The sequence below is a fragment of the Wolffia australiana genome, chromosome 12 (assembly GCF_029677425.1).
Source record: "Wolffia australiana isolate 7733 chromosome 12, ASM2967742v1".
Lineage (NCBI taxonomy): Eukaryota > Viridiplantae > Streptophyta > Magnoliopsida > Alismatales > Araceae > Wolffia > Wolffia australiana.
The window spans coordinates 4,952,563-5,024,651 of record NC_135846.1 but is presented as its reverse complement, the minus strand read 5'-3'; the positions used below and the strand labels follow the sequence as shown (position 1 = coordinate 5,024,651).

The following is a 72,089-nucleotide window of genomic DNA, read 5'->3' as shown; positions in this document are numbered from 1 at the left end:
GGGTATTTGCGACAATGGGGAGCTGATGTGGTATGCCTACAGGAGATAATGCTGGAGAAGTGTGATGCCAAGGAGTGGAACTTGGTGGGGCGAGGGTTCTTGGAGGGTTTTGTGGCAGTCAGTGCAATCGGCAGATCAGGGGGCTTATTGGTGGCATGGAACACTATGACCTATGCTAAGGAGGGGTCTTGGACAGGGAATATGTGGCTGCAGTTAAAATCAAGAGAAGGTGCGACAACCGCCACTATGTGGTGGCATCAGTCTACGGCCCAGTGCTTGCGGCACGCCGGTACATGCTATGGGAGGAGCTAGAAGCAGTGGCCTTGCTCTTCCAAGGGACTGCCATGCTTCTTGGCGGGGATTTCAACGTGACATTGGAGGCAGGCGATAGACCGGACGGGACGGGAGGGCAAGATCTGGGTTCGGAGGAGTTTTGGTCCTTTATATCACAAGCGGTCATGCAAAAAATGGGGCCGATGAATTGTGTCTACACATGGAGAAGTACGAGGGGGCCTAGCACTCTCCCGGTTGGACAGGTTTCTCTGCTCAGTGGAACTATTGGAGGAGTACCCGTTGGCCGATGTGCGTGCACTCCCTAGACCGTTGTCGGATCACACCCCAATTTTATGGCAGAATAATGTCGGCCAAAACAGACCCACATACTTCAAGATGGATAAATCGTGGTTGCGGGAGAAAGGTTTCAGAGAAGACGTGAAGTCATGGTGGCCATCTCAACCCAGCGAAGGCACAACCACGATGCAATTGGCATCCAAACTGGCAGGCTTGCGCCTTCATCTATCAGAATTCAAAAAGAAGATCCGAGAAGAACGTCACCGCCGTAGAGATGAAGCCCTTACACAAGTTCAGCAGATCGATGCCCTCGAAGATACACGGTGCAAAAATGAAGCCCTTACATTGAGGCAACAATGTAATATGCAAAAAATGGAAAAAAAAATGACATATATTATCCAAGACGGCATACAAGCCTCCACTGGTTAGGTATAAGAAGCGGAGCCACCACCACTTTGGCCAGGTGCAGGGCCTGAAACCGAGCTTGCATTGTGACATGCCTCTTTCCCCTGCATGCTACAAATGTAAATGGGAAGGTCAATGAGATAGAGCTTGAAATGAGATAGTGAGAGAGAGAGAGAGATGCAGAGGGAGCGGAGACAGAGAAAGAGGGATGGAGGAACGACAGAGAGAGAGAGAGAGCATGTTCAGACTGATCAGGATATAAAAGTTTTAAAAAGATTAAAGTTTTAAAAAGAAAAACGAGAAGAAGAAGAGGGAAAAAGGAAGAAGAATAAGAAGAAGTAGAAGAAGTAGAAGAAGTAGAAGAAGTAGAAGAAGTAGAAGAAGTAGAATAAGAAGAATATGAAGAAGAAGAACAAGAAAAATTAAGAGGAGGAAGAGGTAGAAGGATAGGACGAAGAAGCTGGAGGAGAAGTAGATGAAGAAAGAAAATCAGAAGAAGAAGAAGAACCGCAGTAGCAGAATAAGAAAAACAAGAAGAAGAAGACGGAAAAAGGAAGAAGAATAAGAAGTAGAAGAGGTAGAATAAGAAGAATATGAAGAAGAAGAAATGAGTAAGAAGATGACGAAGAGGAAGAAGAGAAACAAGAAGAAGCAGAAGGAGAAGTAGATGTTTTTGTTGAAAATCAGGAGAAGAAGAAGAACCGCAGTAGCAGAATAAGAAAAACAAAATTCATAAAATCACTACAGATCTAAATGGAGAACAACAAGAAAAAGAAGATAAATGTAAGGGAAAGGAGAAGATACCATCGGTGAAGAAGTAATACTGATGGTGCAGCAGTGGAGACTAGTGAGGAGCGGCCGACCGGGGCAGGAGTGGGCAGATGACTCAGCAGGGGTGCAGCCGCAGACTCAGCAGGGACAGCAGTGGAGAGGAGGTGGGCAGCAACGGAGATAGATGGCAAGATATCCGTCATCTGTCATCGATATCCGTCTAGACTTAAAGGACGGATATTGATCAATATCCGATATCCGATATCAGACACCGTCCTAATTTTCTCCTGAATATCGGATATCAGTTTTCTAATATCGATATCGGACAGATATCTGTTGGACTCTATCTTTATCTCTATCTTCAAATCTTCAAATCTCTTCAAATCTCTCTCTCTTGTTCTCTATCTCTATCTCCCTCTCTCTATTTTGTTCTCTCGTACTCTACATCTATATCTCTTCAAATCTCTCTCTCTTGTTCTCTATCTCTATCTCTATCTCCCTCTCTGTCTTTTATTCTCTTGTACTCTACATCTATTTCTCTTCAAATCTCTCTCTCTTGTTCTCTATCTCTATCTCCCTCTCTCTCTTTTCTTCTCTCGTACTCTACATCTACATCTCTTCAAATCTCTCTCTCTTGTTCTCTATCTCCCTCTCTCGTTTCTTCTCTCGTGCTCCACATCTAAATCTCTTCAAATCTCTCTCTCTCTTGTTCTCTATCTCTCTCTCCCCTTTATCTCACCCTCTATCTCTCTCTCTTCTTCTCTCGTACTCAATATCTTTCTCTACAAATCTCTCCCTCTTGTTCTCTACCTCTATCTCTATCGCTATCTCTATCCCTATCTCTATCTCTATCTCTATCTCCCTCTCTATCTTTTCTTCTCTCGTACTCTACATCTATATATCTTCAAATATCTCTCTCTCCCCCCTTTATCTCACACTCCATCTCTCTATCGATTTTATTCTCTTGCACTCTATATCTATAAATCTACAAACCTTTGTCTCTCTTGTTCTCTATCTCTATCTCTCCCTCGCTATCTCTCTCTCTCGTACTGTATATCTATATATCTACAAATCTTTCTCTCTTGCTCTCTATCTCTTTCTCTCTCCCTCTTCATCTATCTCTCTTTTCTTCTCTGGTAATCTATATATATACCTCTACAAATATTTCTCTCTCTTGTTCTCCATCTCTATCTCTATCTCTATCCATATATCTATCTATATCTCTATCTCTATCCATATATCTATCTCTATATCTATATCTATCTTTATATATATTTCTATCTCTATAACTATCCATATCTCTCTCTATATATATATGTTTATCTATCTCTATCTCTACATCTATCTGTTTATCTATATCTATCTCTATCTCTGTGTTTATCTCTATCACTATATCTATCTATTTATCTGTCTCTGTCTCTGTATCTATTTGTTGTTGGGTTCTAGAGGCTTTGACATGGATGAAGATCATGATCACACGCAATATAAGACACATAACAGAATCATAACGGCATAAGTAAAACCATGAAACGAAGTATCATTTACACAGATTGCAGCCATGATTTCTAGGATCCTTGAGCGAGCCGAGTCGAGCTACTCAAATGTGCAGCCTCTAGATGTATCCACGCGATCCTCGGCACGTCGGATCTCTTCCTTCTTGTTGACGAGCCCTGTTCAATCTCCATTGTCAAAATTACGTCGTCTCGATCGCATCGGGGATGGAGAAGGGGTGTGGGGAGAGTGGAGAAGAAGGGGAAAGGCCATTGAACAATTCTGGCCTGGGTGAATTTTGTTCAAAGCCTACCCTATTTATACTAAGTGGGTATTTTTCATAAAACCCTCAAAACTTAGGTATATCTTCCGACGTCCAAAAGACCATTTGCGTGTTACCCTCTAGGCTCATGTATCAGTCTAGTTAACAAATCCAACAACCCAAGAACCTTTATTGGACTTCTAAATTAATTAACTATATCATTATATAGATTAATTAATATCGAATCGATTTAACCCGAACGATAGGTCGAGACTTTAACACGTCGGGTGGCAAGCTACACCTTGTGTTCTAAAAGATACAAAGGAGTGTGTATCGACTCATTTCATAGAACCTGTTCGTCATCGGTCACCGTGTATGTATAGTCCCTCATCCACTTGATGCTCATTGGACGACTTAGGGTATGGTCAACTGTAAAACCCTAATCGGTCATCTAAGTTAGTACTGATGCATTCAAAAATCAATGGAGAACTATTATCCAACATTTCACTGCTTTGGCCAAGGACTTTGTCGCATCATCTTCACTGAGTTGTCACGTCTTATACCGAGGGTAGACGACCCCATCTTGACCACTCAATCATCTTCACGAACTTCTTGATGCACCGAACCATGATTAGGGAGACATAAGCCAAAGTTAAAGTACAATTGTCCATCCACAATATATTTTTGGTATCTCAGGTCTAAGGACCACTTACACAATTGTGACGTGAATCAACATGATTTACAGTTCGGTATAATGACATTGAGTGATTCATAGGGATCAATTTAGTGAACTATTTCCACTTAAGTGCACCCACTATCTATCCTTAGTGTCTTCACACTAATGGCTACGGACCGACCTTACTCATCATACGAATGAGACTAGATAGTATTATTCTATCGTGATACTTTGATCTTCTCGCGTAGCCTTCTAATAGGAATGTTTAGAGCAAACGCTTAAAAACTAGTGATCTCTGTATTACGATTTCATCATAATTCACTAAGTCCGATCATATATTCATGGACTGCATTATAAGCATCACACGTGCACTATAATGAATATGTTTTATTAATGAACATGGAACGAGATATCGATTGTGTGATTGGCTTGCCGGCCACATATATTTCCATCATCTGTTTATCTATCTCTATATCTATCTCTAACTCTTTTTTTATCTCTATCTCTAACTCTTTTTTTATCTCTATCTCGACCTCTATCTCTATCTCTTTTTCTATCTCTACCTCTATCTCTATCTCTATCTCTTTTTCTATCTCTACCTCTATCTCTATCTCTTTTTCTATCTCTATCTCTATCTCTATCTCTTTTTCTATCTCTACCTCTATCTCTATCTCTACCTCTACCTCTATCTCTATCTCTATCTCTTTTTCTATCTCTACCTCTATCTCTATCTCTTTTTCTATCTCTACCTCTATCTCTATCTCTATCTCTATCTCTTTTTCTATCTCTACCTCTATCTCTATTTCTATCTCTATCTGCATCTCTATCTCTACATCTATCTTTGTCTCTATCTCTATCTAACTCTATTCTCTGCATATCTCTCTCTTTACGCCTCTATATCTCTCCATCTCAATCCCTGATTCTCTCTCTATATATCTTTCCCTTTCTATTTCTCTATATCCCTCTCTCCCCGGTTCTCTCTATATCCATCTCTCTCTCTCTTAAGAGGAAACCACTGGCAAATTTTCGAGTCGAGGAGGAAGAAGGGCGAATCGAGCGACGTCCTGACATGGCGACGACGCTCGACGACGAGGGTCAGAGAGAAGAAGGCAGTGTTCAAGAATTGTCGGTTGATGGAAGGGGGCTGGCCGCAGGCGATGAACAAGTGAAATCGGTTTTCTACAAGACGAAGGTGGTAGAATTTCTCGGCCGTTCTGCGGCGATTGTTCTGCAGAACGACAACGGACCTTGCCCTCTTCTTGCCATCTGTACGTGGATTCTTTCTTATCCTCTTTTTTGATCTTCGTTTGATCGCTGACATCATCGTCGTCTTCTACTTCTGTCCGAATCAGTTTTTTCAACTTCTGCTGCTGAATTCATTGACCTAATTTACCTTTTTATTCGGCAGGCAATGTTCTGTTGCTTCGGAATGTGATTGAATTAAGCTTGGACGATTCCGAGGTCTCCCAGCAGAAGCTGCTGTCGCTTGTTGCAGAAAGATTGCTGGATTCGAATAGTAACGTGGAGGTCACTGTCCCACTATCTTTTTATGATTCGTCTCGGACGAAAGATGAAATTTGAAACTATTCTCTTTCCTTTTCCATTTCAGGGAAAAGATGAAGGTTACATTAGCAATCAGCAGAGGAATATTTCTGATGCAATTGACCTTCTCCCACGTCTTGCAAGTGGGATAGATGTGAACGTTCTCTTCAGAAAGTATGCTCTGAGATGATATCATTATTATCATCGCTTTTAAATTATAGTTAACGTTAATTATACATATATCTGTAGTGATCATTAAATGAGTGATTATGTTTTCAAAGTTTGATGTTTACTGCAGGATTGACGACTTTGAGTTTACTCGGGAGTGTGCTATTTTTGATCTCCTGGATATCGGGCTTTACCATGGATGGATAGTTGATCCTCAGGTACGGTTAATAGTTGATGGTGATTTTTTTTCGCCATCTTTTCATACACTTCTCTCCTATTCCTCTAATATTTCAAAACCAATCCCATCATGCGCCATGCTATGTCTCTGCACTAAAATCATTTTTTTAATGCTATACTCATCTAATCCCCGCGTAAGCGCTCTACTTTTTCCACTTAATTTACCGGATCAATCCATACGTGGATAAATCTTATGGATCTACACTTAGGTATGCGCTTCAATTTGATATGAATTTTAAGTTAGAGCGTCTTTTTTGATGTTGTAGCTTCAAATTCAGGCTTCAAAGCCATAGTTTCCAGATTCAAAGTTAAGAGAGAATATCTCTAGCTGTTCTAATTACTAAATATGAACGTAACTGTTATTTCTGATGGTGACTGAGACCCTCGAACAGTTTGTCATTTCATCTCTATGACATTTGCTTCTGGTGGAACACTTTGTTTTTATGGATTTTGGTTGATGACAATTGTTGTTGTATTTCGGAGTATTTAAACAATTGAACCTCCAATGCGCGAAGGATAAGGATGATGTATTGAGTCTTCAGACTGTCAAATTACAGACTTTGGCCTAAATTTATGAGTTTGATGTGTTATCCTTACTGGTTCCTCTTTTATGCCACACAAGAGAGGCTAACTTGGGAACCTTTTAGTCATCACCAGTCTTACTGCTCAATCTAACTCAAGTGTGTAATCTCTACTTTATCCAAATGTTAGATTCCTGATAAGGACTCATCACAGAAGACCTGGTCAACAAGGCTTAGTGTACCAATGAGCCTTTGGTGAGAAAATAATAGATTCTTGAAAATCTTACGAATATAAATACCCCCCTTGGAAGATCGTTAGAGAGAACTTCCTTGAAAACTTCGTCTGAGTTCTATTCAATATCTTTGAAGATTTATTGACCTGGGTAAAATCTGGGGAATTTTAGGCGAGTGTTTGGTATGTTCATATGCTAGATTTCTAGCAAAGTAAAGATTGGTGAATGAAAAGAGGCTCCTCCCTCATAATTAGGTTTAGAATTCATTACATGCTATTTATGATGGGGAGGAGAGAGAATCCAAAATAAGACCATGCAAATGAACCATTTCATAGAGATATAAGAGAAACAGAGGAAGAGGCCCATTCATCAATCCCCCTCAAGCTGGTGAGTAGATATTAAATCAATTCCCAGTTAGCTACACAACACTTGGAGGCACGGGGCAGATTTTCCTTTGGTGAAGATATCAATTTGTTGTTGGGTCGAATGGATGTATGGAGTGCAGAGTCCTCCCAACTCCAGAGTCTCCATGGGATGTCAATGAAGCGATGATCAACTTCAACATGTTAAATGCGATCATGTTGCACTAGATCATGGGCTACGTTGGTAGTGGAGTTATCACCATAAAAAATTGAGTAGGCTGATCACAGGAAGCTTCAGATCTCCAAGAAGTTTCGTGAGCCATAATGCCTCGCAAAGACCTTGAGCAAGAGCGTGAAACTCTGCTTTGGCACTGGTCGGCGAGATCATGGATTGTTTCTTTCTGCGTATCGTAATCAGATTGCCTCCAAGAAAGTTACAATACCTTGCTGTTGATTGTAATCATATCGACATGGGAATCAACACTGGTATTAACATACAAATGGAGTTCATGCATAAATTGACTTAAAAACCCACAGCATTCGGTGTAAACATTCGTGTCATGCATAAATTGACTCAAAATGCGCATTGCGTAATCGATGTCTGTCCAAGTGTGAGTGAGATATATTACCAATCGTTGGTACTGTCCTTGATCAACTGACTCCTCATGCTGTTTGATGTAGTCTAATTCAAATGTAAGATGTCAAGGCAACTGAGCGGCCGCGTCAGAGTCATTCCTTGTGGTCATAATGTTATCCACATATACAAGGAAGGTCACTACCATGGACAGGAAATGACAATAGAAAAGGCTACTGTCACCACTTGCTCTTAGGCTAGCTAAATAGTTTCATAGAGTGCTTGAAGAGACCAAACCAAACTTGAGGAGACTTCTATAAGCCATAGAGTGCATTCTTAAGATGGCAGACCAAGGGAGACGCCAAAGAAGGAACTACATATCTAGGAGGCGTGGACATATAAACCTCATGTAGATCACCATATTCTTGGTGTCATATTGCTGTAAAGGTCAACCATGATGGGCAGCGAGAGGAATGAGCTCACGAACAGTGTTCATCTTAACAACATGGGAAAATATCTCCAAATGGTCAAGACCAAACTGTTGAGAATAACTATCAAGCTGCTAAACTCTCAAGTGCCGAATTTACAACTTAGCAGTGCGCCGGCCTTGATCCTATGCACCAAGTCAAGCAGCCTTGTCCAGCGTAGTGGAAGGCTTTTGAGTATATCAGAATTAGAAGTATTGGGGTCAGCCACTGAGAGAGAACATAGTGTAGTGCCCCACTCGTATCTAACGCCCTGTGCGCAGGATCCAGAGGCTGTGGTACCGAGTGTAAGGTCTCCCTGCCCCGCATCAGCATCACCCCTTGCCAGCCAATGCTTTGTGTAAAGACCGGCATCCACTTTGCGTAAGTCGTTGCTTAAGACCAAGATGGGCTTCGCGGCCCAAATGTTGAGCGCAGGGTGTGTTTGGATATCACGCATGCTCGTCGTTAGTTAAGGCGCATTCACCGTTTTTGGCGTGAACTGGGTGAGCACGTTAATGCACCGCCTGTGGAGCGTAATGTTGGTTGCCACCGTCGCAAAGAGCGCGCGTAGCATGGTCGTTCTTGCAGTCTGGGAGCAAGACACCCCGTCCATGTGGAATGTCGCGGGGAGCGTGCCTAGATGGCGCCTCACTGCCTTGTGCAGTGCCGCCTAGGTTTGCACCCTTGGGTGCGCTAGGCTCCCATGTGGCCGCCACACTGTTGATGTTGTCTCGAGTGCATGGCATTGCAACGGAAACCCAAACAGATTGGGGGCCTCGCAATAAACCTTAGCCATATGGCATGCCGTATACCGTTAAAGAGAGCCATTGGACTTAAACTTGATGGCATAGACCCAGCGACAACCAACAAAATGTTTGTCCAGAGGCAAGAGAAAGATCCTTTGGACCTCCCGCATAAGGGAAAAAACTTAGCTGCATACAACATGGCTGACTACATCAAGTTGGTCCACAACAACGTCCACAGCGTAATTGCTACAAGTTTTGAGAAATATCAGGAGGCGGCTAACACGAAACGGCACAAGAAGGTTTTTCGTGAATGCGATACGGTTTTGGTCTTCCTGCGCAAGGAGAGATTCCCGGTGGACACTGACAACAAATTGAAGCCAAAAAGCTATGCTTCTTACAAGATTCTCAAGAAAATCAATGACCATGCATACGTCATCAACCTACAACTCAAGTGACATTTATGAGTACTTTGGTGCAGAAGGAGATAACTCGAGGGCTAGTTATTTTGAAGAATGAGCGTCTGATGTAGACCAGATGCCGATTTCCTGAGGCCCATTAGCAGCTGGTGGCTCAAGAAGGAGATCCTTCTAGAAGCTGACAAGATCTATAAAAGTACCTAGAGACCCACAAAATCCTCTGCCATATTCTTCTCTGAGAGAATCCTCTAACAAATTCTTCTTCTGTCTCAGTTTGCAGAATATCTGTGCTACAGCTTGTGAAAGGTGCAAATCTTCTGTTGTCTTGTCAGGATCTTCTTGAGCCACACAATATCTTCTGGCAGATTCTACAGGCCCGAGAATCTGCAGAATATCTCTGCTCAGGCCTGTCAAGCTGTTGATCCTCTGTTTTAGCTTTTTAGAGTTGTCTCTCTCAATGTTTTGACTTTTCTCTTCATGGGTACTATTAGCCTGGACGACCCTGCACTTGTTGTGGCCTAGAAAAGGCTCCCATGTACCCTTGAAAGATTATTTTTGAAGTCTATTGTTTTGGTGGAGCTCTTGTTTCTCTGCTCTGAGTGTTCTCTTTGCCAGAGAATGCTTCAGTGCCCGTGGACTCAAGGGTTGGATAAGCTAGTTCTGTGGATTCAAGACTTGGCTGCTTCAACTAGAGCAAGGCTTGTGGATTCGAGTCCTGTTCCTACACTGTTTGTGATATGATACGGCAAGATATGCTAAACGGCGTCCCAACACCATATTAGGCCCTTCTATCAGCCCAAGGAGGCCCATGCCCATGACTTGGGAAAAGTATAAATACAAGGAAAGAAAACACCAGAGACATCAAGAAGTCATCTTGAGTTTCCTTCCTCAAATCTGTTGCAATTCTTGTTTCTCTTCTTCCTCCCTCTTGACCTCTTCCTCCCTGTTCTCTCTTATCTGTTGCTGCAGATCCTTCGCCAGCCATTGGATGTCGGTGTCAGGAGATCGGCTATGGCAATTCCTCCTCGCTCTCTCTCAGATTACTTGTCTTCTCTTTCCTTCCAGCCACACCTCTCGATCGGTTGACGATTTCAGTACTGTTTCGAAATTGCTAGAATTGAATCTTTTCAAGAATCTGTTCGTTGCCAAGAATTACCGATACAATTGAAGGTCATATCAGTTTGCATATTAAGGTTGCGTCATGTTTTTATCTGAAAATTGTTACAGACGAGACAAAAGCCGTCGGCCAATTGCAGACCCTAAATAACTAGCCCATCAATAAACTCAAATTTTCCCTAAGGGGGGGGGGGGTTGTGCCTCAATCGAGTGACGTAGGAGTGCATGAGTACTTCGTGCCAGAAAGTTCCTCTTCGTGACGTAGGAGTGCATGACACTATTCAAGAGAAGCCAACGCTGCATCCACAGTCTTTGCAATGGCGATGAAATCAAGACTCATGAGAGGGGCAGAGTAAGAAGTGGAGAGACAATGGAAGGCGACCTAATTGGCCAAAAGATAAACAGTTTTGGATGTACGTGTCCGAGGAGCTTTGTGGAGAGTAAGGGGAAGACCATTACAGGAGGGACGAGGGATCGGTGGCTCAACAGGGGCAAGATAGGGATCAGGTGCAGCACAAATGATGGTGCAGAGACGGCCAACATACGATGGGGCTCCGACGGTTAGTGGTCCCACCAAATTTCTGTCAAGGAGTCGAGGTAGGGAGAGTGGCCTGGTGTCCAAATGCCACGGTGGGCGACTGCTGGATGACACATAGTGCTTGCGGATTTCTGGTGCTCTGTCAGACCAGAGGGTGGCAGAACTCTAAAAAATGCAACAAGCTCTGAGTCAATTGAGTCCAATACCTGAGGAACAAGACAGCTGGGAATGGATTAGAGCTCCATTTTCCATCAGAAAGGCATATGAGAGGATCCAAGAGGGACCAGAGGAGGTGCGAATGTCAACACAGGCATGTCGGGCTATTTGGCGTCGACCAATTCTGCTGATATTAAATATTTTCGGGTGGTCATTATTGCGAAGAAGACTGGTGACACACGCCTTCCGTCAGAGGATGAACCCAGACACATCAGCGGTGTGCGCATTATGCTCAAGAGGAGAGGACTGCAACCATCTACTCCTCGAGTGCCCCTTCACCCGATTGATCTGGGCTACCCTAGCGCCACCGTCAGTAGATGTGACATCTGAGGTGACTTTTTGGGAGTTTATGCAGAGGAACGGTTCTAGGAGGGAGAAGAAAGACGGAACGCTGGCCATGCCATGGGCTATATGGCTCCCATCGAAGCGAGGTGGTGTTCCAAGGGAGGAAGGCTTCTACAGATGGACTTTCCCATGAAGTCGAGGGCCGCATGGTAACCTGGTTTCCCCGAGTTATATAGGGTTCTAGGGATCCACATGTGTAAACTTGGTGATTACCAGTTTGTTGGCTGATCGCCTTTTGAATCAATCTTTCAAAGAAAATTTATGAGTAAAAATCTTTCGATTTACCTCTTTCTCTCATGCTGCTTGAATCAGCACGTGTGAAACTTTCTACAGTTCTTCCTTTGCATGCGCGTTAAGGGAGTTGTATCAGGCTCATCTCCTGGCTTGAAGATCTTGCATCTCCTGGCTTCCCATCACTTGACAATAATATGGTACAGATTTTAGAAATCTGATATTTTGTCGCGGTGCCTATGAGTACATTATGTGAAATTTATCCTCTGTTAAGTGGACCATGTTTAATTTTGCAAATTTTGAGATATAATCAAGGCAAAACTTGGAAGATTTTGTCCTCTTTTTCTCTTGGGAAGGCAACAAAATGCATGTCGCTGCAGTAGCTACATTTCACCATAACATCAACGATGGTTACTGAGAATGTTCTACCCTTATTAAAGATGTAGTTTCCCTCTGGGCCAATTCTTTCATGACTTCTGGCCGTCATGAAACTAACTGTTGCTCTTCATATTATAGTGAGATGATGCAACAAGATCTTCTCGATTGAACTGGTGATTTTCTGGGAACGTCGACTGTGAAGCTTTCAGTCACTTCAGTAGTGTACCTATATTACATTTCATCTGAATGCTCCCTCTATCCGCTTTTTACCTAATCCATTCCATTGTTCCCTCTAATCCACAGGAAACATGAAATCTTTTTCGTTACATATTTTCTAGTTTCAACTAGAAATAAGATAAATGGGCAAGGGGTTGGCAAATTGATGTTATTATTTGTTGGTCTTTTTCCAAATTTTTATCCAAATATTGTAAATGTTTTCCTTCATTATTATCAATAATTTATGAATCCAACCAAAAAGGCAGTGCATCAATCATAATTATATTTGATTGACTTATTTTCATTTCTTGCGTTTTGTTTTTATTTAATCATCAGTTCATGTGATAGGATGTCGAGACTGCAGCGGCTATTGGTTCTAAGTCCTATAATGCACTTGTTGGGGAACTTGTTGCAATAGACGCCAAGAGGCCCAAAGAAAATATTGACCTTCCGGACGAAGAACCTGTTGATTTCTCTGCGGCAACCACAGCTGCCCTTGGAGTACCCTCTCCCAGTCTCTCCAGAAGCTTATCATTTAACGACCCTTATATCTTGGCTCCCGGTGGCCTCAGAGCAGGAAAAGGAGATCTAGAAGAAGCTGAAGAACTGATGAGGGTTTTGAAACTATCGGAAGGGGAGAAATCTGGTTGCAAATCCGAATCTTTGGGCGAAAACCTTATTCCTAATCCTGTTCCAGCAACTCTTGGTCCCACTTCGTCAACAGAACTTCTCCATGATTCTGTTGATTCCGAATTAAAGATTAATGAGGATGTCTCTGTTTCCTTGCCAAAGAGTACCGAATCAGTTGAATGTCAAGGTAAATTTTAAGTTTGTGATTTATCTATGATATTTTTGAGGTATGTGACATCTCGGTGATGTATCATGCAGAAAACTCCAGTGATAGTGCGTCTCAAAGCATTATGAACTTGTCTAGGGCAGATGAGAGCATTTCAGAGAAACAGCTGCTAGGGAAGTCAATAGATCAAGCTTCTGACAATGTTAGAAGCTGTAGTGGGAACTTTAGTCCGGGCGATGTTGAACCATTATATGAAGGTGAAGAGCGCTTTCTTGATTCTGCGATTTCGAGTTACCAGGATCAGGAACCAGTTTATGAAGGCGAGATGATTCTTGGCAAGCATGCTGATCTTTCAAGGAATGTGACTTCTGAAAGCCAGTGTAGGTTACTGCTCTATGATCGCTATTGATGCTCAACAATCTGATCAAATTAAATATTTTCACAGGGCATTTGAGTAAGAACTTCTTAAAGGACAATGCTAGTCAACTCACTGTTTACGGGTACATTAATTCTTGTATATTATTACTGGGAGTCCCATTTTTCTTGAAATTAAACTTTCGAGTTTGCAGACTTTTCTGCCTTCAGGAAGACTTGAAAGAGCGAGAACTGTGTGTATTCTTCCGGAATAATCATTTCAGCACCATGTTCAAGGTATGGGATAAGAGGATCCGCTGTATTGTCTGTTGTGTTTCATTTATGGTGATTGTCCATTGTTTTCTATTCTCTGTTTTTTTCCAGTATAATGGAGAGCTTTACCTATTAGCCACTGATCAAGGGTATATCAACCAACAAGACTTAGTCTGGGAAAAATTGAACGAGGTAGGTTTTTTACTATAACGTGTTTTACAAAGTTCTGTATTGTGCAATGATATGTAGGGTTCGACATCTGCCAGCACCCTCGGCCCTCATTGATGGTTGGTGTTGACAATGGAGTTGACTTTATATAGGGTTGTCCTTAACAGGTGAGATTGACTACGAAGTCAATGTCAACATCAACAGGATGACCCAAATAGACTGGCAGGCCTCAACTACCATTGTCATGTTGAGGATGAGGTTGACGACTTTTTGGGACGATGACACTGATGTTGATGATGATGAACTCCCCTGAACTGTTGGCGTCAACGTTGTTGGCCACTCGATTACGCCATTGATTAATTATCAACCTGTCATCAACATTGTCGTTAGGAAGTGCAAATATTAATGATATGATTGACTTGCTATTTGAATTAGGTTAACGGGGATACAATGTTTGTGAGGAGCAATTTCACGCCCTTTGTCCCTGAAGATCAAGCACCCAACAGATGGGATGAGCCAACTGACATCAATGTGTGTCCTGAGTCTATGCTATTTTTTTCATTATTCTTTGTCGACTGCATTAATGATGCTCATCAATTATGTTTTTCCCGCACAGGAATTCCTCAAAATGGAGGATTCGGCGTCAGGGCATTCGACTCTCAAGTAATTCTTTCCCCATTTTGTGTATTTACAAAAATTAAAGTTACCTGCATTTTAATGGATTTAATATCAGACGTTGAAAAAAAAACATGTGAGATGTGTTACATACCGTCTAATGGTAATAAGTCTCTGTAATAAGTATCTGGTTTCTGCTACTGATGTGGATGTACACCCATTTGATTTCCATTTGCTGTAGACTCTCATGAGTAGGGTTTGTTGGTATCCACAATGTCTAGTGGCGTATGACTACGATGACTCATCATAGTTCTCTTCCTCATCAATTGAGAAATCATAATCATCATTGTCTTTTGTTCAAGCCAAACAAGGATGACAATGTTGAAGCCGAGATTTGGGGATGATGACGACGAATTTAGCATTGTCATCGAGCCATCAATGATGCTTTTGTCTTTCTCATTCATCAAAGTCAGCAATGGGTGACGATGACAATGATGAAGATTATGAATTAGTATGGCAAATTCTTCAACATCATCCAAACCCTACTGACGAGCCTGTTTTTGTTTATGTTCTTCAATAATCTCAATTGTTAAGTGAGGGGAACAGTGTTCTGAGTCTCGGATTATCATTTCACTTCGCCTAATAATGGACATTGTAGATACAAAATCACATTCATGAGGAATCATAGGTTTGGATTGATTTTAATGTTTTGTTTGACTCTTTGATCATTTTGATTACCTTATATTTCTATAGTTGATTGAAAGGGTCACCGTTTTTGTGTGATCTCCCCTATGTTTCTTCAAAAAAACCCTTTCTATAGTTGATCTCTATCCTACGCTCGGGTTGGCAGTTGATGACGGATTCATCATCTTCAATGTCATCCATGCATGGCTTGGATGATGAATTACGAAGATGACGACTTTGTTGTCCGTATATAGATGACGATGATGGTGACATGATTAAATGATCTATCTTAACTTGGAAACTGATGGATGATGAAATTGGCTCTTGGAAAATGAGGAAAACGACGATGCGACTTTGTCATGAATGGAGGATGGCTGTGATGACGATGATGAGGACAATGGCAAGGTGATTCAATGATCAGTTTGAACTGGGAAACCAATGGATGATGATAATGGCTCTTGGAATCTGATGGCAATGACGATGCCGATTTGCCATAACCAAGGGATGTCAGTGATGACGATAATGAGGATGTTGGTTTGTCTTGTCATCATCATCCTCATAATCTATTGTCCACAGTCGTTATAATCTCTGGTACCGAATCGTGGCCCACGCTTATGCTGCGCTTTATCACAGGACTTTGGTTTTTTTTTTTAAGACATCACAAGATTTTGGTAATAATTTCACTTATTTAGCTTAAAATTTGTTGACAATGTTTCAGATCTGACCACGAACTTGCCAAGGAGTTACAACAACAGGAATTTGACAAACAGCCACAGCGTCAGCAGACTCCTAAAACACAACATCCAACATCTGGTCCAAGCACCTCAAAGCTTATCGTTGGTCCCCAAGTAAGCTGTTACTTATTTTCCGCGGAAAGTTATAATGACGTATTTTTTGCCACGTGGAGTTCCCAAGTGAGCTGGTTAATGTTTTGGGCCAACATATGGATTACACATTTAGTGTTTAGGATTTATGGTTAAACGTTTTATGGTCTAGGATTAATGATTTTATGCTTTTGGATCTATGATTTGAATATTAGGATTTTTGGGTTTAGGGGTCAATATGTGAACACTTTTCTTTTCATTCTTTTTTTGGCGCCTAAGTCGTGGAGCTAGCTGTGGTTTGTTTGTCATTTCTAGCCTTTTACGTTATCTTTTTTTGGGTTCTTTTTTTCTCCTCCTCGAATTCGGCAATATCAGCCTGTATAATGACGACGAATTATCTTTGCGCAGACTTCAAGGCACGCCTCATATGCTCCCCAAAAGCCAGATTCAAAGTCTAAAGACAAGTGCACTTTGATGTAATACTCTGTAAATGCTCAGGACTGGCGGCCCATTGTGTTTGTTCATAAGACAAGTTGTGTACAGTTTCGGGCATCGCTGAGGTACACTCCACTCCACTCCACTTTTTACGAGAAAATATTGATTAATGGAAACAGGGAATCAGGAAATAGAGGATGCCATTCTTGCATATTTTCTACTGAAGTAAATTTCAAAAGTAGTTTAATATTTTCTTGACTAATATTTACCTGTGAAGAAGCTCCAAGGGGGAAGGGAGATTCGAGGAGAGAGAAACTGTGGAAGAAAAATTAATTTCTCTGTCTGGTTCCTTGTAAGAAGATACATCGAGAGACCAAGACGGAGAGAAAAAAAGGATATAAAAGAAAGAGAAAAAGAGGGATATAAAAAATGTCATCCAACAACCTGTTTAAAAAAGGGTTAATGATCTTTTTTTAAAAAGGAAACCACTATATTGTACCATAATAACTGATAGCTCAAATATTTCTGGACGAAATTTTTTAATTGCAGTCAGATAGTTAGACATCATAGATAAATAATTACAAGCTTAACACATGCACATCCACATTTAAAAAATAACCATCTCATACACATTAAGATACACATGCATATACATGTGTGCAAATGCACATGCACATTAGGGGCCACCTATCAATACTGGTATTGGCATTTTTTACCTGAATCCAAGATATCCTATTCCTGAACAATCTGAAACTGGTATTGATAATATTAGAATATCAGTATGCAATATTAGACTTGTCACAGATGATATTATGGTGTGATGATCAGATCAGATATTGGGAATCTGTTATCTCAGATTCCTCGAATGGAAATCCAACCAATCACGAATCCCTGACTGTGCTCTACTCACACCCCATCAATCACACCACTGATCTGATCAACAGGGCAGGATTTGGTTTGGCATTTGATTGGTGATCGGATGGTCAATCATTTGGCCGATCACTAATCAGCCTGAAGTGCCCTGTGCCCTTGCTCCCCTCCTTCCTCTAGGGAAGAACTTCCTCCATGAAGGAATTTGGGAGAAGCTGCCAACATATTTGGAATCCAAATCTAGAGGCAGATCGAAAAGGTTCTTAGGATTCTCCAAATCCACTATAACATCATAACTATCCCCATAATGCTTTCTAAAGGGAGAACTCCGTGAGACATGGAGTTGAATCTCTTAGGAGAATTCCCTGAACACTCCTAAGTTGAGGGGAAATATGAAAAATTCTACTACATCTTGACATTCAGATTCATCGTGTATGCTATACTGCGTGCAAGGCCTACATGTCCTATGCTATAAGATTTACGAGTGCTAATTGTCTTCATTTATCCTGTAGAGAAGAGGAATTGAAACCCAAAAATTACTCAAATAAGAGTTTTAGATAAGATCCTATCGATATTCTTTTGGCTTCATGCTTATATAACTTTGATATTTTTTTGGAAATATTCCTCGTAGGCCAACCTATTACTTGATGACAAAAGCTGCCATCAAGTATCTTAGAAGAAAGTGTAATTGAAATATTCATAATTAGCCTTATGTGACACCAATGATGTTGCTGCACAAGTAAAAGAGTGGAGATCTCATTAGATGTTAAAACTTAAGCACTTTGCTTGATTCGGGATTTCATGTCTTAAGGAGATGTCATAGTAGAACACTTCCTTGACTGAAAAAATAGTAGATCCATAGAGAAAGGGATTAGCTCAACATATTTTGAGCAGATCCATTGACCAATCATTCTGCTCTTAGAGTGGTCGGCTTTTTTCTAAGTGGTATATTGATAGAATTATGCTGTCACCAAAGCAGTGACACATTGCACGTTTTGTTTAATTGTAAAGTATGCTATATTCATGTAATGCACGAGAGATCAATAGTATTTTGGTGTCCATGACGGCATGGTATGATTGAGTGAAGCGTGGTGAGATCATTGTAAGGGCATTAGTAGTATTCAAACAAGTGTTTTATATATTCCTATTTGGGGGATACTCCAGATGGACATCAAGCTATTCAAAGAGAATACTACTATCTAATGCCACTAAAATGATGTGTATAACCAACCTTGTAGTAATTAGTGTGGAGAGATAAATGATAAATGGTAGGTGCTCTTTTTAGAAATAGTTCACTCAATTCATCGATATGAATCCCTAAGTGACATAATACCTTACTATGAATCAGGTTGATTCATGCCATAGTTTTGTAAGTGGTCCTTAGACCTCATGGTATACAACCGACATTGTATATAGTTGGGTGTATTTTAACAAAGACCTACAAGTCCCTAATCATGCTATTCTAAACATTCCTATCATAGAAGGTAATGAGAAGTCTACAAAGGTGATTGTATAGTTAAGATGGGGTTTATGCCCTTGGTATAAGACCAGACAGCTCAACAGATTTGATGTGATATAGTTATTGGCCAAAGTAGTGGAATATCTTGGAAGAATTCTCTGATGGTTTCCCAAGGTATCAATACTAACCAATTTGGGTATGAGACTTGTCGATAACCTAAAAGTCTTCCTAGGAGTGTCAAGAAAATGAGGGATAATAAATATAATAATTAATGACCATTAGGGTTCCATGAAAGAGTTGATATACTATTTTGTATCTTCTAGAGCAAGACATATAGCTTGATGTTCAACCTATTGATTGGGTTAAAATTTTTATTTAATTTTTAATATATGCATATTGATATAGTTGATTAATAAGGTTGACCAATAAAGATCATTGAGCTATTGTAATTAACTCGACAGATACATGGTATAGAGGGCACACACCGAATGGTCAACTCGATACTTGAAGATAGACTTAAAGTTTAAATGTTTTTATGAAAAAACTTGTTAATTATAAAGATGAGAAAACTTATTCGCCTTGGGTGTCTTCCCCTCAAGATAAAATCATAAGAGCAAGAAGGTGATGGTGGATCACTAACATGGCTCATTCAGATGAAGATGAGGATATTGAAAGCATTGATGATTGAGGTGATGCCTAGAGGTCCAACACCTGAAAAAATCAGCTTGACTTGCTTGATTTTTTAGGAATTATGGAGTCAACTCACGCAAAGGTGATTTGATCATCAGTTTTTATTTATTTATTTTAAAGGTCCCTAAGGATTTGATTTTTTTTATGTTCTGGAAATTATCTTTGGATCAAGTCGAGCACATCCTCATAGCCTAATAATTTCTCTAAAGTGACATCTAAATCGGACATGACATTTTTATTCACCTTTGACATTACTTGTAGATACACTTTCAATTGGACATTAAAAATTTTAATTTTAAAATAGAACAATTATACAACATGAAAAGTTTGTCACTTATAATTTGAAAAATTTTAATTACAAAAAAGCTAAGTCAAAAGCCTGTTTTAAGGTAAAATAATGAAGCATATACATAAATATATATTTAAATATTCAATATTCAAATTTAATTCCAATAAAACCCATCATGTTCTGATCCCCACTATCAACTCCATCCCACCACCATCCCATCTAACCCTCTCTCTCATCCCCCACCATCACTCCACCCACCCCATTCCTGCCCCACCACTTCCACCTCACCTCCACTCTACCCTCACCCAAAACTACCCTCATTCCTACCCCACCGTCGCCCTCATTCCTACTTCATGTTTGATTTGTGGCATGATGGATGATCTGAAGTCAATTTACATCGGGAATACAACAAAATGAGATGGAACTTAAAAATTTTTCCATGATCAAGTAACTTTGGATGAAATCAAATCCACTATCCTTTAGAGAGTTGTCTTGAGCCACTCAAATTTCTTGCGTCTAGACGTATCCACGCAACCCTCAATATGTTGAAATCACCTTATCTTCTATGCATTAGTGTGACCATCAATCTGGGAAAGATATTCCCATAGTTCTAGTCATATCGAGAGGAGATGTCACCCCAAGAGAGAGGGGGGATGAGGGGCTACCTAAGAAATATTTTGCATGATGTTTTTTTTCTGCTTTGTCAATTAATTATTAATTAGAAAGTTTCATAAAATCTCCATACTTTAGTAAATCCTTCAACATCTAATGAATTATATGTGTGTGACCCTCTAGGTTAATGTACACATCTGCTTTATGACTCCATAAGCAGAACAACTATTTCTGACTAACCTAATTACTTAACTATATCAGAAAAATAAGTTAATCACACACTGATCGACATATGATAATAATGACTTACAGTGTACTATGGTTTATGGACCTAATTATATATCCAATATTGAAATAAAAAGGAGTGCTCTTGGTGGCGACGACACCAACGCATCGACACCGGACGCGTCACCATTGTAAACTGAAGTCAACGCCTCCGCTACGGACATGCCACCACCGTCATCTGAAGTCAACACGATCGCCGAAGACATGCCGCCATCTCCACGCGCGTCTCCACGCATGTCTCCACGCACGCACGCCCCTTCACGCATCATGACACGTCGCCAAAGGCAGATCAACAACTGCCCCTTGACGTGACACGAACCACGTCCCTCGTCTTTATTTTTAGTAACTTGTATTTTCTCTTTCCTCCAAGGCCTATATGTATAGGCCATTGTTTCAAGAAACAATTAGGCAAGTTTATTTCAAGAATTGAGTTATCTTTCTCTTCTTGGAGTACTTGCCCCAACCCTAGCCTCCTGCTCGCTTTCTCCGATCTCCGCCGCCGCCGCCGTCGCTGTCTTGCGTCGCCAGCCATCTCTGCTCCTTATCGCCGTCGCCGCTCACCCAGGACAGCCCTCGGCTGCCCGTCTAGGACTGCCCTCAGGCCTCCCCAGGACAGCCTAAGGCCGCCCAAGGCTGCCCCACGCCGCCCGCCCTAGAGCCGCCCAAGGCCGCCTGCTCAAGGCCACCCAAGGCTGCCCTAGGCCGCCCGCCCAGGGCCACCCAAGGCCGCCCGCTCCGGGTCACCCAAGGCTGCCCCAAGCCCACCCAGGGCAGCCCTAGGCCACCCCAGGCTGCCCGCCCAGGGCCGCCCAAGGCCGCCCCACCTTGCCCGCCCAGGGGTCGCCCTAGGCTGCCCCAGGCCGCCTGCCCAGAGCCGCCCTAGGCCATCCGCCCCAAGGCCACCCGCGCACACCGCGTGCCCGTCACCACGCTTCCAGACACCCTCGAAGCTTCTCACTATGTCACCACGCTTCCAGTTGGATCCGCGACATCCTGTCGAAGAGCACATCAATCGTCCCGCCAACGACACCCCACGCCCAAGCACTCCGGCCACTGAAGCATAGAATGTCTCATTGCCAGGGCCGCTCAACGTCCAGAACGTCCAGATATTCTCATTCAGTGGGCCATTCAACGCCCAGAATGTCCAGATATTCTCGTCCAGTGGGCCATACAACACCCGGATCGCCCAGTCTCGTCACGACCAGAATTCTCCGCAGCCTCTTCACGCACTCCGGTCCCGAGGTACGCATGAACTCTTTGGTGTCGACTTGTTCTTCGTCTAGTATTCCGTGAGAATCCTCCACCACCGACAGATTTGATTTGATTTGGAATTCCCTAAAATTCTCTCAATTGTGAGATTTCCTCGTGACGTGAATTCGTGTATTGGATTTGGTGCTTCGGCATCGTTGCGGTGGTTGAAGACAGTACTCCCGCCCTCGACGAGGAACGGGACTGCACCACCAGTATTTCATCGATTTTAAATTCCGAATTCAATCGCATGGATTTCTGTAGTATGTTTTAACCCTCCATCCCAAACCCGTCTAGTACCCTCCACCCGTCAACGTCAATCCCATCTCCCCTAGTTGTCCTGCGTCAGCTCTTGACTGTAAAAAATAAGTTCATTAACTCTTTTGATGTAAGATGTATATCACTGGTCATAGTGTATATATAATTCCTCATTTGTTTGACACTCCTAGAATGACTTACAGTGTACTAAATTGTCAACCTAATCCGTCCTCTTGATTAGGACTAATACCTTGATATATTTGGATAAATTTAGTTGGTACTTCTATTTCTTTGATGTAGCATCATTGGATTGTCTTCCTTGACTCAGTTTCCTATTATGCTGAGAGTAGACAATTATACGGACCACATAATCAAATTAGTAGGCTTGTTTCATCTTATGTAGGAATGTCAAGAATCCTGTGATTATGTACTTTAAAGTCATACTCAGAATACAATAGTCCATCCATAGGATATTTTTGGAACCTATGGTCAAAAGACCATTTACACAATTGTGACATTATTAACATTGTAAACATTTAGTTCTAAAACCAACTATAATTCACATAACTTTTTGTTTAGGAGCACACACTATCTATCCATAGAGTATCCATACAAAAATTTACATGATCAACCATTGTCCTCATATACTAGAATTAGATAATGCTATTCTATATAAATTAGGGTTTGAATTTCTCATGATAGGAATACTTATGATATGATGATGTCAACATTATTTACTTATCACTGTACATATCCATGGAATTCATTATGAGCCTCACAGATGTATAATAATGAATATTATTTGTATTAAATAATTTGCGATGACATGAGTGTGTTCATGGCTGTGAGCCATATATAATTCCATCACCTCATCCTTCACACCCCCTCCCCTCTTTATCACCATAACCTTAACCCGACCTGTTGGGTTTCAGGCTATGATTTATAGCTTGAAAATACTTGTAAATGGAGCATAATATGAATGGTCAATTCATAATCAATAGATAAATAAAAGTAAACTCAGATTACCTTGAAAACACTCTTCAAAATTCCACCCTTGAACTGCTCTTTGGGAGAGTGTTTTCATGTCATTCATGTGCCCAGACTCTCGTGGTATCCATGCATTCAAGGGAATGTTGGATCTAATCTTCTTCTCCTCCAACTCATCTTGAAGATCTAGTTGATATTCTCAACATCGATAACTTGAAGTGGAGTGAGTGAAGAGTGAGAGGAAGAGCTTGTGCAGTCAAGGGAGGCTTCAAGTCTGGCTGGCATGGGCACTTAAAATGAAAATTCCTAGTTATACTGATTTAAGGATATTTTATAAAAGTCTTTATGAATAAAGCATTTCATTTCAACCGCTCATCCATCAGCTACTCTCATGCACATAGCTGGCAACCCACTTTCCCCACTTGCTTCTTGATGCTTTCCCTATACTTCTTACAACTTGCAAGTTGAAAAATACCTCCAGTAATAAACCTTTAATTAGGACAAAAAATGTAAAATGCCCTCAATAAAAATGACATTAAAAATCAATATGTCATAAAAGTAAGTTTACTCTCCAAAAATAGATTGATGTACTTACTGAGATTGGTGATCAATATTGGTACCTAATACCTAATACCTGCCTTATCGATATCCTATGGTTCCAGTGGTTCGTACCAATATCCAATACAGTTATTAGTCGCAATATAGGTACCTGAAACCATTATTGGTATAGAAAATACCTAATACACATAAAACCTAAACAATACATGCCAAAAAACACAATATCTTGAGCACGTACACCACTTGTTCTATTCACGCATACATTTACCATGATAAATGACTAGTAATTATGATTTTATATTAAATCAATATGTATAAATATCAATCTGTGTATAAATCACTAAATAACCCTTGAAATTTCAGATATTAAGAAATATGATTTTTGCTAACTTTGATAGCAAGTCATTTTTAAAAAATACAAGATTCTATATCCTAACTAACTTTTGCTAGTAATGAGTCACAGTTATCTCCATAGGGTCTATATTTTAGGTCTAGAATTCACTGTTCCTGTCAACCTAAAGGGAGGGAACTTGGAAGGAGATATGTATTGATACCCATCTTCCCCTTGAGGGAACCCAGAAGGAGATATGTATTGATTCTCATCTTTCCCTTCGCAAGGTTTAAGCCCTCTAAAGTTATTTAAGGTTGAGATCCGTAAAAGCTTCAAGACCGTTTTGAAATATTGAAGAAGAAGAAAATGTTAACATATATATATATATATATGTCCATTCAATAATATGAGGATATGGGGCGAGGATTTCACTTTGGTAAGAAGATGCTAGGGTCTCTCCAAAGTGATGAGAGAAATAGAATATTTAGATACCACTGTATCTAAGCCAAAGCTATCCCTAAAAAAATATTTTGTTTTCTCTTTCAGATATGATGCCATAGTTTGCAGAGTAGCCTCCTTCCATGGCCTGTGCCAGTTTTTCTTAGATTTTGGATCTCTGTTTTTTTTTCCCATCTTATGGATGTAATGAATAGCTGAGGTGATGAAATACATTGTGCATAGATTCATGACTAGTAAATAAGAGCCCAAGAAAAAATACATATGCCCAACTGAACCTAAAAAATCCCTCGCGGCCATTGAATTTGTAATTGTTCTACATCTAGATGGGATCAGACAGTCTATATGAATAATATCTTAATCCCTTCAAATGGCTGCATTTGAAATAAGAAATATTCTATGAGTCTGGCTCATAACTACCTGTGCTCCTAGGTTCAATATCTTTGGCCCACAACCTATTTTCTGGTTTATTTCTTTGGCCCCTTTCAGGTTCCAAGATAAAGAAACGCTAAGATATGCATTCCTGATCATCGTTCTCTGACGTAATGGAAGTCAGATAGGTTAGTAATCCATTTGGGAGGATTTCATTAACAGTTCAATAATTTCTTGACTGCCATCATAAGGAGATGTTTACATGAATTTAAGGGACTAGACTAAAGCCAAATGACAAAAATACCTGCGATAGAGGTCAGAGGTTATATCACAAACATACATTCAAGTCAACTAGAGAGAAAATACTTACAAAAATGTGGCCACTGATGTAAGAATAGAATCTGCCATGGATTACAATATCCTTGTGTTTCCACCTGAAAACCAAGTGATTGAACAAGAGTTAAAAAATGGATCGGATCATTCCTCACATCTTAAGCTTTCGAATAAAATAAACAACAATAAGAACCCTACTTTTGCGACAAAATAAATAAAAAACACTTCTATTTGGGCAGCTAAAAGACCACAATTTCTATTTGTTACAGCCTAAAAACCGAGCAAACAAACTGGAGTAGAAACCACACTACACCAGTTCTTACTGTCAACATTTGTGGGATTGGAGACCCTGCAGCCCTAGAACACAATTTCAAGTTTTAAATCTCATGGTTCATTCCTTTTAACCTGCGTTGGATAGCTAAATAGGTGTCAAAACATTTGCATAAAACCCTACCAAAAGCGGATTGGGCAGTCTCCCCCTGTTGTCTAGCAGTTAAAGCATTACATCCTAGACTTTCCGAAGTAATGTTCGATTCCGCCGGTGGGTTGAGCTCCGGGGGCTAAGGTCTTCTGGCGTTTGTAATGTTTCGGTTGAAGTGATCGGACCCTGCTTTCCTGCTCAAATAAAAAAGTTGCAACACTGTCAGATTTGCAAGACAGAAATAACCCATCCATAGGTGGGGCTATTGGCATATTTTTACGGATATGAACATTAACTGGAAACTTTGTGTGATCTCTCAGAACTTTAACTGTGCCGCCTCGACCATCAGCCCCATGTACAATCAATTGCCCACAGCTTTCAGATAAGTTCACTTTTGGATTTCTACTCCACTTGGTACACGTTCTTGAGCTTTCTAAGAACATCATGAACAAAGAAAAAACAATTACAATGAGCATAAAAGAAAAAGAAATAAGCACTAGAGATCCACTTAGTTTTTAAATAAAAGGAAAACTTTCTATTTTAAATTAACAATACATGAAACTATAATTAATTCAGATCAACATCATGCTTTCTAAGGGCAGTTTAAATCATTAAACTTGGAGCATTCCTCTGGAAACACAATTTAATTGATATTTTCCCTGCTAGTTGAACAAAGCCATTAGATAGTGAAATTATGTAAAAGTTAACCTGGGCTGCAGTTGTAAAGAAAAAAATCTTGGTTGTGCATAACTATAAGACCAAGTCCTGTCATCTTTGTTAGTGGGCCAGGACTTAAACGTAGCTCACTCCTGTTCTTTTTTCTTTTAGTTAGGGCTAGCCTGATGGTAGGCCTGACTCAGCGAGAAAGAAATCTAAAATATGATGCTAATAACCCAAAAACACAATCACCGAATTGCCAAATTCCAGTTGTTCCAGCACCTCCTTGTGAAGAGCAATTTGGGAACTGCCAGAGTGATGGGATCCCCACATTGTGCATGAATGTGGGTGAATGAGAGAGAGAGAGGGAGGCAGGACGAGTGAGCCAGCCAAGGGTGGAGGCCTCTTCAGTTCCCCATCTGGTGCTACCATTGTGGCCGATGCCTCCTCCCCTTTTCCGTGGACCCTAATGGATGCTTCCCCCTTGGGTTAGGGCTGTGGGTCTGGTGGGGTTGTAATGGGCCCAATAGACTCCTCTTGTAGGAGCATGGGCCCAGACCGGATCTTTTCCAGCTCCACGCAGACCTGTTCCTCCCCCTGCCCTACCTAATAACAACCCGCCTGAGTCGAGTTCTTCGAACCCTGGGGGAATTGGTGGAGTTGCCTCTGCCAGCACTGCATTGATGATTCCACACCAGCCATCACCACATCCTCCTCCATGGGCGGCACCCATGAAGATGACCGGGGGACCCCAGCAGAACGGCCATGCAACAATGACCCTATGTTCGTGTAGGTGTAGACACACACTGGGCTTGTAACTGCCGGGCTTGCAGCTGGCCTCTCTTGTTCTTCGTCTCCTCTCATCGTCTCTATTGCTAGAAGTGTATAAAATTCAAAACTAGAGGAAGTAATTCCTTGCTTTCAAAATATCTCGCCCATTAATTTCCTTGGCGGCCGCTGCCAGAAACTGCTGGATATGTCACTGGCTGCTGCACCTACAGCTGCTGTTGCTTCTGCCAAGGGGAACGCTCCTTTTCCCCTCCACCTTTATTCCAATGCCATTCTCCTCCACTGCCAGCATTCATCCCTCCTCCCCCTCTTCTTCTCTCTCCCTCTTATTTTTCTTCTGTTTTTATCCCAATCAATCTCTGCCCTCTCTCTCTCTCTCTCTTCCCCTCCATCCTCACTATACCGCATCCGATCCCCTCTGCAGCTATCCCTGTTTGATCCCCATTCCACCCCTGAGTGCATCGAGCACCGCCACCACCGCGTGGATTGTGCAGTGACCCCTCAACCGGTCCTCCCTCTGCGTGGGCCGACCCACAATCTACAGTCCACTGTGGACCCCTGGTCAACACTCATGCTCGACCCCAGAAAACAGTCAGCCCTGACCCCTGTCAGCAATCAGTCCCAATCCTGGTCATCAGTCAGCCATGATACTGGTCAAAAGTCAACCCAGGCCCGGTCAATGGTCTACATTGACCCAGTCAACTCTGTCTGGTCAACAGCCTGCCTGATCCGGTCAATGGTCAAGTCTCATCATATGTCCTGCTTTGATCCCGGTCAATGGTCAATCCCAACCCATTCTAGGGTCAAAGCTTGACCCGATCAACAGTTAGCTTAAAAATACTATCAGCGGTTGTATTTATTTCAGTCTTTCCACTTTCTAATATGCTGTTTTATTTATTTCAGTGCTTCCTCGTGTGCTTTCACTTGTGTCATAAGACTAGATAGCAATACTTGAGTGATCAGCATATCCTAACAAACTGAGACCAACCAATCATTGAATCAAGGACAGAGTATACACCACAGTGCTTCAGACAGTCCTCCTGTCCTTGATTCAGGAAAGGGAGGTAATTATAGATCCGGGACGCGGACGGGACGATTTTTTCGTCCCGGGACAAAAAAATTGTCCCATCCGAGGATACGAACGAATTTCAGGACAAAAATTCGTCCGGGAACCACCGGACGAGACAGTTTTTGTCCCGTTGGACTAAAAAATCGTCCGTCCGGAGGTCTCCGGACGATGGACGGAGGAATCTGGACGGAAAACCATCGGATTCACATCCGACGGTTGAGATGTTGCCACGTGGCCTCGCTAGGACAATTTATAATATATTATAATCTATTATAATATATTAAAAATATATAATGTACTTTTTTGTCCGGGACAAATTTCGGGACGAAAATTCGTCCCAGGAGGACTGAACAGGACGAAAAATCGTCCCGAGCTTATTGGACGGGACGGTTTTTTTGTCGGTGGACGAAAATCATCCCATCCTTCGTCTCTGAGCTAACATCGGACTTACGACGGGACGAAATTCGTCCCGTCCCGTCCTTTGTCCACGTCCGAGACGATCTGGAACTATAGAGGTAATATCCCACAAAGAAGGTAATCAAAGCATTGGTGTGATCCATTGCTTATTTTTAGTCAGCTCTAGGTCATCAATAGTCATCCTTCCTGTGTCCATTATAGCTGTCCTGTATCAGGATCAAAGGGGGGGGGGGGACAGCCAAGAATGCTGGACCTCAAGAATCATTTGATATCAGCCGGCAGGAACTTTTCCAACCTAAGAAACTTCAGAAGACAACAACTGTTAATATCAGCTCAACTTCTCTTTCTCACGAACGTAACTCCCTCTCCTATTCCCTTACTAAATCATTATCTCATCAGTCTAACCAATGGATCTTGGACTCTAGAGCCACTGATTATATGACTCCATCTAGAGAAATATTTAAAACCTATGATCTGTGCACTAGTAGAGTGAAAGTTCAGATTGCAGATGGTACTCAATCGTCAGTGGTTGGAATTGGGAGCATCGAGGTTGCACTAATAGGACTAATTATCTTGGTCCTTAAATATTATGTCAGTTCACAATCTGTCCAATGTATTACTCAACTTTAATAGTATAAGTTGATTATAGATGGTATTGTTGCAATCCTCTAGACACGGTGGCGGGCCTGAAGCATGGCTAGCTAGGATCTCAGAAGGTCTCTACTATCTGCACCGACCACAATGGATCAGGGTGGTGCATTTCCAAGCCTCAGCTCTCCCATCAGCAATTAAGAGATCCATTGTTTTCTGTTACGAAAGGTATGTTTTTAATTATGTTCTCATTTTAATATGGATACCGTTGTATGTGTTGTCTGCACACCACTTACACCCTTTCCTCAAATGGAGCAACGAATGTGATATAGCTAGGTTTTTGTGATGTGTGGGGACTGGCCCCATTTTGTGATCTATATGGCTTCCGATGCTTTTTGGTTCTTATAGATGACGTGAGTTGCTTTTGTTGGGTCCACATGATGAAGCATAAATCTGAAGTTAATAATATTATACATGGTTCTCTGAGTATGATGTATCGCCATTTTACGATAAGCGTCAAGAGATTTGCACCAATAATGGGTGTCATTAAACTGAGAATCTCTTCAGAGGTCAAGGCATCATACATGAGAAGTCCCGTCCCTACAACCCTCAATAAAATGGAGTGGCTGAGAGAAAATTAGGTTACATTCTTGAGAGGACAAGACCACTCAGTATGCAGAGTTTTGACGAAATGGATACAAATCTTCTGTCCCATCAGCGACTTGAGGGAAAGCTTATTTACTTAGCTGACACCTGGCCCAATATCTCTTACATTGTTAATGTTCTTAGTCAATTTATGATGTGCCCTAAAGTATCTCCTTCGCTGCCTCAAGAGCATGAGTGGCCTGTGTCTAACCTTCTAAAGATGTAAGCCTCTTCTTCTCAAAGTATATATATTGACGTTGACTTTCATGGCTCACAAGTCAATCATAAATTTACAACAGGATATTGTTCTTTCTTCTGTGGCAACTACGTCTCCTGGAGCAGCAAGAAGCAAAAAGTCGTCTCAATCTCCAATACTGAACCCAAGTTCTGTGTTCTAGTCAAAGGCATTTGTAAGACTCTTTGGATTCAGAATCTTCTCCAAGAATTGGGGCTGCCTCTTGTACACGCTGCTGCACTCCTCTGTCACAATGAATCTGATATCAGCCTTGTACATGAACCCATCAAACATGACCAGACCAAACATATGGGACTCTGCCACCTCTTCATAAGGCAACGTCAGGAGAAATAAGCTCTTCAAATCTGTTAAAGACTTACCGAGGACTTATCAAAGCAAAAGAAGAAGAGGAGGAGACGAGTCACATGCCAGCCTGAACCGTGACTGTTAAACATGAAGAGGAAGACGCTTCTAATATGTTAAACATGAGAACCCAACAGAATGAAAGCGAGAAAGGGCATGGTAGAAAAAAGGGGAATCTCGATAGAAACGGGGGGGCATCTTTTGGCACAAGCAGTTACAGGGAGATTCTCTCCGTCGACTGAGAGGCTGATTCAGCTCTCGACGATCCTTGTGACAGGGAGACGGCGATCCAGGTTCCTCTTGAGCAGAGTTATCATTTCATTTCAGTTCGTCCGTCGCTATCATGAACTCCATCTCTCTCACTATTGCTATATCTACATTTTTCTCGAGTTCGATCGTCGTTATCATTGTCACATCTCTCTCTCTATGAATTTGGTGACTTCTATTCAGAGATCTATTCTAGGATCGAGAGAGTTCATCAGTTGGTTGGTCAGATCATGAGTTCTCGTGGAGTCTTATCAAAATCCACTATATGCCCACCAAGCAGCAACTGGCTGATCTCCTGACCAAGAGCTTGACCAAGTGCCAACATGAATAGTCCAAGCTAGGCATGGATAATATCTGCTATCTAGCTTGCAGGGAGGTGTTATGATTTAGCACGTGTCCCTCACATGCTACCGTACAATTGAGTAAACTAGCTGTTATACAGTTGTTGTATGTCATGTTTCGATATATGTATGTTACTTCGACATCAGTAATATAGGTCTGTTATCATCTGTTTGATCGTTGTCTTTCTCTGATGTTCCCTAGAGAGAGTTCTTCACTTCTTCTCAGACGGTGATCTGACAAAAGCTCGACATCCAATCTTGGCTATAAATATTACAAGTACTCCCCTGGAAAGGTCTGATGCGTAGCCATAGAGCGAACAAAATGAAGGCGAATGTTCAAGAAATGCAGAGGTAGGAGACACAGTAACTACACCTGAAAGGGTAGCTGCACTGGCTGTGAGTGATCTGCTTATCAACCCTGAACGCGAGGCAATCAATACAGAACTGCCCCCTGCAGATGGAGAGGATGAAACTGTGACAGCAGAAACAACAATGAACAATGACAATACATTGGGGCCAATGGCTGATGACTTATGGTGGCCTATTTCCTGGGGAAAGGAGTACGGAACTTCTGGTCTGATGAAACATATCCCATTGGACACCATGTGTCACATGAAAAATTGGGTCCTCACCTCAGTACAGGAGCTTTCTGACAACCTTGGGAGAAATCTTTGTTCCCCAGCAGGTAGAGGAATCATTAGGTGATCCAGATTGGAAATTAGTCATGGATGAAAAGATGAGCACCTTAGAGAAAAATGAGATTTGGGAGCTTGTTTCCCTCACTTTGGGAAAGCGGGCCATTGGGTGTTGCTGGTTATACATCGCTAAGTTCAAAGCCTATGGGACAATAGAGAGCCTATGGGACCTACTAGCCAAGGGCTACACTCAGACCTGCGGTGTAGATTATGGTGAGAACCTTGCCCCCGTACCCAAGTTCAACACTGTCTGAGTCTTGATTGCGTCTGCTGCTAAGAGTAATTTGGATACTCTCTAATTTGATGTGATCAATGTATTCCTCAATGGTGAGCAGACAGAAGAAGTCCACATGTCTCTACATACAGGGTATCAATTAGTGAACCAACGAAATAGTATGTAAGCTAAAGAAGACTTCATATGGCTCAAACAGTAGGCCCCTGCCTGAGTTGGACGGTTAACTACGATAATGCACAATCTACAGTAACATCAATCTCGGGAAGATCACATAATCATCAAACATGGTACTCCAGGCATATCACAGCTCTGATTGTATATGTGGATGATATGGTTATCCCTGGCAATGATTTGGAGGATATACATTGAGTATGCACGGCGTTGGCTGGCCAGTTTGACATTCAAGTTCTCCAGGCCCTCAAATATTCCTTCGATATTTAAGTGACACATTCAAGTGCTAAAATTTCTCTCTGCCACATGTATTTTGGATCTTCTCCAAGGAACTGTTATGCTCGGCTGCAGATCTGTAAGTACCCCACTTGATGCCAATTTAAAGATTGGCAAAGGCAATGACAGGGCTGCAGTCCACAAGACCATATACCAGATGTTAATTGGTTTGCTTATTTATCGCAACCACAGGCACCCACTTATCTCTTTGCCATTGCTCTTCTCCGACAATTGATGAGTGAGCCCTATGAAGTTCATCTTCAGGTGGCTTATAGAATATTGGAATATTTGAAGTACACCATTGGGCAAGGTCTTCTCTTCACAAGAAAGGGAGGTCTGTCCTTAATGGCCTACACAGACTCTGATTGAGCTTGGTCACCCAAGGATGGAAAATCTACATTGGGATGCTGCACATTCCTTGATGGCACTCTTGTCACCTTGAGAAGCAAAAAGCAGGAGGTGGCCCTTTCCAGTGTAGAGGCCGGATTCAGGGCACTGAAGCAAGGCATCCCTGAATGTAGGTGGCTCCAAAATTTACTGAAGGACCTTCTGCTGCATAAAAGGTGAGGGTATCACACTCTATTGCGATAACCAACCAGCCATTGCCATGGCCAGAAATCCAGTTCAGCGTGATTGGACGAAGCACATGGGAATGCATTCACATTACATTGTAGAAAATATTGATCGTGGAACTATATTTCCAGTCTTTGTTCCTTCTGCTGATCAAAAGGCTGACATCTTCATGAAAGGATTCCGAGGCCCCTGGTTCCCAGCATTGGCGTCCAAGCTGAGCATGGCTTGTATTCAACTAGCTTGTGGGGAAGTGTTCTATCTTCTTTATTAGTGGGCCACAACTTATAAGTGGCCCACTCCATCTATTCTATTTCCTTTTAGTAAGTTAGGGCCAGCCCAACTTAAGAATGTCAGGCCTGGCCTGCCTCCTATGGTGGTTTAATACCAGCTCAATAGATTAGTGAAGTGTGGGATTTTCTTTCTATTCTGCCCAAACCCTAGAGTGTCATACTCTCTAGAGTGGAGCATGTTTCTGTCTGAAAATAACCAAGAAAAATCAATTAAATTATGCACGGAAAATCAATTACAAACACAGTTAGCTTTATACAGTGTTTAGTTTCTGTTAAAATTCCAAAATGAAAAAACAATGAAAAGCAATTTGATAACATGCCATTTTCTGTCTTACCAATCAGGTATTTTGACAAGTTACCTATGAAAAATTAAGAATTGCAGCGTGAATCATACAAACTATCAAAGGGTTACCAGGAAAGGAACGCACCAAAAGAAGTCTGAGGCTGATCGAGTGAGACTTTCTCTGTGAATATGATTGAAGGGACCTGATTTGTTCCCACATGAACCTCCACATTTTCTATGACAGAAGAATCAGATGCATTATTTGCATCTGTTCTAGTATAAACAGTCGAGCTTGGAGTAACAGTTTCTATGATTTGATGATGCTGATTTTGGACGATGTCATTTGATTTTAGAAATATATCCTGCACAACAATGGAATAGTATCAGCTTCAGCAACTACAAAATAAAGATGTGTAACAATAGATGGATACATAAATCTACAGACGGACACTTAGATCTATTGACTGAGAGATTTACTAATAGAAATAGATAGAAAAAGAGATAGAGAGAGACTGAGAAACTGAAAGATAGATGGATAGCTAGATAATTAGATAGATAGTATTAATTTTCCATAGAAAAAAATGTCTATTGGTGTTATTATTTCTTTCTGTCTATTATTGTAATAGCGGGGCATGTTATTTCGTGGCTCACAAACCCTGCTGTTTTTATTTTTCCTTTTAAGTTGGAAGTGGTTCAATACTGCATATATCTTGAGTTACATATTCCCACATCAGAACAAATAACATAAGTTCTCGGGGATACACTGTGGACCCACTTAAGTAATTCATTCTTTCAAAAGAAAACTAACAATATCTATTCCCACGTGGGAATAAATAACTCAAGGTGACTCCCACTTAACTCATATTACTTGATCTTATGTGGGAATAACTTAAGGTGTGTTGCCATTGGTCCATAGAGAAAAATACTGGTACCAGTCTCTTGACGGGAGTCAAAAAAATTTCCTTTTCAAAACCCTAACCACAGAGGGAGGTCGACGGTGCTGCAGAGGAACAGAAATCACAGGCATCAGAGAAAATTGATTACCATGGTGAGCTTGTCAATAATGTACCCCTACAGGAGCAAGCATCTTGACCTACATTGTCTTATCCCAGGTATAAAATAATTAATTTATCTAAATCACCCAGTGGACTTTGAAGCCTCAGGAAGAAAACCTGTCCATGGGGAGCAAGTAGGAGAGAATTGTTCTTGTCTTTCCCCATGTTGATCCCAAGTTTGATGAAGCCAATATCTACCAGAGAAGCAAAACGGAGGAACTGGTCATTGATGGGAAGCAGCATGGGACCATCTGACAGAGGATCCTGTCACATTAAATAACCCCAAATACAAGGTGTTGATGAACGAGGAAATCTTCCCGGCGTTGGATCATCCCAGGATGCAGCTCCAAAGGATCACCTGGTCAGCAGCTATTACAAGGTGAGGCACACATAGGAAACATGTTGGAAGGTAAGATACAAAAAATCACCAACCCAAGAAGGCCTTGTGGTGACTGTACCAGTCAGTGACGATCAAGGACCATGAAGAATGGACTGGAAGGGGAGCAAAGGGGAAGAAGGTAAACCACCAGAGGCTGAAAGCGCATGTGAGCAAGCGTCAAGATCTGCTTAGCTCCACATCACTGGGATGTTCAGGTGACTCCTATGTGCTGTTTGGTGCCTATCAGCTATCTGGAAAAGATGAATTTCGTGGATCTTGGATACTGGGGCAACAGACAGTAAGAATACAAATCACGAGGGTTTTATTAGTCTAGTCAGCGAGCAAAGGCGGGGACTTGCTGATGGCAGAGGGCATCTCTCTGTAGCTGGGATTGGTGCAATCAGCTTTAGTAAGGGGGGACTACTGAAGAAGGTTGTGAGTACATTGACTATTCAGCCCTTTATATGAGCCGAGCCCATCTATTGGGATTCCTTATAGTGCTCCCTTTTGGAGGCACAATTTCAAGAGAGAAAACCTCGGAGACGAACAGGCAGGAGGTGTCATTGGCTGGAGAATGTCCTCTCCTTGAAAGATCAGATGATGGAAAGCTCTCCCCGCTTTTATTTGTCATTAGTGTAAGACTTTCACACTGCTTCTCATTTTCCTCTTTTGAGCATCTCATTGACTTTTTTCTTTTCTTCTAAACTCTTTCTTGAACGAGAGGTTTATTCCGCTGTCAAATAGATATTGGTTATCGTCAAATAGATATTTCTTGAACAAGAGGTTAATTTGGTCTCCATTTGGATCTTCCCTTCCAATAGCAGATATTGTTAATGCTCATGTTCAAGACATATTATACATTCTTTTTTCATTCATTCCTACAGTTGTTTTACATGTGCCTGTTCCCGAGGCACATCTTGTTTCATTACAGAAACATTTTTATGATACTGGAAGCACATTTGCTGTTGGTAGTGATCCATGCTTTCTGAATGACAAAGTGTCAAGGTGAAGCGTAACAAATAAACGAGCAAAAGGCTGTTAGGAACCCTAACCAATGCAACAATCATGGAATATATTCCACTTGAGAATTTCACTACTGAAATCAGTGATACAATACTAGCCGCAAATTCAACAGGAATACTCGCAGTATGCGAGATTATAGCAAGAACAGTCACAGAAAATCCAGTTCAAGAGAGAGTACAAGGTGAAGAGTAGAGATTGAGGATATTATCTCGGAGTGATAGATTCGAGATTGGCGGTCCTGGCGCGGGAGGATCTCCTAAAGCGACCGTGAGCTTCTGTAGAATGATCGATGCCCTTTTCTTGCCAGCTTCTTCTCTATTTATAACTCTTTCCTGCCATCCGGAGACCCGCCTTTATTCAAATTCTTACACGTGCAGCTTACTCCACACGTGTAAGGCTGTTTGCCTTTCTCTTTCTTGACATATAAATGCACAAAGGGCGCTTATCATTACTTCTCCCCCTGGAAGATCAAGCTACTACATACTTCTGTACCATGGAGCTGTTGTCCATCATCAAGAAAAGATTTACCTACATCACAGCCAGATGGAAAACCTACCCTTCGAATTATTGAAGGCTTGTTTCCCTTATTGTTAATGGTGTAGATGTCAGTATTTAATTGTGTGAGACCTATAAGTTGGCCTAGTACGCATTTTTTAAAATTTTGAATGAGAGGAGTTTGAATGCTTTTGAATATATTCACAGTGATGTGTGGCACAACGATCAAGCTCATCAGATTTGATAATGGCAGGGAGTTCTTCAATTCAGTGGTAGAGTCATTTTCAAAATTTGGGTATGTTGCATGAACCTTCTTGCATCAATGGTTTGACACAGTGAAAGATTGGGTTTATTTGGCCACCACACTATTGATGCTTTACATGGCCAGCATGACAAACGTTTTATTGGAGAGAGGCAGTATTGACAACTGTCCATATTACCAACTGAATCCGTGCCAAAATGACTGGATCAAAAACACCAGCAGAAGTATTGTCTTGAACCTTCCCAGGAGCAATACTGGAACTCTGTATTCCACCAAGACTTCTTGTTACTTCTCCGCCTGTCCAAACCCTAGCTACCGCAAGAGAGAGGGAGAGAGAGATTCAACCAGAAAAATATGACTTCATTTGGTTTAACATGAATTACCTAGTACTTATACTGGGTTACATGGATTGGGTCTCCCAGGACCCAGTATGATGAATCCCATCTAATAGGATCCCATAGGAGTAGTTATACAATAACCTGAAGTACAAAGAGAGAAAATGGGCACCTGCTGATAGATTGAGACTATGGAACCTACTAGCGGAATGATGTGAGAAATGTGTGTTTGCATTATGAGCAAGAGGAAGAAGTCCACATTGCTGTTTCCTCCGGTTATCAGTTGGCAGACCTGACCTGGTATAGTCTGTAATTGATAAAAGGCTCTATACAGATTGAAACAGTCTCCTAAGCCTGGTTTGGAAGTTTCTCCAAGGTCATGTGGGAAAAGGAAATCTACAGTGAATGACCGCACTTTATTTCTTAAACATGATTCTGGCACCAATCTGACAGCTCTTTTAGATGGCAGGGTAGAATCTTTCTTCCCTACTTTATGAAGGCATTTTGAGACACGGTAGAATCTTTTAACCCCTCATATTAAGAGAGATATTTTTGGATTTATTTCAAGCTCCAGGGCAGCAGGATCCTCCGTTGCCCTGCCTCCTCTTCTCTTTCCTCCGTTCATTCAAAGATCTACACGATATGACAGCAGGTTCTAGGAAGAGAAAGGATGGGCAGCCGACTCCAGCAGAGGGCCTTAAAATTGACCAGGAGACCATGGCATGGTCCACAGATGTTGAAAGGGTGAGGCCGTCAGTATTACTGTATTATAAAGTGTAGGTATGATTCCAATGAAGACTTAGGGTTTGGCTACAGCAGGGGACCAAATCAAAGGTCCTATGTTTGAAAAAGTCATTGGCCGCAGGATGAAGACTACAGGAGTTGACACTGGAGGAGGAACCCTGGCGTTTATCATGGTGTTGACTGCAACAGAGGACCTTGGCATTTACGGGGAGTTCACTGCTGGTATGACCACTGCGGAACTCAACATTGATTGTGAGTTAACTGTGGTGCTGACCATGGAGGACCTTGGCATTGACCAGACATTGACCGCTAAGTTATCCATGACGGAGGACCTTGGTGTTGACTGCAGCCATGACTGTAGTGTGGACTGCAGGTATGACTGTGGCAAGGACCGCAGGTATGACTTCAGCAAAAATCATGTCATGACCGTGGAATGATGCACCACAGAGGTGCAACATCATGCTGGGAAGAGCACCAAGTAACATCATCAGGCAGGCTATATCATCAATTGAGCCACATCAGCAAGGATACCATCTACACGGCATTCCATCTTCAAGCTGGCAATGAAGTAATTCATTAACAGATTGACAGGGGACAGTGGATGGCTAGGTATAATCGTTACTCTTTACTTTAGTAGGCTGTGTTATGAAATTGTACCATAGTTTCTTTGTTTTTAAAGCAGATGACACCTGCATATCAGAGAATCCTTTTTACAGTTTATTTCAAGCTCTCAGGCACCAGGCTCCTCTGTCACCCTGCCTCTTCACTCTCCTTTGTTCATTCAAAGATCAACAAGTTTTATTAGTGAATGCAGAGAATTTTCTTATTACTTTGGATGACTTCAGAGAAATCCAGTTGCTCATCACAACTGTCTCTCATTATTTTCACATTATTTGTCTTGGAAAGGTTACAATATTCTCCTAGCATTGCGGTTGCTTATTCTAGTATGGGGTATTTTTTACCTCAACAGGTATGTACTGCACTATGCTATGCAGTGCATTATGAATGGCACCAGAGAGGCCCATCTCCAAGCAGCCTGCCGCATCATATTGTATTTGAAAAATACCATTCATCAGGACATATTACTATCTAGAAGTGGAGGTTTACTAGGACACATATTATGTGGGATCTGTGGTGGACAGACAGCTGACCTCAGATAATTGTGCCTTGCATGGGGGAACCTTGTCACCTAGAGGAGCAAGAAGCAAAAGGTTGTACCACATTCTAGAGCTGAGGCATAATTCAGGTCTATGGCTCACGGCACATGAGAGTCTCTGTAGATTAAGGGCTTAGAGGAGGAGTTGAGAATCAACTCTCAAAGTGGCATCAAACTGTAATGAGATGACCAATCCACCACCAACATTGCTAATAACTCCATCCAGCATGATGGGGCTAAGAGGGGAGACAACTTCACCAAATGCCTTCCAAGCCCACCTCCAACATAGAGTCAGAAAAAAACAACAGGGTCCATCTGCCACTTAGCATATGTGGCTCATACTTACAATAATAGACATAAATAAAGGAAGAAATAGGCAGCTTCATAACCCATTTGGATGTTAATTATGAGCCACATATGCTAAAGGCACACAGACCCTTTTGTTCTTATTATGAAAAACGTTGGAGGTAGGCCACTTATTATGAGTGGCCAACACCGAATGAAGTACATTATTTATTCCCACATGAGAATAATAACAAAAGTCAAGTGACTCTTGGCCCATTTTTATTGCTTATTGCTTATATATCGAAAGATAGATGGACACATAAAATAATTGGATAGATATAAGTTCCAAGAAAACTCATCAAATGAAGCAAAACGGAGGGCAGGAAAAGCTGGGCCACTTAAAGGGGAACACATGAAGAGCTCTAAAAATAAGACAGAAGCGGGAAAAAGAGGGACACATAGAAATTGGAGGTTGATAGGTTCCAAGAGAACTTATCAAATGAAGTGCAAAGGGAGGGCAGGAAAATACATACATTATATTCAAGGCACTACAAAAGAAGGAACAAGAAGAGGGTTGGCCGACGGCTGTTAGGAGTAAGTATTGACTAGAGGGATAGAACCCCTTAAACAACAGAAGGAGAAGAACACGAGGAGAACTTTTCTCAAATTCCTTTTCAAGACTAGTGGTTACAGGCTGTCAGATGCTGGGGCAGCAGGAGTGGGCCTGCCAAACCAGAGGAGGGAAGCTCTACCAAGAGGAGGGCGCTTCCTTGATTTTCCTTTAACATATATCCATATCCAAATTCCTTCCTACTATTCTTTTGGCGATCTGTACGGGACTATCTTTTGATCAAGTCAATCGATCCACATTGCAATACACTTAGTGTTTCTTGATTTGGATCTGGTGGCTGTTTCTTGATACGATTGGGTGTATCAAAAACACAACGCATTTACTTAATGGGGAACAGAGGAAGAAGCCCTAAAATAAAACAGCAGCGGGAATTTTTACCCAATAAAACTCTTCTCCAAGAAATCAGAGTGGGTATTCGCGGTGCAACTGAAGCTGGAGTGGAAGGGAGCATGCGCTCCAAAGGAGCTGATCCAACTCCATCTTCGAGCTTCAATCATCTTCTTCAACATAAATCAATTCCCTTATCTTGTTATCCGTTTCTCCTTGACCGTCTATTACTACCAAGACATTGTGGGATTTCTTCAGGCCTTGGAAACTTTTTTCCTTTCCAGAATAATCAAAACAAATTATCTGGCTCTGTTAGTGAGACACTACTCATGGGCTAATGGGCCCTAATCTATAAGCCCATTAGCCATATTATCATTCTCCTCTCTCTTAGGGTATATATACCATCACATGTACTCTCTTGGAGTTTATGTCATTACCTTCCTTCTTCCTTCCTTAACATGGTATCAGAGCTCCAGAGCTCTTCCACCTAGGGTTTGACATCACCCTCTCGCTGCTCAGCGAACCCCGGAGCGTGACCGACGGATCAGCCACAGCCCGATCATAGCCAGGCCGACGAACCAGCCAAACCCTAGGTTTGGCCAGCCCATCGTCCCTGTGCAGGATGAGCCGTAGCCAGCCCGCGGAGCTCCCGGAGAAACCTCATGCAAGCCGCAGCCGCACGCACAGCCGCAAGCCGCAGCCGCGCGCGCAGCCGCAAGCCGCAGCCGCACGCGCCGCCGCAAGCCGCAGCAGCACGCGCAGCCGCAAGCCGCAGCCTCACGCGACAGCCCAAGCCGCAGCAGCACGCGCCGCAGCCGCAAGCCGCAGCCGCAGCCGCAGCCGCAGCCGCAGCCGCAAGCGCAGCCACACGTGCAGCCGCAGCCGCGCAGCGCACGCGCAGCCGCAAGCCGCAGCAGCACGCGCAGCAGCAGCGCAGCCGTAGCGCCAGCCGCAGCCGCAACGAGAGTGCCAGCCGCAGCCGCTGCCGCAGCCAGTCAGCCGCAGCCGCCGCCGCAGCCAGTCAGCCGCAGCCGCAGCAGCCAGCTGCAGCCACTGCTAGCTAGCCGCAGCCGCAGCCAGCCAGCCGCAGCCGCAGCCAACCAGCCTCAGCTGCCAGCTGCAGCCAACCAGCTGCAGTCGCAGCCAGCAGCCCGCTCCTAGTACGATGTCGGAGGAACTCCACTCCACGGGTCAGACACGTCAGCCGGTCTCCACAGCCTCGCTGATGTCCGGGGGCTTCACGGATGCAGACTTCCAGAAAGAACCGTTGTCACATAAGGTCACTCATCCCCTGCCCTTGGTTCCCGACTCGACGTGTCTCCAGGGCCCGAACCTGCTACAGTGGCGTCACTTTGTCGAGACCACTCTCAAGGCCCGCCAACTGTTCAAGCACTGTACGCAGGATCCTCTCCTACCGACCCATCCGCACTATGCTGCGTGGGAAGCCAAAGAACACTTTGTCCTCGGCTGGCTCTACACGAACTCCCTGGCGCCCTCGTTCCGTGAACGCTTCCCTCGCCGCTCGACAGTGAAAGGCTTTTGGGACCAGGCGAACACCTTTTGCGGACGAGAGGGGGACAATTGGCGTCTCTTTATGCTGGTCGCAAGGGCCAACAACCTTTGCCAGGGAGCAATGTCCATCTCGGACTATGCCTTGGAACACAAGAAACTGTGGGACGAGGTGGATTACTACTTGCCGACGGATGATCCGACATGCAAGGCGTTCCAAAACACCCTTCGCCATCGTCTTTTGGGATTCCTCCATGGTCTCAACAAGGAGTACGATGACACTCGTCGACATGCTCTACACCGCCAGGAAGGCCTTCCCACGATTGCTGATTTGGTGAAGGAACTCCAGGAGGAGGAGAGCCACTTTCAGATCCTTGGCACTCTCTCCCCGGAGGCGTCTCGTGACTCGATCGCCCTACTCACCCGGCCTCCCACTCCAAACCCTGCTCCCACAGCGGAGCCGGCAGCCTCAGGGCTGGTTTGCACATACTGCAACAAGCCTGGACACCTTCGCAAGTGGTGTAAGAAGCGTCAATACGACAACCGGAAGAAGAAGGAGGCCGCGGAAGGGAAAGCTATGGTCGCTCAGTCTCCAGCTTCCACCTCCACCAGCACCCGGTCTGCCGCGACTCTAGAGCAGCTGCAGGCTGATTTGGCCCGTCTCCGCGACCAGGTGGCTACCATGCAGACTCCGGGCCAATCAACGGCCCATTTCGGCGGGTTTGGTGCTTCTCCTTCCTCTCCATCTGATCAGTGGTATTGTGGTAATACGTCCCTCAACTCGCCTCTTGTGTCGGATACGAGCTGGTTTCTTGATTCGGGGGCAACCGAACACATGACCCCGTTCAATGATCGGTTTGTATCCTACGAGAGGCATAGTGGGAACCGTACAGTTCTCACCGCTGCCGGTGGACGTCTACTTGTGGCTGGTATTGGGGCAGTCTTTGCCGATGGCCTCGGTGTGGTCCGCAACGTCCTCCATGTTCCTGCTCTGCGAGCTATACTTATGTCTCCTCAGCGTTTGGTTGACACTCTTTCCTGCTCATTTCACCTTCAGCCTGACGGGATGTTTCTGTCTGACAAGGTGGGCCGGACTACACCGATTAGGCGGGCGAATGGGCTGCTGTTGTTGGACGATGGGGGTCGCTCTCAATGCTTTCTGGTGCATCGCCATCTCCGGTCGGTCGATGCGCAGCGCATAGGACGTCTTCAGTTGGCTCACCAGCGGCTGGGTCACCCGCCCTTTCCTGTTTTACATCATCTCTTTCCTTCGATGTGTACTGGATTGGATCTTCAGACAATTGTGTGTGACGCTTGTCAGCTGGCCAAGCATCGTCATTCCTCTTTCTCTCCGTCCACCTCGCACTCATCGACTCCGCTGTTTCGCATCCACAGTGATGTTTGGGGACCCGCCCCGCAGGCCAGCCTCAAGGGGCACCGCTACTTTCAAAATTTTGTTGACGAGGCTACCCGTTACACCTGGGTATACTTGTTGACTGCCAAGTCTGAGGTCGCACCGACAGTCCGTCACTTCTGCACCATGGTTCACACACAGTTTGGCCGGGGTATTCAGCGCTTCCGCTCCGATAACGCCCGGGGCTTCGTCAATGCTGATTTGGCCACGTACCTTGCCGATCATGGGATTTTACATGAGTCCTCTTGTGTGGCTACACCTGAACAGAACGGGATGGCAGAACATCGGATCGGGTATGTCACGTCGACAGCTCATACACTTCTGCTGCATTATAGTGTTCCGTGGGCTTATTGGGGTGAGGCGGTTTTGACGAGTACTCATCTCGTAAACCGTCTCCCCTCCCAGCCCCTCGAGTTCAGCAGCCCCTTGGATTGGATGAACACGGCTTTCCCACAACTCTCGCTGCGGACTGGGCTTCTACCTCGCATCTTCGGGTGCACGGCGTATGTTCACGACACGGCTCCCTCCCGCACGAAGCTCGATGCTCGAGCTCTTCGGTGCGTCTTTGTCGGGTACGCTTCTCTCCAGAAAGGGTATCGTTGCTATCATCCTTCGTCTAGGCGATTCTTCATCTCGGCAAATGTCACCTTTGCCGAGCATGAGCCTTATTTCGGTGACTCTACCTCGTCCCGCCTTCCGCTGGATGAGGTTTCCTCGACCCCTTCCTTGGAACCCTTCCCGTTTGTGGAGACCACTACTCCAACGTCGCCGTCTACCTCTCCCGTGCCTTCCCCTGAGAGGTCCTTTGAGCCATCTTCCCCTTCTCCACCTTCCCTTCCGGCCCCCTTGCCACCGCCTACTACTGCTCCACCATCTACCACCTCTCCTCCCGGTGCATCATCTCCTTCTCCTGGTGCACCATCTCCTTCCCCCGGGGCGCCCACTCCTACCCCCGGGGAGTTACCCTCTCCTTCCACATTTGCTTCCGCTCCTCCGTCGGACGATCCATCCCCCTCGCCTACTGATGACGATGCTCAGTTCGGATGGCCTATTGCCCTTCGGAAAGGGGTTCGTCAGTGCACTCGCACACCCCTCTACCCCTTATCTCACTATCTCTCCTTCGACCGGCTGAGTCCTCCCTACCGGCTCTTTCTTACTCACATCGCGTCGGATCCTCTTCCACACCGCCTCGCCGATGCTCTCGCTTCTCCTCATCGGAAAGCGGCGATGGATGAGGAGATGCAGTCCTTGCTCAAGAACCACACTTGGGATGTCGTCCCCCTCCCCCTGGCAAAAAGGCGGTGGATTGCAAGTGGATCCATGCCAAGAAGCATCATGCGGATGGTACTCTCGAGCGTCTCAAGTCTCGCCTTGTGGCTCGGGGGTTCACTCAGTCTTATGGCATGGACTACTTCGAGACGTTCTCTCGTGTGGCGAAGATGGAGACAGTCCGTCTAATCTTGGCACTTGCGGCTCACTCCCAGTGGCAGATCCGGCAGTTTGATGTGAAGAACGCCTTTCTACATGGTGACTTGACGGAGGAGGTGTACATGCAGCAGCCCCCCGGGTATACCCTTGGCCCTCCGGGTACCGTCTGCCGACTGCGGAAGTCCCTTTACGGACTGAAACAGTCGCCGCGGATGTGGTTCGGCCGGTTCTCTTCGGTCATGAAGGCCGAGGGCTACACTCAGAGCAATGGGGATGCCTCCCTATTCTTCCGTCACAGTCCTGCTGGTGTCTCTATCTTGGCCGTGTACGTCGACGACATTCTCATTACGGGGTCCGATTTCTGCCGAGGCCAGCCGCCTTAGCTCTGCGTTGGCCAAGGAGTTCGAAATCAAGGCCCTCGGGCCTCTTCGCTACTTCCTCGGCCTTGAGGTGGCCTACTCCCCCCCGGGGATCTTTGTGTCACAGCAGAAGTATGCCGTTGACTTACTGGCCTTGACCGGCATGACCGAGTGTGCACCGGTGAGTACTCCCATTGACCCTAACATCAAGTTGGGTAAGGGGGAGGACTCAGCCCCGGTGAACGCCTGTCAGTACCAGCAGGTGGTGGGGAAACTCCTCTACTTGACGCACACCCGGCCCGATATCAGCTTTGCCGTCAATCTCCTCAGTCAGTTCATGCACTCTCCGCGGGAGATCCATCGCCAGGCTGCCAACCGGGTACTCGCGTACCTAAAGCCCTGGCCCGGGAAAGGCTTGCTCTTTCCTCGGAGTATTGAACGGACCGTGAAGATCTACACCGATGCGGACTTTGCTGGCTCCATTGTGGACTGTCGTTCTACCACGGGGTACTGCACCTTTGTGTTCGGCAGCCTCGTCAGTTGGAAGAGTAGCAAGCAAGACAAAGTGTCCCGCTCTAGTGCTGAAGCCGAGTACCGAGCACGTGCCGATGGGGCCTCTGAAGGCCAGTGGATTTATGGGATCCTCCATGACCTCTGTGTGGAGTACTCTGGCCCGATCCACTTCTACTGCAACAACAAGTCGGCAATTGCTTTGGCAAAGAACCCTGGTCAACAGGGTCGGATCAAGCACATGGAGCTCCACCGCTACTTCTTCAAGGAGCGCATGGACGAGGGAATCTTTGACCTGGATTTTGTTTCTTCAGCTGATCAAGCCGCCGATGTCCTCACCAAGGGACTCTCTCGACCTCTCCTCCAACGTGCAGTGTCCAAGCTCGCCATGGATGACATCCATACTTCGCTTGCGGGGGGGTGTTAGTGAGACACTACTCCTCGTGGGCTAATGGGCCCTAGTATATAAGCCCATTAGACCTATTATCATTCTCCTCTCTCTTAGGATATATATACCCTCACATGTACTCTCTTGGAGTTTATGTCATTACCTTCCTTCTTCCTTCCTTAACAGGCTCTGTTCTTGTATATCTGATTTAACCAGCAGCTTATGACAGAAAGATAGATACTAGGATGGATTGATTGATGAGATATATAAAGATAGATTAGTAGATAGCTAGATAGACAAACAGATAGATAGATGGATGGATCGACAGATAAATAGCCAGGTGATAAATAGATAGAAAGACAAGAAAAATAGATAAATTTACAAATAGAAGCTGAATGGACATACGTTTTTGTGTGGAAGCACTAGAAGACGGCTGGGCAATTTCGCAGAATCATCTGGTTGAACTTCAATCGAATCACAATGCAGACCCAAAGAGCTTCTAGCTCCATCGAAACTTCTACAAAATGCCGATTTAGGAGATTTCTTGCTCAAATTCTTCATAACCCTTAATTTCTCAGAAGCTTTCTCATCGACAGCCTTTTCCATATCTATTAAACGCACCTGTTACAGCTCACAGATTCGGATCATAAAATTTGGATAATGTTGAACAAAAATAATAATTTAATAACATACTTTGAGCAACTTTATCTTTTCTTCAGCCCTGCGAAGCTTCTTAAGAGCAATTGTCTCGGCCCTGCCGAGAGAGTTGCACTGGATCATCAGCTCTTTGTAACACCTATAGAATAAGTTCCCTTCTCAGTCATGCTACCAAGGAAAACACACTACATTCACCATTACCCTAAGTAGAAGAATGGGAGAGAGAGAAGTGAGTTACAGAGAGAAAAACATAGGGGGAATGAGTTAGAGAGAGATGGAGAGAGTGAGTTAAAACGAAGAGGGAGAGTTAGACAGATAAAGAGATTGAAGCGGAGAGAGAACAAGGGTTCAATTTATAGATAGAGCTTTGTTGCGCATGAAAGAGAATAGGGAGAGAGTTATGGACAAGAAGAGAAATTTCGAGAGAGCAAGTTAAAGGAGAGAAATGGAGGGTTAAAGAGGGAGACTGAGCGAGGTAGTGAGTAAGACAGCGTGTATGAGAGAGAAATAGTAAGTTAGAGAGAGTAGTATGAGAGAGTAGTGAGTTAGAGAGAGTAGTATGAGAGAGAAGTAGTGAGTTAGAGATAGAGAAAGTGGTATGAGAGAGAAGTAGTGAGTTAGAGAAAGAGAAAGTGGTATGAGAGAGAAGTTGTGAGTTAGAGAAAGAGAAAGTGGTATGAGAGAGAAGTAGTGAGTTTGAGATAGAGAAAATGGTATGAGAGAGAAGTAGTGAGTTAGAGATAGAGAGAATGGTATGAGAGAGTAGTGAGTTAGAGAAAGAGAGTGGTATGAGAGAGTAGTGAGTTAGAGAAAGAGAAAGTGGTATGAGAGAGAAGTAGTGAGTTAGAGATAGAGAGAGTGGTATGAGAGAGAAGTAGTGAGTTAGAGATAGAGAGAATGGTATGAGAGAGTAGTGAGTTAGAGATAGAGAAAGTGGTATGAGAGAGAAGTAGTGAGTTAGAGATAGAGAGAATGGTATGAGAGAGTAGTGAGTTAGAGATAGAGAGAATGGTATGAGAGAGTAGTGAGTTAGAGATAGAGAGAGTGGTATGAGAGAGTAGTGAGTTAGAGATAGAGAGAGTAGTATGAGAGAGAAGTAGTGAATGAGAGAGAGTAGTATGAAAGAGAAGTAGTGAGTTAGAGGGAGAGAGAGATTAGTACGAGAGAGTAGTGGGTTAGAGAGAGAGTATGAGAGAGAACTAGTGAGTATGAGAGAAAAGTAGCAGTTAGAGAGAGAGTACAAGAGAGCAGTAGTGAGAGAGAAGGAGAGAGTGAAAGGTAGTGAATTAGAGAAAGGGAGAGACGGAGAGTTATAGAGAGTGACCGAGAAAGGTAGTGAGTTAGAGAGAGTGAGTATGAGTGAGAGCGAGATAGTAACTTAGAGACACAGTGAGTTAGAGAAAGAGTGATTATGATAGAGTAGTGAGTATGAGAGAGAGCGAGATAGTAACTTAGAGAAAGAGATGTATTGAGTTAGAGAAAGAGTGATTATGAGAGAGAAGAAGTGAGAGAGAAGTAGTGAGTATGAGAGAGGAAAAGAGTACGAGAGAGCTATTGAGTTAGAGAAAGGACGAGACAGATACTTAAAGAGAGAGACCGACAAAGGTAGTGAGTTAGAAAGAAGAGAGTAAATGAGAAGAGAGGTAATGAGTTACAGAGAGGAAGTGTGACGGAAGGGTAGTGAGTTACAGAGAGAGATAGTACGAGAGAAAGGTAGCGAGTTACAGAGAGAGATAGTATGAGAGAAAGGTAGTGAGTATGAGAGGGAGAGAGAGAGAGAGAAAGCGAGTGAGTTAGAGAAAGGGAGATCGGGAAGAGTTAAATAGATAGACCGAGAAAGGTTGCGAGTTAGACAGAGAGAGAGACCGAGTGAGTCAGAGAAAGGGAGAGATGGAGAGTTAAAGAGAGACTGAGAAAGGTATTGAATTAGAGAGAGTGATTATGATAGAGGGAGAGGTAGATAGTTAGAGAGAATGAGTATGAGAGAGAGTTAGTGAGTTAGAGAGAGAAAGTGTATGAGAGAGTGTAGCAGGTGTGTGAGAGAGAAAGTGAGTATGAGAAAGAGTTTGTATAAGAGACAGAGCGAGACAAAAGGGAGTGGCAGAAAACAAGAGTGAGGGAGAGAGAAACAGAGAGGAAGAGAGAGAGGGAGTGAGATAGAGTAAGAGAGAGATCTCAAAGATCTACTGATCGTCCTCTCAGTTAAGTGTAGAAACTATTTAGAAGAGGAAATCCAACACAAAGCATCCATTGAATAATGGAAATTATTAGACAAAAACTTGATTAATCAAATTTTAACAGAAATATTTATTTTTTAGATACGCAGAGAACAAGTTGTTTATATTTGACCCGACGTGAGTTCAAATCTACAAAGATCCCTTGCAGATGATTTACATAAATGACGTCAATCTCAATGAAAAATCAGTGTGCTAGGTACAACTGGATATTTTATACCACTTTAGAACATTGTTTCCAAATTCAGTTATTATAATAGTTCCACTCAATAAGCCTTATCTCTGTAAAAAAAATATAAAAGCAGCCACTAAGCTCATGTCAATATTGCTCACTTGAAGGAACCTAAACACTCAACTAGGAAACAAAAGAAGTATAGCGCAGAAACTCGTGGAATACGATGCTAGACACTTGCAAATCGAAGTCTGATTGATCCCAAACTCGAGTCTGGGGTATTAGTCGTTTGTTCTTAGACCTGTCACTTTAAATACATGTAACCCGCTCCAGGAGGTAAGACAAAAAGTTGTTCAATCGGCTGAGAGATGGTCGTGAAGGGAGTTCAGGCACCAATCCGGACCAGTCACTGTTGTTACTATCTATATCTTTCTCTGTCCATCAACCATAATACCCGATGTCGACCTGCCGAAGGTCTCTATCAAAAATATTAGGATAATAAAAATTGCTCGAACAAAAAGGTGTTCATGAAGTTATGGCTATCTTGACGAAGTCCGTTATTTGTAAGAGGGAGCGGGAGATACTTCTGATTAGGGTTTGATGGTACCGTATGTTCCCAGTTTTTTACAAGGACCTAACCCTTATCTAAAGTTCGGTCTGATTCTGGTCCAGTCTCGGTCTGATCACGGTCCAGTCATGTTGACTAGTCCATGTCAAAGTCAAAGAAGAAAATTAGAAAAATGGTATGGAAGAAGAAAGAAAGAAGAAAAGAGGAAGAAAGGAAGAAGAAAAGAGGAAGAAAGGAAGAAGAAAAGAGGAAGAAAGGAAGATGAAAAGAGGAAGAAAGGAAGATGAAAAGAAGAAGAAAGGAAGATGAAAAGTGGAAGAGAAGAAGATGAAAAGAGGAAGAGAAGAAGACGAAAAGAAAAAGAGAAGAAGAAAAGAAGAAAGCGAAAATGAAGAAGAAAATAAAAAGAGAAGAAGAAGGAAGATCAAAAGAAGATGAAAAGGAGAGGAGAGGAGGAGAAGGAAGGTCAACATTGATTCTTCTATTTTGTTGTTGTTCTCAGATGATTACTATTATTAGAAGCTATACAGATCCCATCTTTGAGGACAATTCGTGAAGTATTATATTGAATCTCACTTTCAGCATTGGTTGACACAACTAGTTGCTGCAATTTCTTGAAGTTTATTTATCCAAGCATTGCCATTATTGCGTTCAGACCAGATTAGTAACATCTTGTCACCGTTTTTCTCAACCCTACCATGTAACCTGTGAACAAGAAAACACTACTTCTTAATTAAGAAATGAAAGAGATTACAGGGTTTTATAGGAAGCCCTAATGGGCTGACTAGAGATAGGGCCCTTAATGGGCTAACAAGAGAGAGAAAAAATACAGAAACGATAATAATCATATCAACACTCCCCCTCAAGCTGGAGCGTGGATGTTTTCCACACCCAGCTTGGAACAGAGCTCCTCAAACCTAGGGGCATGAAGCCCTTTGGTGAAGATATCTGCAAGTTGTTCAGCGGACTGAACATATGGCGTGCAAAAATCTCCCGATTCAAGCTTCTCTTTGATGAAATGGCGATCGATCTCAATGTGCTTTGTACGATCATGCTGAACGGGGTCATGAGCAATGCTAATCGCCGATTTGTTGTCGCAGAACAGCTGGACAGGGGAGATAACTGAACACCGTAGCTCACGAAGAAGCTGGGTAATCCAAAGTGCTTCACACAGACCATGCGCAAGGGCACGGAACTCCGCTTCAGCACTCGATCGGGAGACCACCTTCTGCTTCTTGCTCCTCCAAGTAATCAGATTGCCGCCCAAGAAGGTGCAATACCCAGATGTGGACCGACGATCAACCACAGAACCGGCATAATCGGCGTCGGTGTAGACTTCAAGACGCAGGCCGGTATGGCGACGAAAGAATAGTCCACGGCCAATGGTGCCCTTCAGAAAACGGAGGAGACGATGAGCAGCATAGAGATGGCTCCTGCGAGGAGTCTGCATAAACTGACTCAGAACACCCACTGAATATGCAATGTCCGGACGAGTGTGGGTGAGATAAATCAGTTTGCCCACAAGTCTTCTATATGGTCCAGGCTCAGCAAGCTCATCATCCGCATCGGCACCAAGTCGATGATTCGCATCAATCGGTGTCGAAATAGGCTTGGAGTCCTCCTTTCCAAGCTCACAGAGAAGATCCACCGTATATTTTCTCTGACAAATGAAGATCCCGCCTGAAGAATAGGCCACCTCAATGCCAAGAAAATACCTCAACGGGCCAAGGTGGCGAATAGCAAACTCGGACGAGAGATACATAGCCAGCTGAGTAATGGTCTCCGTATCATCACCCGTGATAATAATGTCATCCACATACACAAGAAGAATAGCGACTCCCCCTGACGTGGAATGGCGGTAGAAGAGGGTATGATCTCCATTACACTGGCGGTAGCCCCGGTGCTTCATGGCCATTGTGAAACGGCCAAACCACGCACGAGGAGATTGCTTCAAGCCATATAAAGCTTTCTTCAGGCGACAGACAACTGACTTTGGAGTCGACGGCACTAAGGAAGTATAGCCAGGAGGTAGTGCCATGTAGATCTCCTCAGTCAAATCACCATGCAGAAAAGCATTTTTAACATCATATTGCTGCAAAAGCCAGCTACGATCTGCAGCAAGAGCCAAGAGAATTCGGACAGTATTCATCTTGGCGACAGGAGCAAACGTTTCCTGATAATCAATGCCATGCTTATGTGTGAACCCTTGTGCCACAACACGTGCTTTGTGTCTCTCAATAGAGCCGTCGGAATTGTGCTTCACAGCATAAACCCAACGACTACCCACCAAATGCTTGCCCGGCGGTAGTGGAACAAGATCCCATGTCTCATTTAGAGCAAGGGCGTGGAGCTCCTCCTCCATAGCCTGACGCCAATGCGGAAATGAGAGGGCAATGTCCACCGTCTTCGGAAGGGAGATGGCATCAAGGGAGGTAAGAAGGGCATGATAGGATGAGGAGAGACGATGAGAGGAGGTAGAGGCTTCTAAGGGATAGAGGGAAGAAGGAAGAGGGGAAGACAACATGGCTAATGAGGAGTTTTCTGGAGGTGTGGAGGAGGAGGGAGGAGGGACGACTGGAGAAGGGGCAACCCGAGGCTTGCGACGAGCAAGGGTGATACACGAACGCTTTTCAGGCAGGCAGCGGCGTATAGGAAGCGGTGGGACCGAAGAAGGTTCGGCAGGAGTGGAGAAATCAGCAGTAGGAGCAGGAGGAATCTCCATAGAAGGTTCGAACACGGGGGCTGGTGGAGAACTGGGGAACACGGTCTCTATAGGAACCACGAGAGGAGACGCGGTTGGAGTAAACGAGGAAGGGCTAGGGACTGGTGACGAGGTAGAGGGTGGAGGAAGAATGAGAAATTCAAGTGGATCGGGTTGAGGTGAAGAAGGTGGTAGAATTGGAGGAGAAGGAGAGTAATATGGAAGAAGTTCATCAAAGGTGGCATCCTTGGTGACGATAAAACGACGAGAGAGTGGATGATAACAGATATAACCTTTTTGGGTGGAAGAGTATCCAACGAACACACACTTGAGGGCACGAGGGTCGGGCTTATCACGACCAAGTTGATGGTTAGGCGCATAACAGACACATCCGAAACACGAGGGTGAGATTGGTTCAAGAGAGAGGTTTGGAAAAGAATGCTGAAGACGATCAATTGGAGTGGAATAGTCAAGCACTCGAGATGGGAGGCGATTGAGGAGATGGATTGCAGTGGAGACGGCTTCACCCCAGAAATATTTAGGCACATGCATGTGGAAGAGAAGGCTCCGGGTCATGTCAAAGATGTGACGGAATTTTCTTTCTGCAACACCATTTTGTTGGGGGGTATATGGGCAGGAGGTTTCATGGATAATGCCTTTTTCTTGGAAGAAGGTGCTCAACGTGGAGTTGACGTAGTCTTTAGCATTGTCGGAGCGGAAGCGACTAATGGATGTAGAAAATTGGGTTTAAATAAGAGAATAGAATTGGGGAATAAAATGCATAACCACCGAGTGCCGGAAGTGCTATGAACTGGGGATGGTCCCCACACGTCGGTGTGAATAAGAGAGAAGGGAATCGATGAATGAGAGGACGAGAGAGGATACATAGTACGATGATGTTTTGCCATTCGACAAGAGTCACAAACAAACCGGTCCACAGAATGACCTTGAAAGAGTTTGGGAAATAGACGATAAAGAGTGACGAAGGAAGGATGGCCGAGACGTCGATGGAGAAGCCACAAACGCTCATGAGAGGCCGAAAGGGAAACGGCGACAGCAGCAACAGCAAGAGAGGTCGAAGGAGGCCGAAGAAGATAGAGCCCCTCATGCTCCTCAGCAATGGAAATCGGCTTCCCCGACACCTTATCACGATAAAAACATGAAGTAGAAGAGAATGTAAGATCTTGGTTCAAATCGCGAACAAGGCGAGATAAGGAGAGAAGATGATGGGTAAGACGAGGAACATGAAGGACTTTAGGTAGAGTTATTGAAGAGGAGAGGGCCACACGACCAATTCCTGCCACGGTGAGAAGATCTCCGGAAGCAGTCTTGACTTTGGAAGATCCAGAGACGGGTTCATAAGTCACAAAGGCTCGGGGATTAGGTGTCATGTGAGCGGTAGCACCGGAATCAAGAAGCCAAGTGGAAGATGAAGAAGGGTTTCCGGAAGGGAATGGAGATGTAGGAAGAACGGTGGACATACCTGCGTGGGCCAAGGAGCATGAGCCCACGACTGGAGGATCAAGCAATCGGCGTAGACGTTCCATTTCCTCCGGAGTAAAACTGGCGGGCGAGGCACTTGTCGGGAGAAGACCATACGGCAGCGGTACTTGACCCGGAGTAGGCACGTGACTCACAGACGGTGCGACAGTAGCAAGATTGCTCTGTTGCATGCGTTTCCATTGAAGCTTGTAGCACGTCTCTTTGGAGTGACCTCGCTTCTTGCAGTAGTTGCAAAAGAGCGAAGGATCACCCTTAGGAGACTCCTCGGTCCGAGCAGTCGGACTACGCGGCAAAGTGCTGGGTGGTGTAGTCGTCGATGGGCGCGTTGACGAAGAGGACTGTGCTACAAGTGCCGAAGCCGAGTTCTGGGTCTGCTGAAAGCGAGATTCTTCAACCCTCACACTGCGGAGTGCATCCTTGAAGGTAAGACCAGTCTCTCGATGTATAAGCTGAGCCCGTACCGCTTCATATTCCGGGTTCAGTCCCATAAGAAACTGGAAAACCCGAAGTTGAAGAGTATATTTGCAGTCCACCGAATGAGGGTCTGGCGGCATGTAGTGGTCAATCTCATTCCACAACGAAATGAGCTCCGTACTGTGCTCCATGATAGACCGGTCCACTTGACGCAGGTTGGCGGCCCGATGCACCAATTCGTACAGAGTCGCAATGTTGTGCTTCTTGGAGTGGCTCTCGAGTGCCGCTTCCTAGACCGCCCGAGCTGACTCTAGAGACAGGAATTCACCCTTAACATTGGGTGAAATACTGTCCAAGAGCCAGCGATGAACCACCCCCTCAATGTCCAGCCAGTCATAATACTTGAGATCGGTCCGGGGAGGTCCGTCTTCTAGAAGATGGCGCATGAGACGCCCCTTTAAAGTGATCTGGACGTACTGGCGCCATTGCAGAAGATTAAATCCAGTAAACATGCCATCCGGAGGCATCCTAGGCAGAGAGAATGGTCCAGGGAGGACGACCAATTCCGGACTCAAGAGGCACCGCAGATGCATGTGGCGTCGATACCGCGTCGAGTCTGGCGTAACAGTAGAGGTCTGGGCTTCGCGAATCAGCAGCAACCGGATTCGTCATTGTAGGATCCGGAGACTCAATCAGAGTAGACCACGGTCAGAAGGTGCTGCACCGGCAGTGGGATCTGCAGAGCTGATGGCTCGACCGAGGCAGATACACGGCGCGGTGGATGACGCGCCGGCAGGCAGATACACGGCGCGGCTGACTGCTGCGCGCGGCACGCGGGTGCGCGTGGCTGGTTGCTGCGTGCACCGGGCGGCTGCGCGCGGCGAGCGGCTGCGTGCGGCTGGTTGCTGCGCGCGGCGAACTGCTGCACGCGACCCCAGATGCAGGATACGGCGGACGGCGATGGACCGGAGCGCGAGATCAGGGGGACGTGAGAATCGCCAGAGATCGGAGCGCAAGGTCAAGCCCAGGAAACCCAGATTAGGGTTAGGGTTATGGCTCTGATACCATGTGAACAAGAAAACACTACTTCTTAATTAAGAAATGAAAGAGATTACAGGGTTTTATAGGAAGCCCTAATGGGCTGACTAGAGATAGGGCCCTTAATGGGCTAACAAGAGAGAGAAAAAATACAGAAACGATAATAATCATATCAACATAACCAATAGAAACTGATACGTTCTCTTCAAGAATGTATCACAGGAGGCTCAAGAGGAAGGCACTGCATGGACACACGCGCAGATAAAGTCACACATGTGTGGGGAAACAATTAATAAAGCTCAAACAGGAGGAGAAGGAATGCCATATCTTTTCAAGATATCATATGAGACGGTCTATCATGACTGAGAGACTGGAGCAGTGGGAGCAGCTGCGACAAGGAGGGAGATCTCTTGAGGGGGATCTCATACCTATCTTTGTTTCTCGTGTATGTGACCGGTACAAGCTAAATTTCAATACTATTCAACATTCCAATGCTACATTGCCCAAAGTTGAAGGTTTTCCACAAGATCTTGATACAATTTAGATGTATAAGAAACATACCAGACCTTTCAATCATAATTATCAGGATGATAAATTACAAGGCGAAGTTCCATAAAGCTTGTTCTGAGTTTAGGCACTGTTCTGGGCCTGTAACCATTGTTCCTCTTTATCTCTCTCTACCGTTCCAAGATCATGCCCTATGGAGACCTACCAAAAGATTCTGTGAAAACATTGAGATGATTAAAAACTACTCAACCGAACTAAGTTTATGAAAACTTGTTATCCCGTCATGTCCTATCACATGAAACTCACACACAATTTGAGCCACTAGTTAACCATTGAGTTAGTTATATTTTGTATTGGGCAATGACTAACCCTGCCCAATATGACTCTGTACATATCACTTGACCTAAATGAAAATATTTAGCTGTATTAATTTTTCTGTTACACTATATGCTCCGCTACCTCGTCTTTGCTCCTTTCCACACTATCTGAAGTCCAAAATGACAACACTTACATGTCATTTCAATCCTTCTTATTCATCAACAAATAACTAGACTAAGCACATCTTCCAGCGCAGGTTACAAACTCTCCTATTCTGGACTTTTTCCCTTTTCCTCTACTCCTCACATACATTAAAAGGCAGACAAGAAAAATCAACCTAAAAATTAATGCAACAAATAAATAAAACTATGAGAATCAGAAGGTAAACTATTCACAAGAGGAAGACTCATACTTGTTACGAAGAAGGAGAGACCTCTGCAGTACATCAATCGCATCTACAGTGGTCCCTTTACCCATGGCCACAAGTTTCGTGACCTCTTCTTCCCCTAAATTCACATCCATCGCCCTGATATTATAAAAATAATAATAATTATTAATAAAATACTTAAAAGTTAAAGTTCTTGATGAGGCTGATAAACAGACTCACAACTTAAGTGACGCAAGCTCCTTTGCAAGTGCTGAAATATTCTGCTTTAACCTTACACAGTCCTCTGAGCTTTTGCGCAGGTCCTGAAAAGGAGAATAATCACCCTAAAGTTCCCAGGAAACTAGGAATAGCATGTATCCATTGAAAAGGTACTCACAGCTTCTTTTCTCTCAAGCAAGCGACTGATGATGTCATTCTCCTTCTGGTGTTCAGTTTTCAACTTTTCTTCCATCTGTGCCTTGTTTTTCCATTCGGAAACCTAACCAATCCAAAGAATCAGGAGGAAGTAGTTTTTCTTATTTTGAAAAAGTCTGGGGGGAGTAGTGAGCCTAAAAAAGAATGAAATAATTACTCCCTCACCTCACTACTTAGCTTGTCGACGAGCTTCTTCTGTGCATCTAAAGCGGAGGTCAAGGCAGAAATCTTCCCTTTTAGCTTCTTAATTTCTCCTTCTAATGTATTGTATTCGGTTTCTGATTGAACCTTCTGTGACGAGAAGGATACCCCAGTAGATTGGAAAAAGAGATGAGTGACATCTCCCAGAAGATAGGGCTGCTTACAAACGGGACACAAACGCTTCTTTCCCCCAGGACAGTACTCTTGCCATTGATGAAGGCTGCATCGTGGTAAAATAATCATTCAAACCATAGTCTGATGAATGTTCCACTAAATAAAGGCTACATGAAAGCATAATAATCATTGGAGCCCCAGAATGATGAATCTTTCACAGACGAAAGCCGCAGCAAATTACAATGATAATTTACGAAGGCTACACTAGAGCAAAGCAGAACAATCGTAGAAGCCCCAGAATGAGGAATTTGCCATTGATGGAAGCTAAAATAAATCAGCATACCGATCGAAGCTGCAGTATGATGAATTTTCCATTGCTAAAGGCAACAACAAAGTAAAACAATCATTGAATCCTCGGCAAGATCAATTGGCCATTGATAAAGGCTACTGTAAATCAGAAAAAACGATAGAAGCAGCAGAACGAAATAAATTATCCAGAATTAAAAAGATAAGAGGTTCCCAGATCACCATTGCTCGTGGAAGACGTGGCCGCAGACTGAGATAGACAGGAGATCTTCAGCCACAGGCCTGAGATCTTCGTAGCAGATGGGGCAGATAGGGTGGCCGTTGCTGCCATTGGCGTCGGCAAGCGGAGGAGACACTTGAGAGAGATCATCCATGCCGATTCCTGCCTCTCACCTGTAGTTCGCAGCAACCCAACCCCGGGAGGCGGGAAACGCAAGGAACTTGGAATGAATTTGGAAAGACAGTTTCTTAGACAAATGTTATATATAGTTGACGTTCACGGACCGGGCCGGGCCGAGGTCCGGACCGGAAAGTATATAATATTTGAATTATTTAAATGCGGGATCGGGGTTTTATTTACATACATATGTTATTATGTTAATGTATTTGTACTACTATTATTTACTTTTATGGGGGAAGTTCTTAATTTATAAGAGGGAATTAGGGTTTGGTGCACAGTGCAGTGAAACCATGATGTATACTACTATTATTTAGTCACATCAACGGTCCAATATCATGCCCCTAGATTTCATGAAAGTTTATTAAATATGTGTCACACATCATAGGCCATCACGTCCCTCCATATCCTCTCACTGAATGGCATCCCAGCAAATGAGACCCAATGTTATATCGGCATTTTTTTCAGGTCTCTCTCTCTCTCTCTCTCTCTCTCTCTCTCTCTCTCTCTCTCTCTCTCTCTCTCTCTCTCTCTCTCTCTCTCTCTCTCTCTCTCTCTCTCTCTCTTTCTTTTTCTCTCTCTCTCTTCCTCTCTCTCTCTCTCTCTCTCTCTCTCTCTCTCTCTCTCTCTCTCTCTCTCTCTCTCTCTCTCTCTCTCTCTCTCTCTCTCTCTCTCTCTCTCTCTCTCTCTCTCTCTCTCTCTCTCTCTCTCTCTCTCTCTCTCTCTCTCTCTCTCTCTCTCTCTCTCTCTCTCTCTCTCTCTCTCTCTCTCTCTCTCTCTCTCTCTCTCTCTCTCTCTCTCTCTCTCTCTCTCTCTCTCTCTCTCTCTCTCTCTCTCTCTCTCTCTCTCTCTCTCTCTCTCTCTCTTTCTCTCTCTCTCTCTCTCTCTCTTTCTCTTTCTCTCTCTCGCTCTTACTTTCTCTCTCTAGGTCTCACACTCAGTCTCTCTCTCACTTGCTCTTTCTCTCTCTCCGTCTCTCTTTCTCTCTCTCTATGTCTCGCTCTCAGTCTCTCTTTCTCTCTCTCTCTCACATTCTCTTTCTCTCTTGGTCTCACTTTCTCTCTCTCTCAGCCTCTCCCTCCATTTGTCTCTTGGTCTCTCTTTCTCTCTCTATCTCGGTCTCTCTTTCTCTCCCTCTCTATCTCTCTCAGTCTCTCCTTATCTCTTCTCTCTGTTGGCCTCTCTCTCGGTCTCTCTCTCGATCTCTCATTCTCTCTCTCTCTCAGTCTCTCTTTATCTCGTCTCTCTCTTGCTCTCACTTTCCCTACCTATCTCTCAGTCTATCTTTATCTCTTCTCTTCTCTCTCTCTCTCCCGTCTTTCTCGCGGTCTCATTTTCTCTCTCTTAGTCTCTCTTTTTCCCTTCTATCTCTCCGTCTCTCAGTCTCTCTCTTGGTCTCACTTTCGTCTCTCTCTCAGCCTCTCTTTATCTCTTCTCTCTCTCAGTCCCTCCCTTAGTCTCTCTCACAGTATCACTGTCTCTCTCTCAGTCTCTCTTTATCTATTCTATCTCTTGATCCCTCGCTCAGTCTCTCTCTCTCTGTCTTCATTTCTCTCTCTCTCTCAGCCTCTCTTTCTCTCTCGATCGCTTTCTCTTCTCTCTCTCTCTCTCACTTTATTTCTCTCAGTCTCTCTTTCTCTCTTGGTCTCACTTTCCTTCTCTCCCTTGGTCTCAATTTCTCTCTCTATCTTGCTCAATCTCACTTTCTCCCTCTCAGTCTCTCTTTCTATCCTCTCTCTCTCGATCTCACTTTTTTTCTCTCTCAGTCACTCACACTCTCTTGGGCTCACTTTCTCTATCGCAGTCTCTTACTCTCTTGCAGCCTCACTTTCTCTCTCTCAGTCTCTTACTCTCTCTCTCAGCCTCATTTTCTCTCTCCCTCTCAATCTCTCTTTCTCCCTCTTGGTCTCTCTTTCTCTCCTCTATCTCTCTCTCTCTTCTGATCTTACTTCCCATTATCTCTCGCTCTTTCTATTTCTATCTATCGCTACCTCTCTCTCTCCTGACCTTACTTTCTCTCTCTCAGTCTCACTTTCTCTCTCTTTGGTCTCACTCTCTCTATCTCATTCTTTCTCTCTCTCTCTTAGTATCACTCTCTCTCTCTCATTTTTGCTCTTTCTCTCTCTCGGTCTCACTTTTTCTCTCTCAGTTTCTCTTTCTCTGTCTCGGTCTCTCTTTCTCTCATCTCTCTCTCGGTCTCACTTTCTCTCTCTCATCTCTCTCTAGGTCTCACTTTCTCTCTCTCAGTCTCACTTTCTCTCTCTCTATCAATCTCTCTCGCTATCTCTCACTTTCTCTCTCTCGGTCTCGCTTTCTCTCTCTCATTCTCTCTTTCTCTCTCGGTCTCACTTTCTCTCTCTCTGGTTTCACTCTCTCTCTCTCAGTCTCTCTCTCTCTATATCTCTTAGTCTTACTCTCTCTCACGTCCTCCCTCTCTCAGTCTCACTTTTTCTCGCTCGGTCTCTTATTCTCTCCTCTCTCTGTCTCACTTTCTCGCTCTCTCTCTCTCTCTCGGTCTTACTTTCTCTTGGTCTCTCTTTCTCTCTCTCTCTCGGTCTTACTTTCTCTTGGTCTCTCTTTCTCTCATCTCTCTCTCAATCTCACTTTCTCTCTCTCTCCCTCTCTCTCTCAGTATCACTTTCTCTCTCTCTTGGTCTCACTTTCTCTCTCTCTTGATCTCACTTTCTCTCTCTCTCTCAGTCTCAATTTCTCTATCAGTCTCACTTTCTCTCTCTCTCTCTCTCGGTCTCACTTTCTTTCTCTCATAGTCTCACTTTCTCTGTCTCAAAGTATCACTCTCTCTCTCTCGGTCTCACTTTCTTTCTCTCTTAGTCTCACTTTCTCTATCTCCAAGTATCACTTTCTCTCTCTCTTTGTCTTACTCTCTCTCTCTCTCTGTTTGGGTCTCACTTTGTCTCTCTCTATTGGTCTCACTTTCTCTCTCTCTCTCTATTGGTCTCACTTACTCTCTATCTCAGTCTCACTCTCTCTCTCTCGGTCTCACTTTCTGTCTCTCACTCAGTTTCACTTCTCTCACGGTCTCACTCGGTCTCACTCTCTCAGTCTCACTTTCTCTCTCTCTCTTAGTCTCACTTTCTCTCGCGATCTCACTTTCTCTCTCTCTCTCTCTCTATGTCTCTCACTCAGTCTCTAGTTATCTCTTGTCTCTTTCGGTTCCCCTATTAGTCTCTCTTTATCTCTTCTTTGTCTCGGCCCCTCAGTTAGTCTCTCCATCGATCTAACTTTCTCACTGTCTTTGTCAGTCTCACTGAATCTCTCTCTCTCTTTCTCTCTCACTCTTGATCCCTCTTGCAATCTCTCTTTTGATCTAAGTTTCTCTCTCTTTTAGTCTCTCTAGATCTCTTCTCTCACTCGGTCCCTCGTGATGGAAATATATGCCACTAGCAAGCCAATCACACATTCCATATCTCATTACATGTTCATTCATAGAACATATTCATTATATTACATGTGTGATGCTTAAATTGGATTTCGTGAAAACACAATCATACTTAGTGAATTATGATGAGATCGTAATATAGAGATCATTGGTCTTTAAGCATGTGTTCTAAATATTCATATTCAAATGATACTCGAGAAAGACATCAAAATATCCGGATAAAATAGCATTATCTAGCTTCACTCATATGATGAGTATGGTTGGACTTGTATCCATTAGTTTGGAGACACTAATGATAAATAGTGGGTGCTCTTTAGTGTAAAGACTTCACTGAATTCATCCGTACAAATCCCTGAATGGTATTCTACCGTAGTGTCAATCAGGTTGATTCTCTTCACGATTGTGTAAATGGTCCTTAGACCTAAGACACCAAAGACATATTATAGATGTAAAGTTATACTTTGACTATGACCTACGAGTCTCTAATCATGGGATTCTAAATAGTCTTAGTTTGGGTGCATCAAGAAGTTCACGAAGATGATTGAGGCATCAAGATGGGATTGTCCACCCTTGATATAGGATGAGATAACTCAAGGAAGATGATGCGATGAAGTACTTGGACAAGGCAATGAAATATCAGATAATAATTTTTGAATGATTTCAGAATGCGCTAGTTTTAGCTCAAATAACTCATGAGGCTTTGAGAGGTTACCATACCCTAGGTCATTCTAAGAGCATCAAATGGATTATTGACTATACATACATGGTAACCAATAAGGAACATGTTCCATGAGTGAGTCAATACATACTCATTTGTATCTTCTAGAGCACAAGGTATAGCTTGGCCCCCCATGGGTTAGAGACTCAACTTATCGATTGGGTTAAATTGATCCAACATTAATTAATCTATATGATGATATAGTTAATTTATTCAAAAGGTGTGGAGTCGTTAACTACACTGATACATATGCCTAGAGGGTCACACACAACTGATCTTTGGACGTCGAGAAATATAATTAAGTTTGTAAAATTTTATGAAAACACCCACTTAATATGAAATAGGGGAAGGCCGTGAACGAAATTCACCTAGGCCAGAATTGTTGAGGGACCTTCCCCTTCTTATCCCATTTCCCCATGGATCCTCTCCATTTCTGATACTATCGGGAGGGCGTAACGACAACCACGGAGATTGAACAGACCTCGGGAAGATGAAGAAGGAGATTCAACGTGATGAGGATCATGTGGATAGTTCTGGAGGCAGCACAAGTGAGCAACTCTACATGACTCATTCAAGGATCAAAAGAGTCATGGATGTGATTCATACCGAGGTGATTCATTTCATGTTTTATTGATGTTGTTGTGATTCCAGTAAAGTCTTCCGCTGCGAATCATTCTTAGTCTTTCATCCATATTAAGGCCATAGAACCCAACATGGGGCACAAAAACAAAACTGAACATGACATAATGGTTATTCCCAAATATGAGAAACTAGAAATGGTATAAAGTCACAACATAAAATGATATGACACTGGAAAACCAAAACATGATGATTAAAATCCAAAACTCCCCACTTTTGCGATCTAGTTGTTTATGTGTTTAAATTAAACCATTGTTCCCTTATCATTTGAAATATAAAAGTTTTGTCTCTACATTATTATCAATTGAAAAAAAAGCCTACAACGACTCTAGATAAATTTATCAGTTAAAATAAGAAAAAATGATAATATTTGGAATATAGTTTAATAATAAAACAAAAAATTCATCATTTTTTCAGTTTTTTATGATGACGCAAATGTTGGGGCCATCGTGTTAATCAAAAAATATTACACAATGGAAGGGAAAACTCTTTAATATTGTGTCTTAAACATGATGATAGAGGGTGCACTTCAAATAGTGTAGTCCAATTTTTGAAAGAAGTGCTAATAAAAAGTAGAAATTATTTTATAACTAACAAGAGAGATAAGTTATGAAACTATTACAAACTTCTAAAAAGAAATATTCCGTTTGTCCATTAATCTAGCGTGGCTCATCTCTGCCCTAATCGAGGTCACTCATTAGATCACATCAAGATGTGAGTGCCTTCATCATTAAGTATTGACATCTTATATTACAATCCCACCTACTATAGGGAAATAATTCTCTACAAGTGCACTAGTTGGAAATGTGTGCAGGAATGCCATGACGGTATTTGGCAGGTTAGAAGAAAAAATTTGGTTTGACATCTCCACCTGCCAGTGCATCATCATCCATACTGTATTGGGCTTTCAAGTATGTTTCCAACTCATCCCTTGGTAAGACATGAGTACTAGTTCTTCTAAAATTATGTTGAGTCTATGTTGCAACAACAACATCCATGGAAGGTTTTTCTTATGAATTATCTTAGGAAACTTCAAATTCGGTCACATGAGTGCTTGTGGATTCCAACAAAGAAATCAAGTAAGATAACTTGTTGGGATTCATCGTCATGAAAGTTCATTAGCTTAGTGGTCAGGTAGCTGTACATGGGCGTCAACAAATAGTTGGAGAGCTTCACCTTCAATGCTTTGCAAATAAAGCGGCTTGAACCCTGTTCTCTCACTAGTTTGAAATTCTTGCCTGAAAAGCTGTCTGCCGAAGAAACTTTTGTCAACATGGTGTTTGTGTGTGGCATAAATTCCGTGACAATAGGTAGATTTCCATTATCAATGAAACTTGTAATCTTCTAGAAAATACATGGACATCTCAAAGAGGCTCTTGGACATATGCAAATACATGAACTACATACTACTATTGATAAATGATTTGAAACATTCTACCAGATGGTAATCTTAATGCCCATATGTCAAGGAATCAGTTCAATAGTTGAAGTTGAGTTGAGTTTTAATGCAAAGGAGAGGCATGCCGACAAACTTCACGCTGAGGCCAACTAAAAAAACAGGTTCATAGTTGAATATATGACACATACAAGATGAATGTGGAAATGTCATTATTCCTAATCAGATGAAAATTGACATGTACATGAAACTATCCAGAACAAATAACACCATGTGATGCAACTTATTCACAGATATTATGTGGCTGCCAAGAAAATCGAACCACTATATTTTGTGTAAGTTCATTGAAAGAGAGATTTATTCATTATTATTCATGAGTAATGTTTATAATAAAGTCCAAAAGTACGTGCAATGGCCTAGTTGATGGATATTATGTGGCCGACAAGCCAATCACACTGCCATGTTTATTTAAGTCCATTGAATAAAATATTTACGTTCATTATTATTCCGTGTGATGTTTATAATGAAGTCCATGAATACGTGCAATGACTTAGTGAATTATGATGAGATCATAATATAGTGACACTGGTCTTTAAACATGTATTCTAAATATTCCTATTCGAGGGTAGTCGAGACGGACATCGAATTATTTGGATAGAATAGCACTAGCTGATCCTACTTATTCGATAAGTATAGCTGATCCTGTGGCTATTAGTGTGGCGACACTAAGGACAGATAGTGGGTGCTCTTTGGAGAAAGAGTTCACTGAATTGATCCGTATGAATCCCTGAATGGTATTATACCTAAACGTCAATCAGGTTAATTCAAGCCACGGTTGTATAAGTGATCCATTGACTTGAGACACCAAGGACATCTCGTGAGTGGACTACTACATTTTGACTATGACTTATGAGCCTCTAATCATGGGATTCAAATAAGTTATAGATCAGATGTAGTAAGAAGCTTACGGAGATGATTGAGTGGTCAAGATGGGATCATCCTCCCTCGGTATAAGAGAAGATTGACTCAAGGAAGACGATTCAGAAAAATCCCTGGCCAGGGTAGTGAGGATATTGGAGAAGGTGTTCTCCAATGATCTCCGTTACGCATCAGTATTAATCAAATGACGGATTAGGGTTTGACGATAAAATATGCATTAAGTCGTTCGAGAGTCTCGCGCGGATGATGGAATATACATATACGGTAATCGATGACGGTAAAGGTTCCATGAGAGAGTTCGAGACTACTCGGTATCTTCTAGAGCACGAGGTGTAGCTTGGCACCCCACAAGCTGGAAACTTAACCTATTGATTGGGTTAAATCGATTCTTATTTAATTAATATATATGTTGATTTAGTTAATTAATAATGTTGGTCAATAAATGTTATTGGGCCATTAAAGTTATTAACTAGAATGATACATGGGCCTAGAGGGTCACACACACAAGGTCATAGGGGCATTGGTGGATATATTTTACTTTGGGGGGTTTTTGAGAAAAACCTTAAGTAAAATATAATGAGGGAAAGGGGTCTCATTTGAAGCACCCATGCAAGCCTGATTTGAGAGCCTCTCCCCCTCTCCACTCTCTTCTCCACTCATCCAAGGAAGAGTGTCTTCATGGTGAGTAGATCTTCTAGATTTTCAAGAAGAGTTGAAGAAGAAGACGTGGAGATCCAAGCGTCGAGTGCTCGCATGGATACTTCTAGATGCCGGACACGTGAACGGCTTCAGAATGATCTCGGAGCGGCAAAGTCAAAGGGTAGAACAAGTTCTCCAAAAGGTACTAGCAATATTTTGTTTTAAAGATCGATTGAGAATCGATCGACCATGCTTCCGCATCCATGGAACATGTTTTTCCATGGACGAACAAAACCGTAGGACCCAACACTAGTTATTTCTGGTGAGATTATGATACAACAATCACTAATCTTTAAACATGTATTATCAATATTACAATCCAATGGATATTCAAGATAAAGAGCAAAGTATTCAGATAGAATAGCAATATATGATCTTACTTACATGATAAGTATGGCTGATCTTATGGCTGCTAGTGTGTAGACACTAATGATAGATAATGGTTACTCTTTGGAGAAAGATTTTACTAAATTGATCTGTATGAATCCCTTATAGATCTTATATGTAAATGCCAATCAGGTTGATTCTTGTCACAGTTCTATAAGTGATCCGTTGACGTGAGACATCAAGGACATCTCATGAATGAGAAACTATATTTTGAATGTGAATTATGTGTCTCTAACCATGGGTCTCAAACAAGTCTTAGCTGGGGTATAGTGATAAGTACACCGGTGATTGAGTGGTCAAGACAAAATCATCCACCCTCGGTATACGAGATGGAATCAACAAAGATGAGCAATTTAGGTCTTGGCTAGGGTAGTGATCATATTGGAGGTCACTAATAAACCCTGTAATGCATGAATATGGACTGAATGATCGATTATGGTTTGACGGTTAACTGTTCCCTAAGTCATTTGGGAGTCTCAAATAGGCAAAGGATTATGTACATATGGTAACTGATTGTGGTAAATGTTCAATGAGAGAGTTCATTCGGTATTATGTACTTGCTAGAGCACGAGGTATAGCTTGGCACTATAGTGCACGAATGTGGACGAGTTGGTTATTTCATTAGGGGACAAAAAAATCATCCAGTTTAGGAGTTTAGACAAAAGATATGATGTGCAATTGTCCACCTATTTCTGGACGGGATGATTTTTTTGTCCATGCATTAAATAACTATTTCGTCCAAGCCCTAGGATGGCATACATGATAGTTTTTGTGTCCCATGGGAGTCAAGTAAGAGCAAGAGAGCTCCAGTTGAATGATGCACATGTTGTGCTGCATGTCAAATTTTGAGTGGCCTAATACTAACACATGGTTGGCGTACACATCAGACATCAGACGGGAAAAAATGTCTAGGATGGGATGGTTTTTGGATTGGATATCCTGTGGACAAAAATATTTTGGATGGTTCAAAATCTAGACAGGATGACTGGGACGAACCTCTAAAATTTGGGACGTAGGATAGGACAATCTGCATCCCCCCCATCATGTCCTTCGTCCTTGTCTTGGACAATCGTGTACTATACTTGACACCTCATGGGATGGAAATTTAACCTATTGATTGGGTTAAATTTATCCTTGATTAATTAATCCATATGTTGTTATAGTTAATTATAAGGTTGGTTTATACATGTTATTGGGCCTTCAAACTTATTAACTAGATTAATATATGGGGAAAGAGGGTCTGATGGAGCACACCCAGACGACATCGACGAATCATCATCGGAGCCGTCTTCGTTGTCATCAGCATCGCCGCTGGTCCGTGTCCAGCCAGACTAGCACGCCAAAGCGTCCGTGAAGACACCCGGGTTTAAATACCCTGGGTAGAGCACGTTCGCGTCCGTATCACTGTATTTTAACTATTTGTTTTAAGTCGTTTTGATTTCTATGTTGTGTTCGTCAAGACGAGTGCACCCTACTCATTGTGACACATCCGTATCCTTGCATTTTCATATCCGTCCGTGTTGTTTTCACATTGTTTTAATGTCTCTAGTTTTATCTTTGTTGTGAAAGGGGGGGTCACCTAATGGGCCTCCCTAATGGATTCCTTGTAAGGGGCCCATAATGGCCCTATATAAGGCCATGATGAGCCCCACGTTCATTTCAGATCTGGTTTATTTTGTGGCAGTTATTTTCTTAGAACCAGGTCTCATCGAGAAGAACAAAGAGGGAGGAAGAAGAAGGAAGAAGAGGAAGGGAAGAGTAGCAAAGAGGGAAGGAGGCCTTCCTGCTTGACACCAGTCTTCTTACAGTGCCGCTTATCCCTTCACCCGCCCGTGCAAATTCCACCGGCGTTCAAAGCGACCGCTAGAGCGATCAACTGCATTTGTGCGCAATCTGTTCCCTTGAACGTTTGATCAAGCGACTTCTGCTCCGCACGTCCTATGTAAAGCGTTGCCGTAGAGTCCTTACAAGACCCCACCGACGGTTAACACGGGCCACTAGAGCGACACGTGCATAAGTCGTTCCATTGATTGTTTGACCGGACAGTGACTGGCCTCTCGGGTATTTATGTTCACGCCGACAGTTTGATTGAACGAGAACGGCCAGGCCTGCCAACCCACTCTCACGTTGCCCATACTCTTCGCTCGGGGTGCATCTCGACTGTCTCAAAGCAACATCTTTGATTCATTGGGCATTCGGTTCTACCGGTGCTGATACATTCCAAAGACCATTGGTGCACCGGCAATTCCCCCTACGGACACGAGGATGCCACCTCCGCGTCATCACGCATTGACCATCTCCTACATCACGGTTGACTGCTCCGGTGAACGCCTTTTCCCGTGTGGTTGTTGTTACAACTCGTGTTTAGCAGCCAAGGAGTTCTCTAGTCGTCACCTTCGTGCCCGCCCCGCTCTGCTGTCTCGGGAGCGAGCCCCGCGCAGTGCCAGCCACTTTGTACCAATTCAAGACCGCTGCTTCTGCCGACCTAGGATAGTTGCTTGTGCCACTGTGCTTCCAACTCTCTCTTCCGTCTTGCCTCTCCTCCAGCGATACGCTCCAACGCAGCATTTTCGCTGCCTGCTGAGCGCCGCCGTGCCTACCTCCAACACTCCTCCATTTTTCCTGCTCACACTGGCCCGTGCACTGATAAATTCTTCGACGATGAACACCGCCATCGACGAGGCACGCCATTCCCTTGCTCATCAGTTATATTACTTCTTACAGTATATTTTCGACTGTGCTCCTCCGCGCTCGGGCTAGTTTAGGTGAGAGAGAATTACTTCGAGAAAATTACGAGTTGAGCGTCTTCTTAGGTATGGGCCGAGCCCGTCCGTTACGTGCAAGCCCCTACGGAATTATTCCGTTCGGCACGCCGTCATCGCTCCGACGAGGGTCATAAGGTCATCGTCATCATCAACGGTCGCCCACTCTGGAGTTCAGAACTTGGTGAATTTACACTCGTCGGCCCTGCACATACACTCCACTTAGGACTTTTCGCATCCCATAGTTACATTCACTTTAGTGAATTACCCATCGCACGACGCTATCGATGACGTCCGACATCAGGTTCACATGCTTAAGATAAAAGGAAGTTGGAAGATATCCTTAATAATAAGAATTTTTATGGAAAAGTCTTTATAAGCATAAAAGGGGGGCACCCATTTTAGGTCCCATTCTAGGGAAAATCTGGATCCCACCCTTTCTACTTTTTCTTTTTTGTCCACTCATTATACAAGTACTTCTTGATGGAGAGGTGGTTGAGATATGACCACGTATGACTCTATGTTGCGACAGCTATGACCACGTCCACATTCAGCACCCACGGTGACGAAGGGATGACCCCAACGCAAATGCCATGCCACGAATGGCCACATATATGTGTACATGTAGGCACGCCCCCTTTGGAATCACAAGCACCTTGATTATCCCCTTCTCTTCCCATTTTCTTTCTCGCTCTGTATGGGTCAATGAGATCTCAAACTCATGCCTTTTAAGGTGGAAATTTTGCTTTAAAGAAATGTTTCCTTCTTTCTCCCTCTCTCTCATTTATGCTCTCTCTGTCATCCTCGCCCTCTCTCTGTATCGCACTATCTTACTCTTGCACACATTATCCCTCTCTCTCTATCACACTCTCTTACTCTTGCACACATTCTCCCTCTCTCTATTGCTCTCTCTCTTTCGCATCCTCCTCTTTTGCTCTCTCTCTCTCTGTCATGCTCTCTATTAATCACATTCTCCCTCTATCACTGTCCCCCTCATACTCTCTCTAGCGTACTCTTTTTTCTACTATATTTCTCCCCCTCTTTATCATGCACTCTCCCTCTCAATCACACACACACTTTCTCTATCGTTCTTGCTCTTCCTTTCTCTCTCTACTATATTTCTCCCCCTCTGTTGCTAGTCTCTCTCTTATCTCACACATGACCATTCACTGAATCTGTCAATGGTCAACACAAGGGAGGGTCCATGGCCAATTAAAGAACTGGTCAACAATCAAATTATGACTAGTCATGGTCATGAGTACCAGCCAACTATATACTCGGACTTGTTGCACAGTCAATTCAAATCTAGTCAAAAATCATATGAATCCTTCGCAATGGATTACCACAAGCATGTCATCATTAGTCACCATCTCGCATCCACGTATCTGTCATGCATCATGTCGAGATCCACAGTCTTCAAGAAGGGTTGATGAAGAAGGAGAGGAGACCCATCTTCTAGTCACGTGGATACTTCTAGATGTGGAGCAAATGAACGACTTGAAGAAGATCCCGGGGGGAACAAGTCATGGGGGGAAACATTTCCCACAAGGTACACTATATGTGGTTTATTTTGGAGAAAATTTGAATTGATCTTTAGCTTCTTCTACATTGAATTTTTTTCATGCACCAATAATAGCCCTGAATGTTATTATACATAGTGTCCATCGTATTGATTTTTGTCTTATTACTCACTATAAGTGGTCCTTAGACATGAGAGACCAACATCTCCTTGTAGATGGAAAGCTGTGTTTTGACTATGGCTTACGAGTCTCTAATCAAAGTATTCCAAGCCATCCTATAAGAGGAGACAGCTCAAGGAAGATGACGTAATGAAGTTCTTGGCCATTATAGTGGAATGTTGAAGATGAGTATGTAATAAATTTCAAACACATCAGTTCAAAATCTGATGAATTATTAGGGTTGATAGTTGACAATACTCTAAGTTGTCCTATGAGCATCAAGTAGATGAGGTACATGGTAATCAATGATAGAAAGGTTCCATGACTGACTCAATACACATATTTTTATCTTGAAGAGCACAACCCACAGCTTGGGTGATTTATGAACTCAATTTGGTTGATATCCAGTTGGTAAATAATATCCAAAGAATAGATTTTGTAGAAATAGACACATAAATAAAGTTTTGAGTTGAGATTAGTCTCGTTGAGACATTTTTTCAAACACCTGGTGTTCATTTGAGTTTTGTCTTATTTTCTGATTTTCTTGTGATTTTAACTTATAAAAAATATTAAAATTTATTTATGAAATACATAAACCCTTATCTTATAGTAATAAAAAATTTTGTCCCTTAAATTATTATTGTTATTCATTACTATATTCTCTTATAGTCTTCCTATCTAGGTAATTTATTAAATTCTTCTCCAATATCCTTAAAATTTTCAATTATAATAATATAAGCAATATATATATTATAATTGTATTATCTTTTTCAAATTCTTCCTAACTCTTACTTCTTATCTTTCTAATTTCATAATATTCATTACTATCAATTTATCCCTTTTATTATTATAATGCATAACTAATTTCTCTTATTGAACATATTATCCATTAGTTTTTAAAATCCTAAATCAATTATTAGATCTACCTCAAAATGCCACTCCCATTATACCTTTTTTAATAAATGGTATAATTAATTTTTTTTAAAAATGAATTATGTTTACAATGAAAATAAAAATAACACCATAATTTGTCTCTGGCAACAGGTTGGAAAATACATTTATAAATTTGATTAAATTAATATGTAGTTCATAAATTTTTATGATGATATTAATAATCAATTAAGAAGTCCAAAAATATTACTGGGAAAACTAGATTCATTAGCTAGACTGATACATGAGCCTAGAGGGACACACTCAAATGTTGTTTTAGATGTCAAAATATATACCTAAGGTTTAGGGTTCAAGAAAAAACCCCACTTGGTAAAAACAGAGGACCCTCTTTTCTGCCCCTTCTTCCCTTGGCTTCTCTCCAATCCTGATGTAATGAGAAAAACATAATGATAACAGTGGAGTCATAATGGGGCTCAATAAGATAAAGTAGGATAATTAATTGGTCAGGGATCGCGTGGATACATCTAGAATGTAGACACATGAACACTTCAATCAAGAATATTCAACCCATGTCATTAGAGGAATAAAGAAATCATAGAGCTAATCCATACCCAAGTGCTCTTATTACATGTTTATCTGTTGTTATGATTC

General features: G+C 43.1%; 3 protein-coding genes across 4 annotated transcripts; 1 reads left to right on the top strand and 2 right to left on the bottom strand.

Moving 5' to 3' along the window:
* Positions 1-5,140: 5,140 nt before the first annotated feature.
* LOC144710423 (FAM63A-like protein (DUF544)) lies at positions 5,141-16,841 on the top strand. Its single transcript, XM_078584188.1, has 13 exons — positions 5,141-5,443; positions 5,584-5,702; positions 5,785-5,891; positions 6,016-6,103; positions 12,830-13,298; positions 13,370-13,657; positions 13,723-13,777; positions 13,847-13,928; positions 14,016-14,096; positions 14,508-14,603; positions 14,689-14,735; positions 16,090-16,219; positions 16,604-16,841. Exons 1-13 carry the CDS (start codon positions 5,245-5,247, stop codon positions 16,673-16,675), a joined length of 1,833 nt encoding a protein of 610 aa, XP_078440314.1. The 5' UTR covers positions 5,141-5,244; the 3' UTR covers positions 16,676-16,841.
* An 8,109-nt stretch (positions 16,842-24,950) lies between these two features.
* Positions 24,951-58,005, bottom strand: LOC144710266 (uncharacterized). 2 transcript variants are annotated; one of them, XR_013583245.1, is made up of 12 exons: positions 57,754-58,005; positions 57,076-57,331; positions 56,873-56,974; positions 56,716-56,798; positions 56,521-56,634; positions 46,690-46,792; positions 46,402-46,617; positions 33,842-34,058; positions 26,096-26,232; positions 25,833-25,993; positions 25,416-25,479; positions 24,951-25,349 (listed from the first exon to the last, which is right to left on the bottom strand). XR_013583245.1 is itself a non-coding variant. In XM_078583991.1 (11 exons), exons 1-10 carry the CDS (start codon positions 57,903-57,905, stop codon positions 25,880-25,882), a joined length of 1,494 nt encoding a protein of 497 aa, XP_078440117.1. In that variant the 5' UTR covers positions 57,906-58,004; the 3' UTR covers positions 24,953-25,479; positions 25,833-25,879. The 2 variants fall into 2 exon arrangements, 1 of the variants encoding a protein (XP_078440117.1); XM_078583991.1 differs by having other exon boundaries at positions 24,953-25,479; positions 57,754-58,004.
* Positions 53,010-54,505, bottom strand: LOC144710467 (uncharacterized). The gene is made up of 2 exons (XM_078584258.1): positions 53,812-54,505; positions 53,010-53,470 (listed from the first exon to the last, which is right to left on the bottom strand). Exons 1-2 carry the CDS (start codon positions 54,434-54,436, stop codon positions 53,442-53,444), a joined length of 654 nt encoding a protein of 217 aa, XP_078440384.1. The 5' UTR covers positions 54,437-54,505; the 3' UTR covers positions 53,010-53,441.
* Positions 58,006-72,089: the final 14,084 nt, after the last annotated feature.

Coding starts and splice junctions, on each gene's coding strand:
- LOC144710423 (XM_078584188.1), top strand. CDS start 5,245: ATGGCGACGACGCTCGACGACGAGGGTCAGAGAGAAGAAGGCAGTGTT. Junction 5,444..5,583: donor TTGCCCTCTTCTTGCCATCT/GTACGTGGATTC, acceptor TTTATTCGGCAG/GCAATGTTCTGTTGCTTCGG. Junction 14,604..14,688: donor ATGAGCCAACTGACATCAAT/GTGTGTCCTGAG, acceptor TTTCCCGCACAG/GAATTCCTCAAAATGGAGGA.
- LOC144710467 (XM_078584258.1), bottom strand. CDS start 54,436: ATGGAGCACAGTACGGAGCTCATTTCGTTGTGGAATGAGATTGACCAC. Junction 53,471..53,811: donor ATGCTCCTTGGCCCACGCAG/GTATGTCCACCG, acceptor TATCGTGATAAG/GTGTCGGGGAAGCCGATTTC.
- LOC144710266 (XM_078583991.1), bottom strand. CDS start 57,905: ATGGATGATCTCTCTCAAGTGTCTCCTCCGCTTGCCGACGCCAATGGC. Junction 56,635..56,715: donor GAGCTTGCGTCACTTAAGTT/GTGAGTCTGTTT, acceptor TTATAATATCAG/GGCGATGGATGTGAATTTAG. Junction 34,059..46,401: donor TAGTGCTTCCACACAAAAAC/GTATGTCCATTC, acceptor ATTGTTGTGCAG/GATATATTTCTAAAATCAAA.